Raw genomic sequence first — 72,089 nt, forward strand, 5'->3', positions numbered from 1 at the left:
GAAAACTTCATTTAATACATTTTCTTGTTATCTTTCTTTTCACTTTTATTTATCCTTCAGGTCCACTGACTACTAACCAATATCAACCCTGAATTAACTTGGCCAAGCTCCTCCACGGCCATAGAGATCTACTCTCTAAACCTAAATTTTTCTCTCCTCAAACTCTAACAAACATACTTAACCACTAATGCTTAAGGTAGAACTAAACACTAATTTATTCTCTGCAGCAATACATAGCAGAAATCAATGCTTTCACTTAAATACTTTACTTTTAAAATTGCACAGCAGCTGGTGGGGGGAAGGGTAGAAGAACTAGCATGAGTTTGGGTCCACATTGTATTACAAAGAGAAGTACCTGGCTAACCTGGCTTACTAAGAAGTCTGTGTCTCAACAAAACAATAATCAATGGGTGTTGTCAGACAGTGCTCATTGAAATCTAATGAATCTATAACATCAACTAGGGTAGTGTCTCTCCCCTCCTCCCTGATGCAACTGAGGTTTCAGGAAAACAAATCATTTAGAAGTAAAATGGAGAATAGAATCATAACTTCTTAGATGTTGACATAGAACTCTATCTTTAAAATTTAATTACTAGTATTTCAAAACATGTGAGTCTCCTTTTTTAAACAAACAAGCAAACAAACAAACAAAGTAATTGTGTTCAGGTGATTAAAATAGACCATTTTGGATTTGGTGTTCAGTAAGTTCATGTCTCTCTATCTTTGGAATGACTCAAAATCTGAAAGGGAACCAAACAATAAGTTAGATTTGTAGACACCCAGATTCTATTGTGCTATTACAGTGTTGCTCATTTCTCTGAGTGTCAAGTAGGATGCAAAAGCACTAGAAGCACAGTGCTGGGGGCATAGGATTAGGGCCATAGGATTCGGGGCACCATTATGGGAGCACAGTGCTAGGAGCACCGGCTGTGGACACTGCATAGTCTTCATGATGGGAGCATAGGAAGGAATCTGCGTGTGCAAAGTGCTAAGGACTTGTTTGTCCTGAGTCAGCCCTTTCCCTCTTGCACAGAGAGATGATGAAGAAGGAATGCAGGACTCAATGGCCTTAGTGTCGGCAAACCCTGGCCAGGAAGACATGACTCAATGTCAACTGACAGGTAACAAATAACTCAGGGGTATTCTCCATTTTTATAACTTAAAATTACTTGTGGGTCCTCAAGAATAACTTTGTGGGAATAAAAATTGATTTATTGGAAAGAAAAATGTATTCCGATAATGAAATGAAGAGATTTTTACTATTGAAATTAATGGAAAACAGTAATATTTTTGTTGATAACATTGTTTTCTTGAAAAATTTTAAAAGCAGTAGATTTTTACTGTTCTCCCTACAAAAACCAAGTGAGTATATAAGAACCTGCAAATTTATATGGGACTCCATAGCCAAGCTACTAGTAGTCCATGAAGTCACTAAAGACTTAATCTGATACCTTGTGCATGCAACCTGCCTGTTTAACCAAACTTGAAAAGAACAGAGTAATAGTCCATCTTACTTGGTTTAGATTCCTCATGTAATCAGTTTTTACAAGCTAGACTAAACCACAGATTTAACCTCAATTTATTTATTCTTTCATGTTGCTGACCCACTCAGAGTTGCGTGTGTGTGTGTGTGTGTGTGTGTGTGTGTGTGTGTTATGGTAATTGTTTACTGAAAGCTGAACAGGCCAAAAGTTAACCTTATACCACAAATATCCACCATAAATGTTGGAAACTGCACACAGATGTTGCTTGATAAGAGTATGTTTCAGTACTGAGTGTCTGGGAGTAAGTTGGAGTAGATAAGTTAATCCCTTGTAAAACTCAGGTAAAACCTTCTATAACTTTTCTCTTACTCCTTCCCCATCTGATATTCTCTATGGTGTTCAATAAATACAGAGCAGAACCTTTGTTACGGACATCACATAATAGGCAGGGAATAAGATCAGATCAGGTACATGAGACACAGGCAAGCTAGACACCATGAATGACAGACAGATGCACTACACAGAGAAGATAGGCAGACACAAAACAGAGAAAGAAGAAAAGAATTCAAACCTGGGCTTGCTCTTGGTCAAATTAATCCAAGGGCAAAAGCTGAATCTTCTTTCCTTCACATTTTTGTGCCTCTGAGGTTATCTTTAGTGCATTTAGCTAATGAAAGCGTGAATATATGAAGAAGAGTCAGTGTTTTGTAAGTGTTATAATTAAAGAAGCACCAGGCTGTTCTGATAATGCACAGTTTATGGTTCATTAAGTGCATCAGTGAAAAACTAAGGATACTGATTCCTAATTCAATGTGTCCTTGCCTCTAAGATTCTATATCTCAGTTAAGTCTGTAGACAATTTTTATGGTTTGTCTCTTAGGTTTATCAGTCTTAAGCATATAAAATGTCTCCAAATATTTACAAACAGGGATAATGGTTTGGGAGGATTAAGGTTGCCAACAGAAACCTTACTGTTTTTCATTAACTACAATAGTACATAAAATGCCTTCATTTATAATCATGAATATTCTTTTCTTCCCCAGAAATAAATTTTTCATTCCCACAAAGTTATTCTCTGGCATTCACAAATAATTGTAAGTTGTAAAAATGAAGTATATCACTGAGTTCTTCATTTACATTTGTTACCTGTCGGTTAATGTTGAGTCTTGTCCTCTTGCCCAGGGTTTGCAGAGACCAAGGCCATTGAGTCCTACATTCCTTGTTCATCACCTCTGTGTACAAGTGGGAAGGGGCTGACTCAGGACAAACAAACCCTTAGTAGTTTGCACATGCAGATCCTTTCCTATGTTGTCATCATGTCAACAATGTAGTATCCACAGCCCATGCCCCTAGTACTGTGTCCCTTAAATTGTGCTCCTAGCTCTGTGCCCCTAGCACTGTGCCTCTAGCACTGTGCCCCTAGCACTGTGCCTCTAGCATTCTCATACTCATTTCCACCTTCCACATGCAGGCAACACTGTGTAGTCACTAGAGTCTGGCTTCTTGTATCTAAGTTAATGTTTTGTTCCCTTTTAGATCCTAAGAAATACATGCATGGCCATGCTATACTATAAAGTATATTAGGTAATACATACATTAATTAGTTTTAATTAGCCATCTTACACTGTTTACATATTTTAATACATGTTATGCATAGCAATGCCGTGTGTAATGGTTTGAACAGGAATTTAAATCATGAGTTTAAATACTTGCTTTATAGGGAGTGACCCTATTAGGAGGTGTGGCATGTTGGAGTTCATGTGGGTTTGTTGGAGAAAGTGTGTCACTGGGAGCTGGGCTTTGATGTCTCAGAAGGGCAAGACAGTTTATTTCCGGCTGCCTACCAATTTGGATGTAGAACTCGCAGTTCCTTCTCCGCACAATGTCTGCCTTTTCCCTGCCATGTTTCCTACCATGACAACAGACTAAACCTCTGAAACTATAAGCCAGTCACAATGAAGTGTTTCCTTTACAAGAGTTTCTGTGATCATGGTATCATTTCACATCAATAAAATCCTAACACATCAAGTATTCATTTCCTTTGTCAATGTACCTAAATAGAAACAAGTATAAATATATTATTAACAATGAACAAAGTAGATCTTATGCATTATATATTAGTAGCATTGAACTGAGGGAAATATCTGGGCATTTAAGGTAAAACACCAGAGAAAAAGAATCTATGTGATTCTGTGAAACTATCTTGAAGGAAATCTAGGGATCTGAAGGAAAATACCAATATGGGTGCTGAATCTCCTGGAGCTGTTTTAAAGGCAGCAAGCTAGATATGCAAGAGATGAGCAAAAATCCCCACTAGAGTTGGGTTATATAGTCATGAAGTCACCATGGACAAAAGTACATATGAAGTCATGTCTGTCTAACTGGCTCCAAGGTTATATACCCTGAGGCCTTGCTCTTTGAAGCTCCCAAATGATTACATGCATCAATGCTGAAATCTGGATGCTGAGACTAGGCAAAATGCCAAAGTCATTCTTTCAAAAGATCAATGATAAGAATGCATTTGTTTATGTCACTCACTCCCTATCATAACAAGTAGTTGTGCATGCCTTGCTGTTCACTCTATCAGCAGCAGAGAACAGAATTATGTAACAGCATTATGTAGAGAAAGTAAAATGACATAAGTCCTCTTAAGTAAGAATTCCGCATCACATGGTAAATCTACTTCTAACACAGGTATTTGTTTTAAACCTATCTATTTCTTAAAGGAATGAAAGTGGCCAATTTAAGATGTTTCAACTTTCATATTGTTTTATTTCCAATAAAGTTTTAAAATTACAATTTTCTTATAGTTTTAATCACCAGTCTGATTCCATGTCATTTCTCTATACAGGCTCTGAGATATTTTAATTGCAGGAAGGTTTTAAGAAATGTATCCAAAATTAGTAATGAAACACAATTCATGGCAATTCCCCTCACAAAGCACCTGACACATCAAATTGTGGAGCAATGTCACTTGTAAGAATCGAAAATAGAAGTTCCAACCTAAGAGTTACAGTTTTGAGAAGCTATCTGACTTCTGTATAAACCTCTATGACTCAGACTTCCCATAACCACTGTGAAGACCATTCTTTCTCATCATTATGCACATAATATGCAACAAAAGTATATGCTTATGAGTTGCAAGGCAAAGATCAGTAAAGTATTATGTAAATAATGGAAATGTTAGGACTTAACAAAAGTCTGTGATTATACCTGTTTCTATTTAAGTCTTCAGTCAGGCTCAGTATAAATGTGGAAGGGAATAATTAATGAGAGTTGGCCAATTTCTTGTTTGACTATACTTTCATCATAATTTCCATGTCATTTCTTTACCTCATTATTGTTTATATGTCTAATAAGGAATTTAAAAAATAGAGTTGGCTTTTTGATTAGAGGACCTTGATAGAAAGTTAAAAGTTTCTTACTTTGTTACTATAGAAAACAAGGACACTGAGTACCTATATGTGCCTGAACACAACTTCACAGTTAAAGGAAACTAGAGGTTGTTTGGAGAAAGGGTTCATTCACAATATGGTTGAAAATTTAGCAGTTGAGACTGGAATATGTCACAGAATAAATCAACTGGTGATATCCAAAACACTTAGCTGAAAATAGGCTTGTGACAAGCAGGACAATTACACCATCACCAAAGCCAGTAAACAACAGATTCTGCTGACTGAGATGTGTTTGAAACTTATGGATTTATAAAGATATTAAATTATTAACTAATAATTTTCTGATAAACAATATTTTGTACTAACCTAACCCACTAACTTGAAAACCAGAAACAAAGAAAGAATCTGTCATGCTTATATAATTGCTCATACAAAGAAGATGAACAGGCTTGTGTTTTTTCAGGTGCAAGAAGATAACGCTACATATTAAATACTGTGCTTTAATAAAGAAAATGAACACCATCTGTGTTATGGATATATCTCACTGGATTGCCATTGCACAGTACGAACAAGCTGAGAACTTGATACCCAGCTCTAAAAAGCAAGGGGTAGGGAGGTTGGTGAGAAAAGGAGAAGGAAGAAAAAGAGGAGATTAAAGTAACATGAATGTGATGCTCTCAATAAAATCTAAACTGCAGGAAATTCTCACACTCATTTGTTTCTCAAGAAACAAATGCCAAGGAATAAAGGGAATGGTGGACATGCCTCTAGATTGCAAGATAATCAGTTGTAAAATGTGAAGCTTCCAGGTGTGTGCAGATTACCTGATGTTGCACTGCTCAGAGCCCACACGGTGTTTCTGGAACATGCAAAGTAGTTCACAGTGATTTCATCTTGAGAGAAAAGGTTATTGTTTTTTATACTTTTACCTTTTGAGCATACTGAAAGATTACTGACTGGGGTTAATTATTAAATAATAAGGTAGAGCATATTGTGTAACGAGTATATGCATGGTTTGACTTGATGTGTTTTTAGTTTTTAACCTTTTGGAATGTTGACACTGTTTCTGAATGGCAGTGTTCTGGACTTAGCAACGCAGAAGGTCACTTTCGCTGAGCAATCCAAAGCATGTTAGGATGAAGAACATCTGACTCTTTTGAGATTGTTAATTAGGACATTTACAGAAGAAACTGTATTTTCCATCTTGGAATTTTCTTAGTGTCACCTTCCATTTTTTTGTGACATTCAACTTTCTGGAAACAACATCTTTTAAGTGGAGAACATCAATTTATTCTGTTCAAATTTTGCTTGGGTTTTCCTTTTTAATTTGTTTGGAATTGATTTATCCCAAGTATTATAAGATGGGTCTTTTTCCAATTTTACACACAGTATTTGTGAAAGACCTTCCCAAAATGGTTAAGTAAAGGGCTTATGACACACAGCCATGGCATATTTTAATTATGGAAAATAAAGATCTTATTTTATGCAAGCATGCACACATATCCTCACATATTCACATGTGGATGCATGCATGAATGTGAGCACGCATTACACACACACACACACACACACACACACACACACACACACACATACATCTTCAGGTAAAATATAATTAAGTTGCCTGTGGCAATAAGTGCTACAGAATGTTACTAATAAAAAGTTTGTTTTGGGGTAAGTCAATAGAGAATTCTTTTGATGCTACCCCTGTAAAGTATGTTACTTGGCCAGAAAAAAAATGTATTGCTATAATAAAAAACAGACCATTTTCGGGATTAAAATAACAAAAAGAAATATTGGTAGTTTTATTTACAGTCTGAGGAGAATGTACACTTGAAGGAACAGAGCTGCCATAGAAATTCAGAGTGAGACATGTGCCTGGTTTTTTCTGTGGCAAACTCAAGTTTCTACTGTACTCATGAAAACCCTTTCTTCTCTGTCAGTTATTTCCCATGAAAAAGATTGTACTTGTGACTTTAAAAAAAGATTTATTCTCTCTCTCTCTCTCTCTCTCTCACACACACACACACACACACACACACGGCATTAAGAGTTTAATAAGTGGAAAGGCACTTCTGTGGTGATCCCACTATGTTGCATCACTGTGATGGGTGAATCCTGGAAAGGCACAACCCCAGATGCTTTGTCCCAAGATTGCTTCTTGCAGCTGATGTGCCATCTCATGTTGTCATTGCTGTATTCCTTAGGTTTTTGACCTAGTGTTATTGGACAAAGAAACCCTTTCTGCCTATAGTCTGTTATAATTGACACCTGGGTATTAGCACACACTATTGGGCAAATTTCCTGCAGGTCAATATGAAGACGTACTTTCATGAAATAATGTTGTTTAGATGAATTAATGATTTTATAGAATTGCTTATTTGAATCAAACAATTTTAAGAAGTTAAAACAGTAGATAGAGTGTTTAAAATTGGAATTAAAATCACAATGTGCCTCTACCTTGTAGAGCAGTGAAGGCTGCATAAAAATAAATAAAAAATTTTCATACGTTACTGGTACATCTATTACACTAGGAAGAAAAATAGGCTTGGAACAAATTATGATCAAAGAAAAATTTCATTCTAGGTCAGGTCCAAGGATAAGGCCATGGCTGTGCATCATGATAAGTTAGGCCATGAACATATAAAACTATTACTGTGAACTTATAATGAGCTTGTGGAATAAATGATAGATTAAAAACTACTGCTTTGAACTTGAAATCAACAATTCCGGGTTACTCCCTCTTACATAGAGAACTTTGTCTTAGGATATATAAGAAAAACCTAAAGGAAAAAAATATAAAGTGGTTGGAGTGTGTGTGTGTGTGTGTGTGTAAAGTTATTAAAGCCAGCTCATTGGCGCTTTTTTCCACCCTAATATGTATGTATGTATGTATGTATGTATGTATGTATGTATGTATGTATTTATGTGTGAAATTGTTGGACCTGTCTTGTTGGAGCCTGGTTTGCTTCATCCAGTGTGTGTGTGTGTGTATGAATGTATGACTTTATCTCTTTCTTTTTCTTTCTTTTTGTTCCCCTAAGAGTTTAAAGAGTTCAGAGTGTTTTACAGGTCACAGAGAATACAGGCCCTAGATAATTAAGTTTTCCTCCCATCACCACTACCAGCGCTCACCTCATAAATCACCTACCACTGTCAGTGGGCTCCTCCATTGGCTGCTGTCATCACTGAGCCTAATCACTGCCTTTGTCAGTTTACCTGTGGTGTTGAAGCTGGCCTTTGACACAGAAGTGTCCTGTGGACGTGGTAGTGAGTAGAGATATGAATAATGAATGAATGAAGAACAAGAACACATAAGAGGGTTCTAGTTGAGACATACTATGAGTAACCAGGGGATGGAGCCAAATGCCTTTGCAGGCAGTCTGCACAGAAGTGAAGTTGAAATAAATTACTTCCACAATTCAAGCGTGCTTGGGTGAAATGCTGTCAAAAGTTTGGTGAAATGCTGTGTTTATCTTGCACAGACAGAGCATAATGGAAGCTGTAGCTATCCTCTCCATATTTTTGGATGTGTTATCTGAGTATTTCCACAAATCTTTGCATTTGAAAGTAGTAAACCCAAACACCAGAACAGAAAAAGATCATTAAAAAGTTACTGTCCTGTTTTCTTTTTTCTCCATTGCTGTGAAAACACCATGATCTAAAGGAAATTGGGGAGGAAAGGGATATTTTTTTTCTTTAATATTTTGAGGGAAGTCAGTGAAGAAATTCAAGCAGGGCAAGAACTTGAAGCAGAAACCTCCATTTACAAATTAAGGGTTTATTGACTTATTCTCTCATAAGATGCCACTTGCAGCCCCTGCTGTTGTATCTATTATTAGTGTAAGTGAGTAAGCGTGTAGCAGCTCCGACTTTGGCAGGAGGCACAGTTATGCACAGCATGGGGAAAGATATGATTTCGCATAAATATTATACTACTTACAAAGGTTTAGAAAATATAGGTCTTTCTGTAAAGCTTTTGTGCAGCAATAACTTAAAAGTCTCTTTTTAGATATTCAGCCACATGATTCATATAAGGAGAAACTAAAATACAATGATTAAAAGCTATGAAAAAGTTCTATTCGCAGGGAAAAGTACTTAGGAATATTCTATTATATATATGTATATATATTCATTCTATTATATATGTATATATATTCATTCTATTATATATGTATATATATTCATTCTAGTATATATGTATATATATTCATTCTATTATATATATATGTATTCATTCTATTATATATATATATATATATATTAGATCTGTTATAGGTTGAATTGTATCTTTTCCAAGAAAATGATGAAGGTCTAATGCCCAAATCTGTAAATGTGATCATATTTGGAGATAGTGTCTGCATGGGCATAATCACATTATGTTGACATCGTTAAGCTAAAGTCTAGTGACCTGAAGATACCTTATGATAAAGATATCATAAAAGAAGAATTGAGACTCTGAGGGGAGACTTCCATGTGAGAAGAGAGCTGACATTGCAGCAAGCCATCACAAGTAATAGCAGAAGAGGTCACCAGAAGCCCTAAAAGACAATTCCTCGCTAGAGAAACCTTAGGATGAAAAATACCAACACTATCTTTATTTAGGATTTCTACCTTCCACAATTGAGAAAAGCTAAAATTTAGTTATTAAAGTCATTTAGCTTGAAAATTTTGGGGGAAGAAGGGGGTTAATTTGCCATCAAGTTATGTCTATAATCAGAGCAAATCTGTAAACAGTAATTTCATACATGCTCCATTGGAAATGTAGCTCTCAGCCATCTCAGAGTGTTTTTTTTTTTTGAGAAAAACAAGTATGCTAACACTTCTAAAATTAAATTTACCAGTAACTCAGTTCACCTCCATAATTCAAAAAATAGTAATATAATACACTGATTTTAATATAATTGACATATACTGCTACTTTGTGATAAAATAGTATTTTAATAGTCAGATGTTTTGGCCAGACTTTGATAGAAGACTTAGGGGGAGTCAGATGTTCACACCTCACAGTTACCTTGAGAGTAGCATGCATGTAAACATGTGCTGCTGTTTTTTTTTTTCCATTAATGATTTGAATGGCGTAGGCACCATTAACACTTTGTACTATGAATTTCTGAAATATTAACAACCTGTGTTGCTTTCCAACAAAAAAGGGCAATGATTCCTTAATCTTTATTAAATCTTCCACCAATTTCTTGATGAAAACAAGCTATATTGCCAAGATTCCCATTAATTATCACCTTCTTGGAGTTATCAACAAAATCTAGTCACAGATATTCCCCCATTACAGTATCATACATCTGAGTTGATTGAGTGAATGTGTGTGTGTGTGTGTGTGCTATATGTATATATGTGCAGACTCCCATACATGAATACTGGCATTACAAATATGTGTCATTACATCAGGCTTAAAGAACTTGCTCTTAGTATTGAAAACATGACTGAACACAGGTTTAGTCAGTCCTTAAACTCATACTATATGCATTTGTATTGTATTGCTGCCTCAAGGTGTTGGGAGCTATTAAGACAACACAATTGTCCTGATCTCTGAATTGGGCCTCTCCCCCCCCCAGAAGAAAAGGAGGTCAAAAGCGGGCCACTGACACACCGCTCCAAGAACAACCACAGATTGTTCTAGCCCTAAGTCAGCGCCAGATGTCCTGACCTCAAGATGTACCCTGATACAGCCAAGTTCCTGCTTCCCCTTGTAGTTGCCAAAAGAAAAATTTCCGCTGCCCCATTCCTCCTGCTGAGAAGTACTTCCCCTTTTGATTGTACATTTAAACCTTGGGCCTGGCTAATACAGTGGGACCTTGATGCCACTCAGAATGTTTCCGTGTCGTTCTTGCACACGGTTCTCGTCTCTCTCTATCCCCCCATTTGGTTCTTAGGAGAAGGTCCCCTGAGACCCTCTAATAACTGGACCTGCTGGACGGGTCAAGTGGCACCAGACGTGGGGCACGAGGTGCGCTGTCCTTACTGCAGGGGCGCTAACTATGCCCCTAACCAAGATTATACAAGGGCCCCAAGAGTCCTATGCACAGTTCATTGCCAGATTGCAGGAAGCAGCTGAGAGAATTTTAGGACCTGAGGAAAGTGGGGGTCTGTTGGTCCGACAACTTGCTCTTGAAAACGCCAATTCAGCATGTAGGGCTGCCCTGAGAAGTAAAACCAAGAGTTTAGATATAAATGGTATGATCAAGCTTTGTAATGAGGGAGATGTGTTTTCCCAACAAGTTTCTAAGTCTATCAACCTGGCCATTGGGGCTGCTCTACAACTAAATAAAGGAGAAAAAACTTGCTATAGATGCAACCAACTTGGACATTTTGCTAGAGAATGCCCTACACAAAGACAGAGCACCCTAGTCTCAACCCCCCACCCCCACCCCCACCCCTGTCTTTGCCGAAAGTGCAAGAGAGGCGGCCACTGGGTACGAGATCTAAGACTGATATCAAGGCCACCCACTACCTGCGGTCCAGGGAAACGGCCAGAGGGCCCCCCTGCGGGGCCTGTCTCTCCTAATAACAAATGCAGACAACCTCCTACCCCCCACGGGAGATTGTGCAGGGTTCCAGCAGCGAGTGAGCGCAGCTAGCTCGGGAGTGTGGCCTTCTTCACCCTGGGCCCCTCATGGCCTCAGCCCGCACTGGGTGAGCCCGAGGGGCTGGGAGCAGCCTCAGTGCTTACCCTGTGGACACCAGGAGCCCTCGCCCTCAAGGCAGCCACCAGTTAGGCCTGAAGGCCGAGGCTGGGCCTTAGGGGCTTCTGTGGCCTGAGGCGGCGGGTCTAAGCAAGAACACTCTGCCATCGCAGGCACTCAGACCTGGATGAACTGAAGCCTCGATGGGCCTGGACAAAGGTGAGGGAGGGGGGCTCTTCCACTGATTTACTGTGGTCTATATTGAATGCTTCTGCTTTAGCCTTGCTGGATAAGACACAAAAAGATAATGCGTCAGAATTTGAAGATTGTTGGATGTGCTTTTCTGCTTCCCCACCCTTTTATGAGGGCATAGCCTTATTTGGAAATTTTACCCTGCTTTCAGATGCTAGGCAGCTTCCCTTCGAGTCAGTTCAGCTTACCTTGACAGAACTCTCTGGGATAGGAAGTTGTGTGTTGGGCCCAGGCATGCTTCCACCACGGCTCTTGCTAGAGATTTGCAATAACATGTTCAGAGTAAATAAAAATAGGTTTTCTTATCTTCTTGCCCCAAATGATACCTTTTTGGCATGTTCCACGGGCCTTACACGGTACATAATTATACAAGATTTTATAAATAATAGAAATGATTGTGTCTTGGTTCAGCTTTCTCCAAATTTTAGTATTCATAAGTCAGATGACTTATTAAAGTTTTGGGATCGAGGTGCCTCCTTGCCATCCTGCCACAAAAGAGAGCCTATCTCGGTGGTGACCCTTGCGGTCCTTCTTGGCCTGGGTGCTACTGGGACTGGGACCGGAATCACAGCCCTTGTGTCATCTCAACAGAATGCATGCAATTACCATCTGCTCAATGAGGCTATTAGCCAAGATATAGAGAATATAAAAAGGGGCCTAGATGATCTTACTGATTCCTTGGTCTCCCTTTCAGAAGTTACCCTTCAAAATAGAAGGAGATTAGATTTGCTCTTTCTACAACAAGGAGGCTTATGTGCTGCACTTGAAGAAGAATGCTGCGTATATGTTGATAAAACTGGATTAGTTAAAGATAGCATTGCCAAGGTTACTGCCAGCTTAGAAAAAAGAAAAAGAGAGAGAGAACAACAAGAGTCATGGTATACAATAGACTAAAATAGGAACTATGGCAAGGTCACGAAGCCCTTGACCCTGGCTTCTAAGATGAAGTGGATCTTAGGTGGAGCTCATTATAGGACACAGCCCCAGTTATAAGAAAAACTTCAAGTTGTGGATTCTGATACTTTAGGTAAAATTAAAAGTTATGGTTAAATTATGGTTAAAGTATAAAAAGAGACTTCATAAAGGTCAAAATATAGCTCAATTCTTACTGTTACCTTATTTACAACTCCCCAATCCTACATTGTGTCAAAAAATTCATAGATTAGGTTTTATTAGAAGTTAAGAAATCATTTCCTAAAACGTATATAATTCATTTTGTTGATGGTGTTTTTGTTGGTTGCAAAAAATAGAGAGCGTTTTTGCAGATGGCTATAAAATATTTGACTAAGTGTGGACTGATGATGGCTTCAAAAAAGATTCAGCATGGTAAACTTTTAGGCTATTTGAGACATTTAGTGTATAGAGATTGTGTGTTTTCTCAAAAATTTGCCCTCAGATTAAATAAATTAGAAGTTTTGGATGCTTGCCAGAAGCTGTTAGAAAATTTTGGATTTTAATCTTGGTTTGACAAACTACCTCTTACAAGCAGGAAAAGAAAGGAAGCAGGAAAATAGATTTTAAAACTCTCCCAGGGACAGAGAAATCGGGGGACGCCCTGTTTTTTCCTCTCTGGCCCCTATAGGAGAAGTTCTTTACCCTCTTTATATTGTCTATGTTTGGTGCACCAATCACGCGTCAATTCATGTATGTTTTCTGTTTTGTTGTCTGAATGATTGTTTCATTGTCTGAATGACTGACTGTTTTATGTTTCATGTTGAAAAGAAAAGAAAAAAATAAATAGTTAAAACTTTACCTGCTGATTCACTCTCAGTTTGCACAATGGAGGCTGAGAGAGGCCCCTCACTTTAGCGAAAAATCAAGCACAGCAGGAGAGGTTCTGCTGAAAAAACTGTTTTTAAAGAAAAGGAATCTGCAACCTCTTAGTTCTAAGGCAAATAAGCTGATAGTTGTTTTTTTCCTAAAAAATTCTCTTTTGTGATTGTGTTTAGCAAATGACAAGTGTGTTTTTATCTTATAAGTATAGCTATAAAAAGTAAAATTCTTTGATTGATCTAAATTTATAAGATTCGTGTAGCTACTTCATTTGGTTTTTGATTGGTCTTAAAGGTATAAATATGATCTGCATATCTTGGTCATAGAGAATTGACTTATAAGTTATTTGGGTATGATTAAAAAGGTGTAACACTGGTTACAAAGATAGCTTAAAAGTAATAACTCAGGGCTAGAGTCATTTTCAAACAAAAGCACATGGCATAAACCAACCCAGAAAACTAGTCCTCTAAAGATACTTCTAAATTGAGATAATATTTTATGTAATTCTTATCCTAGAAAGTAGACTTATAGAGATAAGATTTTAAAACAATGTCTCTTTAATGGAACATTAAAATTTGCACTGTCATGCATTCATGAATTGGCAGCCAAACTTCGTAACATGATAGTGATGTTTCTAGTATTGATTTTAAGGAGAATAAATTGTTTAAAATTGGGTCTTGCTTTCCAAAAGTTATAGATATATTCTAATATTGCAACGGAAACTTAAAAAATATGGTTAAAATTGCCAATGTTCCATTGACTACAGCTTGCAGTTTGATTACAAATTTAAGATCTTTAATTCACCTGCATATTGTAATTAAGATAATTATAAGAGTAATCATCTTATGACAGCGCTAATACAGCTCACTTCATAGAAAACTGAGACAGAATGATCTAGCTATGTTTGTCTTTGTACATAGATTAGACCCTCAGACAATCAGTTTGGCTATAGTTGCTGCCTGGCAGGAAACTGCAATACGGGCAATTTTTTCACAGCACTAAAGTTGTGAAGAACGTTTTAACTGTAGGTCATCTTAAGAAAGAGTGTCAAAAATTAGAGACATAAACAGTTAAGTTGTTCCTATAAAATCGGTCCTTATTGCAGGAGTGCCAAGATGCTCAGATTAAAAAATATTTTATGTTTGAGTTAATGCAGGCTCAAGGCAGCCCCTGGGAAGCTTGTAACCCTTCTTCTGTTTTGCAAACAGTGCTTTAAAAAGTTTTTCCCTGTGTTCAGGGGAATTTCTTTTTAGCTTTGTTACAGATCTATTCAGATGTTTAAAATAATGCTTAAATTCAAAGAGTTTTGCTTTTAATGAACTGGTGATCACTAGATAATTTTGCCTGTAGGTATGGCTAACATAGCTTTACAATATGTAAGAAATTTTTATTGTCTGCTTCAATACAAAAAGCAAAGAGTTTAAATCTTTCAGTATATATTGTTTCCTAAGTGGAAAGTATTTTATTAGCTAATGCCTCTAAAGGGAAGTTTAAAGTTCTGGGGAATAGTTGTTGCTCCATAAGATTCAGAGGCAATATATTTTTAATATTTAGGATTTTAGTTACAGAAAATCTAAGAAAGAGAAATTTGCTTCAAAAATTTTTATTTTCAAAACCTCCAAGAGATGTTTTGTCAACAATTTAATGTTACACATGTTACTGAGATATTTTATAATTCTCAAAGACAAGATATTGTAAAACTTTAAAAACTATACCTTCTTTAAAAACAAAGAAGGGGGGAATTATATCCCCGTGCACATTATTTAAGTCACATTTTTATTTAAAAAAACTAGATATAATAATGTCTAGGGCAGATAAAAAGGATCCACTTATTGGCACATGCCATGATCCTGTTCAGATACTTAATATGGGGAAAAGGGGGAATGTTTATGGTTTTTCCACAGAATGCTACAAGAGCATGCTAGCTTCCAATGTGACAGGCTGACCTGTGACCTGTGAGTGCCCTGACAGTGGTGACAAGAAAGCTGTATTGAGCGTACAGAGGAGGAGAAATCAGAGAGAGCAGACACAAGCAAAATAAAGAAACTCTTCCTATCTCCGCCATGGGCTGCAACAAGGAGTGCCAATCTAGTGCCAACTTAAAATAAAAACAACTAAAAAAGCTAACTCCTGAGGCGGAGTGACTACTACAGAGTATTAGACAAGATTTTGTCAGAGACACTGTTTATGGCCATTCAGGCAAGCTCCTTATAGCTATGAAAGTTTGTGCACCTTACCTATATGCTTATTGTTAAATAATTTTAAGAGTCAAGATCACCAATCTTGACAAGTCTTTTTCATATTCATTGTTATTCTTGTCAATCAATTTATTGTGTAGATCCTATTTTAGATTAGGAATCTGCTGTTATGATTTTGTTAAAGAGACCTGCTTATGTTTTGCTGCCTATTAGAGTTAGGAAATGATCCTTGGTTTAATAATCTAGGAATGCAAACTTTAAAAATGTATCTACCATAGCTTTAGATCAGCAGCTACATACTGCTCTTTTGTTAATGATAAACATAGGAATATTTCCATAGTTTTGTGAGAACAACTTATTATAAAAACTTGGAGGCAAAAGATGTCTTAAAAGTAGTAGTCTTAGTAATAGAACAGGATATAACATACATTAAGGCTAGAAAGGCAGAAATTTCAGATATTAGTAAAAGTCATTTGGACACTTGAAACATTGATGAATTGGCTAGAGATTTAAAAAACAACCTAAGTGCATTGAACCCCCTGGATTGGGTTCAATATATAATCCTACTTGTTATTCTTATTGGCATTATTTTATTAGTAATCGTGTGTTTCCACTCATCATTAGAGTGCTCCTGAGGTCTGTAGCTACAACGATGTGGGACATCCTGGAACTTTGGCTGAAAAATAAAAAAAGAAAGGGAAAAATGCCACGCACTCTGGTTGAGTCAGCTTGACAGGCCGAGAGGCCAAAAGCCACTCATGAGACAGAGAGTTTCATGGAAACTCACTCCTGGAGTCTGGCGTTCTCTTTAACCCATATACTCATATTGTATTCCCGCATTAGTCTGGTGTATGGATCCATGTACTCTCTTTTAGTATTATCCTATGATAAGTGCCTTTTAAGATTGAATTCTGATTGGGAAAGGATCTTTACCTATCGTAAATCAGATAGGGGACTAATATCCAATATATATAAAGAACTCAAGAAGGTGGATTCCAGAAAAACAAATAACCCCGTTAAAAATGGGGCTCAGAACTGAACAAAGAATTCTCACCTGAGGAATACCGAATGGCAGAGAAGCACCTGAAAAAATGTTCAACATCCTTAATCATCAGGGAAATGCAAATCAAAACAACCCTGAGATTCCACCTCACAGCAGTCAGAATGGCTAAGATGAAAAATTCAGGTGACAGCAGATGCTGGCGAGGACGCGGAGAAAGAGGAACACTCCTCCATTGTTGGTGGGATTGCAAGCTTGTACAACCACTCTGGAAATCAGTCTGGCGGTTCCTCAGAAAATTGGACATAGTACTACCGGAGGATCGAGCAATACCTCTCCTGGGCATATATCCAGAAGATGTCCCAACCAGTAAGAAGGACACATGCTCCACTATGTTCATAGCAGCTTTATTTATAATAGCCAGAAGCTGGAAAGAACCCAGATGCCCCTCAACAGAGGAATGGATACAGAAAATGTGGTACATTTACACAATGGAGTACTACTCAGCTATTAAAAGGAATGAATTTATGAAATTCCTAGGCAAATGGATGGATCTGGAGGGCATCATCCTGAGTGAGGTAACACAATCACAATGGAACTCACACAATGTGTACTCACTTATAAATGGATATTAGCCCAAAACTTAGGATACCCAAGATATAAGATACAGTTTGCTAAACACATGAAACTCAAGAAGAATGAAGACTGAATTGTGGACACTATGCTCCTCCTTAGAATTGGGAACAGAACACCCATGGAAGGAGTTACAGAGACAATGTTTGGAGCTGTGACGAAAGGATGGACCATCTAGAGACTGCCATATCCAGAGATCCTTTCCATGATCAGCATCCAAACGCTGACACCATTGCATTCACTAGCAAGATTTTGCTGAAAGGACCCAGATATAGCTGTCTCTTATGAGACTATGCCGGGGCCTGGCAAACACAGAAGTGGATGCTCACAGTCAGCTAGTGAATGGATCACAGGGCCCCCAATGGAGGAGCTGGAGAAAGTACCCAAGGAGCTGAAGGGATCTGCAACCCTATGAGTGGAACAACATTAGGAACTAACCATTACCATGGAGCTCTTGACTCTAGCTGCATATGTATCAAAAGATGGCCTAGTCGGCCATCACTGGAAAGAGAGGCCCATTGGACATGCAAACTTTATATGCCCCAGTACAGGGGAATGCCAGGGCCAAAAAAATGGTAATGGGTGGGTAGGAAAGTAGTGGGGAGGGTATGGGGGACTTTTGTGATAGCATTGGAAATGTAATTGACGAAAAGATGTAATAAAAAAAATGATAACCAAAAAAAAAAAAAAAAAAGAAAAAAGAAAAAAAAAAGATTGAATTCTGACATAGCCAAGCCTTCACCAGTGTTCCAGTGTCCTAGAAAGTCCTTGAGTTGACCATGGGCTTGGAATTCAGTAAGAATGTTGCCTATTCAGTGACATTCAGAATTGCCTCTGGTATTACACTATCACTTTGAATAAAAGCTAGATCACTGCCCTACACAGGAATTTACCATCAGCTAGGAAGAAGGAAGTTTGAGACCTAAAGAGGAACCAGAGTAGATACTTAGAACTATAGATAGCTGAGTTACACCCATACACACGTATTTACAATGGCCTAGGGGGAAGGTGGACTACCAAAACTGGTTTTCAACCTCCCCTTGGCTTTCGACCTTGTTGCCCTCCCTTTTGGGGCCCCTATTGGGACTCCTATTATTGATTTTCTTCGGTCCCTGGACATTTCAGAAATTGACCTGATTTGTTAAATCTCAAATTGATTCATCTCTTTCAAGCGCATTTGTTTCAGTTCATTACCATCGGCTGGATGTTGGCGATAACAAGCAGGTTACTGGAGAAGAGTCAGACTTGGATACCACTTCATCACCCTCTTCTCGGGGAGAGAGACTCAATTTCCATAAAATGCTTATGTAATACCTTTTCCCTCGCCCTAAATTCGGCCATCAGTCTCATGCCACGAATCATTTATAGATTGCTGTAGTCTGTGCTTCCATCATGGTAATATACATTTTCACCACATTGGAAACTAAACAGTCATCCCAGAGTAGATACATCAATAAACTGGAACTTGAAGCCGTCGCCCGTGAGAGTTGTGAGACTAAGTACTACACAGAGATTAGTCTGGAAGCTGTTAGACAGTCTCTGAGAGGCATGTCTGATTGTATGAAGGTTGAGTGCCCTAGGGTCCTTCCCCCAGGAAAAATGGCACAGGAGCAGGTCAGGGTTACTCTGGGTAAAAATTTGTGGGCCTGAGAGTCAATCCTGTACATGGCCCCTAACATTACACACTGGGGATCAGACCTCTACCTCTAACCATGGAGCTTGCTTCGTTCATAAATCCCTTGGCTAGCCCAAGTTATACCCAACAGACTGGAACCGTTAATTCAAGCCTCATAGATGACTTGTCCTTGTGTCCTTCATGGTTTTAGAGAATCACCAGGTGAGCAAGCAGACGTTTGGGCGGTTGTTAAAAATGTGGCTACAAATTTATTATACAATATGCCTTTATAAAAATATTAAAACGGGGGAGATGTTGGGAGCTATTAAGACAACACAATTGTTCTGAGTTGCCCCCCCCCCCCCCCGCCGCTGCCCCATCCCTCCTGCTGAGAAGTACTTCCCCTTTTGCTTGTGCATTTAAACCTTGGGCCTGGCTAATACAGTGGGACCTTGATGCCACTCAGAATGTTTCTGTGTCGTTCTTGCACAAGGTTCTCCTCTCTCTCTCTCCCCCCATTTGGTTCTTAGGAGAAGGTCGAATAACTGGACCTGCTGGACGGGTCATCAAGGCATTGGAGAAAGGCTTGGAGACTATAGATTCAGTCTTACTCCTAATAATTTTCTATTATGTATTTAGTGTCTTTGTGAAGTTCTGTGATTTTTATACCATGTTCCTTAAAATCTCTAGAACTGGTGCATATCTTCTATGGGGGGAGTAAAGAAAAACAAATTAGACTGACCGTGGAGCTTAGTGATTTTTAACTGTTATTCATATTGGGATTTCAGATCAGTTTTTGTTCCACTCTTTAAAAAAAAAAAAAAAACATTTGAAATCACTAGATAATACACAAAGCCATGTCAGGTTTAAACTAAGTCGTATGGCTGTGTTTCTGTATCATTTTACATAAGTGTCACAGAACTAATATTTCATTTATCCTCAGGTTTTAGCTCCAAACTTGCAGGCTTATGATAAATATTGCCTTCACTAAATTGGTTTGATTTGCTTTTGAATGTGACAGAACATGATTAATCAAGGAGTCCAACCTTGGCTTAAGAAATCGACCAAAAAACCAAACCAAACCAAACCAAACCAAACCAAACCAAACCAAACCAAACCAAACCATTGACCATCACAGCAAACAGGCACTGAAAGATCCAACCACAGAATGACTTCCCTTTCTTTGTAAATATTTATTAAAAGAGGTCAAAAAAGATATGCTTTCAGTACAGCATATCAGCTGCTTTTACTTTCTGTTTACTGAATAAGTAAGTGAAGAAAATAAGCATTGATCGAAACAGGTATCTGTTCATTAACAGTTCCTCAAGGTTCACTAGAAGGAGTTAAACTGGGAAGATGCTCTAAGACTTCATAAATTCTGAGAAACGAAGGGACAGTTTAAATATTTTCATGGGTTATCTATTAGGTAAATATTTGACCAGCTGAAATATAAGCAAACACAAAGAATCAAGCTCTCTTTTTAGGAGTATATTAAACGGCAGCTGAAAGATTACACTCTGGTGATGAGTTCTTGCGGTGCAGTGAAGGTTCTCCTGTACCCTGCATTGTGGAATCACTAACTTTTTGTTTTCTCAGAAAAGTGAATGAATCTGTAGAGAAATTATTATTTTCCAGAATTTTAGTTCTGATACAAATTGAGAACGGCTAAACTATTAAGAAGTTTGTCATTTTAAGACTTTTTCCCTCACAGTGAAATGACTAGAAGAAAAAAAAAACCCACAGTGGTGCTGGTTATACTCATGTTAAGCTATAAGATTATGATTTTGAACACAGGGGTTTACTGTGTAAGCCTGACAAAACTGGAATTCCATGTGTAGACCACATCAGTCTCAAACTCACAGAGATCCACCTGCTTCTGCTACCTGAGTGTTGGGATTAAAGGACTGTGGTGTTACACTTAACCTCTAACTATGGCCAAATAATCAAGCATTGTTAAAGTTTTATGTAATTTCAGGAGCATATCTAATATTGCAACCTCATTAAAAAAAAAAAAAAGACAACAGTGTATTCTCCTCAGGTCCATTGCTAATTATGTCTATAGAACCCATGATCCAGAACAAAATTTACTGCATTCTGTTCCTAGTTTCTCCTTAAAATAGGAAACTAAGACTCTAAATAAAGATGTAGCAATAAATTTTATGAACATGAGAAGAAAGATCTTTGTGAATTCATTTCCCTATTGAAACAAATTTATTTTCAAGAGAAATAGCTCAAATCATAGAATTGTCATGAAAGTAATTTCAGAATTCATTATGCAAGTAAAAATAATGATGATTATTTAAGAAATCTGTGCCTCTGATCAGTGAGTCTTATTGGATTTTAAAAAATGTATTATAATGTCATAGCTCGATACATAGTTTGAAGTTATTAGAAACTGAACAAGGCAGTAATTTGATGCTGATCTCACTAATGCGTTTCTGATTTCAGTGTGCTTTGTGTGCTGTGTTTTTCAATTTGTGGTGCTGAGGCTAGAACCCAGGGCCCTGCATGGGCTACGCATGCGTACCACCACAGAGATACATCTCAACTTCTCGGTTTATGAGTCAAGTTCTTACTGTATAGCTCAGGTTTCTCTTCAACTTACTGTGTAAACCAATCTGACCCCAGTTTCCCCTGTGCCGGGATTACAGGTACATCATCACACACAACCTCCTAAAATTTTAAATTGTATTTTTAAGATTATTTAACCGATTTTATTCAATCATAGTATTATTTGCTATGTTAACATCACCAGAGTCTCTGTCAGTGAGTTCACTCGTTTCTTTCATTAATGTGTGTATACTGAATAGAGCAATGAGGTTTAAAGTGGCATCTTCTTTTTCAAAAATACTCCTTTCTTATCACATAAACATTTAATGAGGTATATTTAACAGTTGATGCAACAATTTGCATATGCGTTGGGTAAATGAACATTTTCAGGCCTAGTTTATTCCGGTGGTATTTTTGACACTACAAATGATTCATTTATTATTATTTATTATTATATTATATTATTTATTATATATTAATGATTATATATACGTTTTTGTTATAGTTCGTTATATGCTTTTCAAGGTGACAGTCCTTTCAGAAGACTGTGCTAAAGAGATCTAACTCTTCCAGCTTAGAAGTAAAATGTAAATAAAATCACTTTAGTAAGAGGAACAAAAACACTCCCAGTGGCTAACAGGGAACTTAGAGTCTGAAGGTTGGTGGAGACCCCTTTCTGAGCAGGGTAAGTGGTGGTGGCTGCAGTGGTGGCTGCAGCAGCGGTGACAGCAGGCACAGCAGTAGCAGCAGCAGGGCTCTCATAGGACCTGGAAAGCTTTCTTTAGAACACAGCTGAAGAAATCTCTCTTGCTGTCAGCAAATTCAAGTTTAGATCACTTTTAGCATTTTTAAAGAAGGGTTAGGGCCTTGAAAGGTTCCCAGGAGTCACATAATCTTAGCAAGAGTCAGGCTTAGGTTACTTAAAGAAAAATGAGGTCTTAGCTGTAACAGCCCAGGTACCATGCTTCCACGCTTCTAAAGAGCTCAGAATAGATTTAATGCAGTTACTGGCCTTTCACTACAAGATTTATTGCTTCCATAACCGTCCTTTATTGAGCACAAATTCAAAATGAAAATGGCAGATTTACAAATGGCATGCTTCAATGAACTTTGGAACTATGGGCAATGAAAAACCGGCTCTAATAAAGCAGTTAGCAAATTTAGAATTTAGCAAACCAGTATATTATAATAGTATACAAATCTTAGTTTATCTTGAGAATGAGTTTATTTTACGTTTAATTATTTTAGACCTCCTAAGTACTTGAAGTATTTTAGTTCAAAGGAGTGAGACAAATGCACAGGAACAGGTGTATAAGGCAGAGAAAAGGACAGTTCAAAAATATGCTTTACGTTGGCGATATCTGACCATATCCACTGATTCACTTGGCACTACCCTCTCCTGTTCCCTGTTTCCTTTGTCTTTCTCCTCTTCTTCTCTGAAATAAAATGGAGTGATCAATCCATCTTATTTCACTTTTTATGATGAACTGCACTTTCATCCATTTAACTACAAAAAAATAGATTTCTTCTTTTTTTCTGAATTCATCTCTAGTATGTGTATACACACTGTGTTTTCTATATTCCCCCATCCGTGCATGGATACCCAAGCTGACTCCATACTTGACTCTCATGACCATGAAATGATACAACCTACTCTGCAGGCATCTCAGTAGCAAATTGACTTATATTGTGTTGAGAATGTTTTACAATTCAGCCAGGGAAGTCAGTAGAATAAATAAAGATCTTGACCTCTTCATCTTCTCCAATCTGTTTCCCCAATCCTACCATAGCTTTGAGCAGGCTGTCTGCTGCATCCTTCTCTCCCCTCTGCCCCACCTCCAATGTCTCACACAGTCCTTTCCCTCCAAACTTTCTTCCCCTCACTCATCACCTTACCCAAGCCTCTTACTCCAACAGGCATTCACTGGAGAAGAGAGAGAGAGAATCTGAGGCATTGAAGACACACACACACACACACACACACACACACACAAAGAAGTGGATATCTTGATCAAAGAATTAAAAAAAAAAAAAAAAAAAAAACCCTGGCTCAAAACATACAGGAAATCTGGTATAATAGGAAAAGATCAAATATCTTAAGAATTGAGAAAGAAGAAGAAACCCACATCAAAGGCACAGAAAATATTTTCAAGAAAATCTTAGAAGAAAAATTTCCTAATGTAAAGATGGAGATACTCTGAAGCCAAGAAAACGAAGTGTGCTGCAAAGGGAAGAGCTGGAGAAGTGACCCAAGCCCTTGGAGGAAACCAGAAGATCTTGAGTGGATCCCAGATATTGGACAGTTAGAGTTTGATTTTGCTTTTGATTGTGACTGTGCCTTGATATTTATCCCTCTTGAAGGAAGTAAGTATTTTAGTGGGGGTCCACAGTTAAGAGATTTTGAATTGTAAAAAAAGACTTGGAATTTTAAAAGATATTGGATATTTTAAAGGAATTGAAATTTTAATATGCAAGAATTTGTAAAGAGTGTGGGACTTTTAAAGTTTTTGGATCTGTGGGATGAATAAGAAAGTAAGCGTTGAGGCTTAATAGTGATGTGCTTGTGGGTCAAATTGACAAGGGGTCAATTGTACTGGCTGTTTTTTGTGTCAACTTGACAATAGCTGGAGTTATCACAGAGAAAGGAGCTTCAGGTGAGGAAATGCCTCCATGAGATCCAGCTGTAAAGCATTTTCTCAGTTGGTGATTAAGGGTGGGAGGGCCCATTGTGCTTGGTGCCATCTCTGTGCTGGTAGTCTTGGGTTCTATAAGAAAGCAAGCTGAGCAAGCCACGGGAAGCAAGCCAGTAAGTAACATCCCTCCATGGCCTCTGCATCAGCTCCTGCTTCCTGACCTGCTTGAGTTCCAGTCCTGACTTCCTTTGGTGATGAACAGCAACGTGAATATGTAAGCTGAATAAACCCCTTCCCACCCCCCCCCCAAATATGGAAATGCTTATCAGGGCACCAGAAGTATATAAAAAATTGCCCTCAGCACATAATAGCAAAAACACTATTTGTATAAAACAGACAGACCATTAAAAGCTGCAAGGGAAAAGATCAAGCACCATATGAAGGCAGACCTTTTACAATATCACTTGACTTCTAAATGAAGACTCTAAAAGACAGAAGGCCTAGAGAGATATTCAATATACTGTAAAAAACCACAGGTTCCATCCCAGACTACTAAACCCAACAAAACTTTCAATCATAGTAGATGGAGAAAATAAGAAATTTAAACAATAGCTTTCTAAAAATCCAGTCTTACAGGGTGCTAGAGGGAAAAAATGGTGACTTTAAGAGGTTAACTATGCCCAAGAAAACATAGGGAAATAAATAATCCCATACCAATAAATAAAAAGAGGGCAGAGGGCAAGCATGTGCGTGCACATACACACACACACACACACACACACACACACACACACACACCATGGCCACCACCACCATCAGTGGATTCAATTTCCTAATAAAAAGGCTCAGACTAATAGAATAGATGTGTATACAGGATCCATCCTTCTGCTGAATCCAAGAAACATACCTATATACATCAAGGACTGACATCACCTCAGGGTAAAAGGATAGAAAAAGATATTCCAAGCAAACAAGAAGCAAGCTGGTGTAACCATTTTAATATCTGACAAAATAGACTTCAAGGAAGAAGTGATCAGAAAAGATACAGAAAGACACTATATATTTATCAATGAAAACTCCACCAAAGGGATGTTGTAATTCTTAATATCTACACACCAAATGTAAGGGCACCAATGTTCAAAAAAAAAAAACCAAAAACAAAACAAACAAGCAAACAAACAAACAAAAACACTGACACAGATCAAATCACATATTGACCCTCACACACTGATAATGGGCAACGTCAATATCTGAGACTTGTCAATGGATAGATCATCCAGATAAAAACTAAGAGAGAAATTCTGGAGCTACCATGTTATAAGCCAAATGTATCTAACACATTTACAGAATATTTTCCAGCACCTCATAAAACTTTCTCCAATATTGACCATATACTTGGACACAATGCAAGTCTCAGCAGAACAAGAAAATAGAAACAACTCTCGGAATCTTATACTACCACAGATTAAAGTTAGGTATCAATAACAACAGATACAATAGAAAGCTTAAAAACTCATGGAAACTGAACAACTCAGTATTGAATAAAAAATAAGTCAAGACAGAAGTTAAAAAAGAAATGAGAAACTTTTTGAATCGAATGAAAATTAAGGCAGAAGGTATCCAAACTTACAGGACAGAATGAGCATGATTCTAAGAGTAAATTCATAGTACTAAAGACATACATTAAAACAGCGGAGAAATCTCATACCAGCAACTTAACAGCACATGCGAAAGCCCTAGGAAAAGAAAGTATATCTTTACATTTTAATTGGTACTGGGAATCATCACTGGATGACTCTCTGTGTAGCCCTGCCTGTCCTGGAACTCACTTTGTAGACCAGGCTGGTCTCGAACTCAGAAATCCGCCTGTCTCTGCCTCCCGAGTGCTGGGATTAAAGGCGTGTGCCACCATTCCGGGCTCTGCCATTCCCTTTCTGTTGCTCCCCAACCCAAGCAATGGTCCCTTTTTACTTTCTTGGTTTCTATAGGTACTGCTGAATATGTACTCATGTTGGAATATGTGAGTATGTGGAATGTGGGAGAGAAATAACAAATATTTAGAATACAGTTAGGGATTATGCTGGCTTACTTGGCACAATGTGATCTTTTCTTGTTCCATCCATTTACCTGCAAAGTTAATGATTTCATTCTTTCCCACTGAATAGTGGTCCTTAGGGTAATGGTTCACATTTTCATTATCCTTTCACCCACAGGGTGGTGATATGACATTGTTTTTATTTCTTAGCTATTGTTAACAGAGTGGCAACCATGGTTTGTTGAGTTCTTTGTATGATATTCAGTAGTATAGCTGGGTCATATGGTGGATTTTTTTTTAGCCTTTTAGCTTCTTTTTCAGCTTTTTAGCTTCTTTTTTAGCTTTTTAGCTGTTTTTTAGCTTTTTAGCTTTTTTTTTTTTAGCTTTTTAGCTTTTTTTAGCTTTATAGCTTTTTTTAAGCTTTTTAGCTTTTTTTTTTTTAGCTTTTTAGCTTTTTAGCTTTTTTTTTAGCTTTTTAGCTGTTTAGCTTTTTAGCTTTTTATTTGCTTTTTAGCTTTTTTTTTTAGCTTTTTAGCTTTTTAGCGTTTTTTTTTTAATTTTTAATATTTTTATTACATATTTTCCTCAATTACATTTCCAATGTTATCCCAAAAGTGCCCCATAGCGCCCCCCACTTCCCTACCCACCCATTCCCATTCTTTTGGCCCTGGCATTCCCCTATATTGGGGCATATGAAGTTTGCAAGTCCAATGGGCCTCTCTTTCCATTGATGGCCGACTAGACCATCTTTCGATACATATGCAGCTAGAGACAAGAGCTCCGGGGTTCTGGTTAGTACATCATGTTGTTCCAACAATAGGGTTGCAGATCCCTTTAGCTCCTTGGGTACTTTCTCTAGCTTCTCCATTGGGAGCCCTGTGATACATCCAATAGCTGACTGTGAACATCCACTCCTGTGTTTGCTAGGCCCCGGCATCGTCTCACAAGAGACAGCTATATTTGGGTCCTTTCAGCAAAATCTTGCTAGTGTATGCAATGGTGTCAGCGTTTAGAAGCTGCTTATGGGATGGATCCCTGGATACGGCAGTCTCTAAATGGTCCATCCTTTCATCACAGCTACGAACTTTGTCTCTGTAACTCCTTCCCTGGGTGTTTTGTTCCCAATTCTAAGAAGGGGCACAGTGTCCACACTTTGGTCTTCATTCTTCTTGAGTTTCATGCGTTTAGCAAATTGTATCTCATATCTTGGGTATCCTAAGTTTTGGGCTAATATCCACTTATCAGTGAATACATATTGTGTGAGTTCTTTTGTGATTGTGTTACTTCACTCAAGATGATGCCCTCCAGGTCCATCCATTTGGCTAGGAATTTCATAAATTCATTCTTTTTAATAGCTGAGTAGTACTCCATTGTGTAAATGTACCATAATTTCTGTATCCATTCCTCTGTTGAGGGACATCTGGGTTCTTTCCAGCTTCTGGCTATTATAAATAGGGCTGCTATGAACATAGTGGAGCATGTGTCCTTTTTACTGGTTGGGACATCTTCTGGATATATGCCCAGGAGAGGTATTGCTGGATCCTCCTGTAGTACTATATCCAATTTTCTGAGGAACCGCCAGACTGATTTCCAGAGTGGTTGTACAAGCTTGCAATCCCACCAACAATGGAGGAGTGTTCCTCTTTCTCCACATCCTCGCCAGCATCTGCTGTCACCTGAATTTTTGATCTTAGCCATTCTGACAGGTGTGAGGTGGAATCTCAGGGTTGTTTTGATTTGCATTTCCCTGATGATTAAGGATGTTGAACATTTTTTCAGGTGCTTCTCTGCCACTCGGTATTCCTCAGGTGAGAATTCTTTGTTCAGTTCTGAGCCCCATTTTTTAATGGGGTTATTTGACTTCCTGGAGTCCACCTTCTTGAGTTCTTTATATATATTGGATATTAGTCCCTTATCTGATTTAGGATAGGTGAAGATCCTTTCCCAATCTGTTGGTGGTTTTTTTGTCTTATTGATGGTGTCTTTAGCCTTGCAGAAGCTTTGCAGTTTCATGAGGTCCCACTTGTCAATTCTCGATCTTACAGCACAAGCCATTACTGTTCTATTCAGGAATTTTTCCCCTGTGCCCATATCTTCAAGGCTTTTCCCCACTTTCTCCTCTATAAGTTTCAGTGTCTCTGGTTTTATGTGAAGTTCCTTGATCCACTTAGACTTGACCTTAGTAGAAGGAGATAGGAATGGATCGATTCGCATTCTTCTACATGTTAACAACCAGTTGTGCCAGCACCATTTGTTGAAAATGCTGTCTTTCTTCCACTGGATGTTTTTAGCTCCCTTGTCGAAGATCAAGTGACCATAGGTGTGTGGGTTCATTTCTGGGTCTTCAATTCTATTCCATTGGTCTATTTGTCTGTCACTATACCAGTACCATGCAGTTTTTATCACAATTGCTCTGTAGTAAAGCTTTAGGTCCGGCATGGTGATTCCACCAGAGGTTCTTTTATCCTTGAGAAGAGTTTTTGCTATCCTAGGTTTTTTCTTATTCCAGATGAATTTGCAGATTGCACTTTCTAATTCGTTGAAGAATTGAGTTGGAATTTTGATGGGGATTGCATTTAATCTGTAGATTGCTTTTGGCAAGATAGCCATTTTTACAATGTTGATCCTGCCAATCCATGAGCATGGGAGATCTTTCCATCTTCTGAGATCTTCTATAATTTCTTTCTTCAGAGACTTGAAGTTTTTATTATACAGATCTTTCACTTCCTTAGTTAGAGTCACGCCAAGATATTTTATATTATTTGTGACTATTGAGAAGGGTGTTGTTTCCCTATATTCTTTCTCAGCCTGTTTATTCTTTGTGTAGAGAAAGGCCATTGATTTGTTTGAGTTAATTTTATATCCAGCTACTTCACCGAAGCTGTTTATCAGGCTTAGGAGTTCTCTGGTGGAATTTTTAGGGTCACTTATATATACTATCATATCATCTGCAAAAAGTGATATTTTGACTTCATCTTTTCCAATTTGTATCCCTTTGATCTCCTTTTGTTGTCGAATTGCTCTGGCTAGGACTTCAAGTACAATGTTGAATAGGTATGGAGAAAGTGGACAGCCTTGTCTAGTCCCTGATTTTAGAGGGATTGCTTCAAGCTTCTGACCATTTACTTTGATGTTGGCTACTGGTTTGCTGTAGATTGCTTTTATCATGTTTAGGTATGGGCCTTGAATTCCTGATCTTTCCAAGACTTTTATCATGAATGGGTGTTGGATCTTGTCAAATGCTTTTTCCGCATCTAACGAGATGACCATGTGGTTTTTGTCTTTGAGTTTGTTTATATACTGGATTATGTTGATGGATTTCCGTGTATTGAACCATCCCTGCATCCCTGGGATGAAACCTACTTGGTCAGGGTGGATGATTGTTTTGATGTGTTCTTGGATTCGGTTAGTAAGAACTTTATTGAGTATTTTTGCATCAATATTCATAAGGGATATTGGTCTGAAGTTTTCTATCTTTGTTGGGTCTTTTTGTGGTTTAGGTATCAGAGTAATTGTGGCTTCATAGAATGAGTTGGGTAGAGTACCTTCTGTTTCTATTTTGTGGAATAGTTTGTGAAGAACTGGGATTAGATCTTCTTTGAAGGTCTGATAGAACTCTGCACTAAACCCATCTGGTCCTGGGCTTTTTTTGGTTGGGAGACTATTAATGACTGCTTCTATTTCTTTGGGGGATATAGGGCTGTTTAGATCATTAACCTGATCTTGATTCAACTTTGGTACCTGGTATCTGTCTAGGAACTTCTCCATTTCATCCAGGTTCTCCAGTTTTGTTGAGTATAGCCTTTGGTAGAAGGATCTGATGGTGTTTTGGATGTCTTCAGGATCTGTTGTTATGTCTCCTTTTTCATTTCTGATTTTGTTAATTAGGATGCTTTCCCTGTGCCCTCTAGTGAGTCTGGCTAAGGGTTTATCTATCTTGTTGATTTTCTCAAAGAACCAGCTCCTTGATTGGTTGATTCTTTGAATAGTTCTTCTTGTTTCCACTTGGTTGATTTCGCCCCTGTGTTTGATTATTTCCTGCCGTCTACTCCTCTTGGGTGAATTTGCTTCCTTTTGTTCTAGTGCTTTTAGGTATGTTGTCAAGCTGCTAATGTGTGCTCTCTCTAGTTTCCTTTTGGAGGCACTCAGAGCTATGAGTTTTCCTCTTAGAAATGCTTTCATTGGGTCCCATAAGTTTGGGTATGTTGTGGCTTCATTTTCATTGAACTCTAAAAAGTCCTTAATTTCTTTCTTTATTCCTTCCTTGACCAAGGTATCATTGAGAAGAGTGTTGTTCAGTTTCCACGTGAAGGTTGGCTTTCTATTATTTATTTTGTTATTGAAGATCAGCCTTAGTCCATGGTGATCTGATAGGATGCATGGGACAATTTCAATATTTTTGTATCTGTTGAGGCCTGTTTTGTGACCAATTATGTGGTCAATTTTGGAGAAAGTACCATGAGGTGCTGAGAAGAAGGTATATCCTTTTGTTTTAGGATAGAATGTTCTGTAGATATCTGCCAGATCCATTTGATTCATAACTTCTGTTAGTTTCACTGTGTCCCTGTTTAGTTTCTGTTTCCACGATCTGTCCATTGGTGAAAGTGGTGTGTTGAAGTCTCCCACTATTATTGTATGAGGTGCAATGTGTGCTTTGAGATTTACTAAAGTTTCTTTAATGAATGTGGCTGCCTTTGTATTTGGAGCATAGATATTCAGGATTGATAGTTCCTCTTGGAGGATTTTACCTTTGATGAGTATGAAGTGTCCCTCCCTGTCTTTTTTAATGACTTTGGGTTGGAAGTCAATCTTATCAGATATTAGAATGGCTACTCCAGCTTGTTTCTTCATACCATTTGCTTGGAAAATTGTTTTCCAGCCTTTCATTCTGAGGTAGTGTCTATCTTTTTCTCTGAGATGAGTTTCCTGTAAGCAGCAAAATGTTGGGTCTTGTTTGTGTAGCCAGTTTGTTAGTCTATGTCTTTTTATCGGGGATTTTAGCTTTTTTTTTTAGTTTTTTAGCTTTTTAGCTTTTTAGCTTTTTAGCATTTTAGCTTTTTAGCTTTTTTTTAGCTTTTTAGCTTTTTAGCTTTTTAGCTTTTTAGCTTTTTAGCTTTTTAGCTTTTTAGCTCTTTAGCTCTTTAGCTCTTTAGCTCTTTAGCTCTTTAGCTCTTTAGCTCTTTAGCTCTTTAGCTCTTTAGCTCTTTAGCTCTTTAGCTCTTTAGCTCTTTAGCTCTTTAGCTCTTTAGCTCTTTAGCTCTTTAGCTCTTTAGCTCTTTAGCTCTTTAGCTCTTTAGCTTTTTTTTTTAGCTTTTTAGCTTTTTAGCTTTTTATTTAGCTTTTTAGCTTTTTTTAGTTTTTTAGCTTTTTAGCTTTTTTTTAGCTTTTTAGCTTTTTAGCTTTTTTTTTAGCTTTTTAGCTTTTTAGCTTTTTAGCTTTTTAGCTTTTTAGCTTTTTAGCTTTTTAGCTTTTTAGCTTTTTAGCTTTTTAGCTTTTTAGCTTTTAGCTTTTTAGCTTTTTAGCTTTTTAGCTCTTTAGCTCTTTAGCTCTTTAGCTTTTTTTTTTTTTAGCTTTTTAGCTTTTTAGCTTTTTTTTAGCTTTTTAGCTTTTTAGCTTTTTTTTTAGCTTTTTAGCTTTTTAGCTTTTTAGATTTTTAGCTTTTTAGCTTTTTAACTCTTTAGCTTTTTAGCTCTTTAGCTCTTTAGCTTTTTTTTAGCTCTTTAGCTTTTTTTTTTTTTTTAGCTTTTTAGCTTTTTTGAGCTTTTGAGCTTTTTAGCTTTGTTTAGCTTTTTTAGCTTTTTTATTTAGCTTTTTAGCTTTTTTTTAGCTTTTTTTTTAGCTTTTTAGCTTTTTTTCAGCTTTTTAGCTTTTTTTTTTTTTTTAGCTCTTTAGCTCTTTAGCTCTTTTTTAGCTTTTTAGCTTTTTTTAGCTTTTTAACTTTTTAGCTTTTTATTGAGAATTCTTCACACTGATATCCAGAGAGGCTATACCAATTTGTAATCCAAAGAACAGTGAATGAGTCTCCCTTCTTTCCGCATCCCTTCCAGCATTTGTTGTTAGTTGCCACTTACTTGCCAATTTTTCTTTTTCTTTCTTTCTTTCTTTCTTTCTTTCTTTCTTTCTTTCTTTCTTTCTTCTTCTTCTTCTTCTTCTTCTTCCTTTTCTTTCTTTCTTTTTTTTCTTTTTTTGGACAGGGTTTCTCTGTGTAGCCCTGGCTGTCCCGGAATTCACTCTGTAGACCAGGCTGGCCTTTAACTCAGAACTGCCACCTTTGTTTCTGCCTCCCAAATGCTGGGGTTAAAGGCATGCACCACCACTGCCTTGTGCCAATTTTTAAAATTAATTATTTTATTTATTTACACCCTACATGCTGCTCCCCTCCAGGATCTTGCAGAATTCTTCCCCTCGTTCCCCCTCCCCTTCACACTCCCCTAGGTTTCCTCCCATCTTGAGGCATCAAGTCTCTACAGAATTAATTTGCCAGCATTTTTAATTATAAACTAAAACTAACAAAATTTTATCAGAATTTAATAGCTAGTTATTAGTTAATTAAAATCTAAAATGCTTTCCCTCAGATTAGGACTAAATCTAAAAATGACTTGTCTCAGCCTCCATTGATTGATTTTAATTGCTGCACTAGGTTCACATCGAGCCTGCAGCTCCCTCTGCACACAGACACTACACTGACTTCACTCAGAAAACCAGTAGGGCTGAGAATCTCCCAAGGAGAACAGGGGCTTCTTCACGAAACTGTCAAAGGGGGATGAGATGCTTTTGTAGTTTACATTCTGATCCCCAACTGTTAAATCCTTGTCCAGCTTGAACCCCACCAGTAGGTGGTAGACAGCATATAGCATTGTGAAGGCACATTCAAAGCCATCAGTAAGGAATGCCATTTAAAGAAACAAATTTACCATATTCTGACCAAAGAACAGTCCCAGAGCACATGACATTATTCTCACAAAGTTTCTGAAATTTGGAAGACAATTTTATAAAGCATAAATATATATAAAGCATAGTGTGTTAGCAAGATGGCTCAGCGGGTAAAAAAAAAGAAGTTGCCACAAAAGTTAGAGACCCGAGTTTCTTCCCCAAGAATCTACATAGTGGAAGGAGAGAACCATCTCCTACAAATTCTGCTCTCTGCACGCTTTGGTGCACACACATGCACACATGCACACACACACACACACACACACAACACTGATTTTTATCACAGGTTTGTAAGTTTTCAAAACTAATATGGTGCCATTCTATTAAAACTAAAAACTGAAAAGGCCCCCATTTTTATTCTATGCTGTGAGTCCTAGATGAACTTCCTTATGCAATACACAACTTCTCTTTGGGGAACAAACTTAATCGAGAAGCACCAAATCGCTTGGTATTGATAGCCAGTGCATGTTTATTAATACCGTAGAAAATGATATTACAGTTTTCTCTTAATTATCTTCCTGAGCGTTCCACCTCAGTTCCTGATGACAGTTGAAAGCCATCCAAATGAATGACCAGCAGCTTTAATTAGGACCTGGTACTTATGGAGCAGAACATAGTCACTGTATCATTAACCTCAATTTCGATTTGGGACATTCCCATAATGCTTATGAGATGCTGGAGTTTGTCATACATGTGTATGATTTAGATTTGTTTGGATGACTTTATGTAGTATTCATTTTAGCTGACGTAAAATCTGCATGAAAGATTAATATTTATAGAATATATTCATATACCTATCTAGGGACACACTATCACATACCTATGCGATGGGATGTCAAGTGTTATAGAAGATATGAAACAGGAATAAGCATGTAATTGTTTAGCCAGAAAAGATTCCATAGGACACTGAACTTTACTCTGTCAAGTCTACAAGAAACATCAAACGAAGTTACAGGAAGGGCATAGTGTGATACTCAGAGAAAGAATAACCATTTCTACTATTTTAGGCACTGAAGATTTAGGGGGTGGTTTCGAGAGGTATTAGCACTTGGGAAATTAAAGACATATATAAGATTGCCCAGAGTCAACAGACTACTTTCAGAGTGGATGAGCATTGGACTACAGCATTCGTCTGTGTTCCTATGTTTGAAAACATCTCTGGAAAATATTTAGTTATTGTCATGGGAAAATGGACATGGCTCTGTCACTTTCATATTCCCATCTTATTTGTTAAGTACCAACAATGAATGGGAGCTCAAAGATGGTGCAATTACTATCTGACACTTGTCTGATAATGTGCAGCTATTGGATTCTCCCAGCAGGGGGAAGCAGATCTCTGCCTAGTGGGGGAGGCTGCTTTCCAAAGGTAACCCATTTACATCCCATAGTTACAAGAGAGTCGGTAAGTATCTCTGAGTCTAATTTAGAAAAATGTGCAAGTGTTGACCCATGTATAAAACTTCATTTTCTGTAGACGTTTATTTCTTAAACTTGGAGTTCTTTATTAACTGTGATAGCAATAGATATTTTAGAATCAGCATGTGGAAGTATACAAAGTATTTAGTTTTATACATTGATAATTGCCTTATGTCAGTCACTCCATAACAAGTGCCTACAGATGATCTGTACTCTAATTGTCATGTCTTATCTGTAATATAGAATTACAGAGTACCTGGTAGACAGCCCCAATATCAGAATATAGCTACAGATTTGGAGGCAATAACTGGAACTCTTTAGCGTGCTGCTCCAGCAAGTCTGGGTATGATCTCTTCTCTTTTAAAATGATTTTTAAAATTAAACTCACATTGAAATTGTGGCATTTTCAATAGTACTTTGTTTTTCTTGATTTATTTCTCTCCTTCCTGATCACTCTGCTCACCTTGTATCCTCTGCTTTCCTTCCTGTTTGCACGTCATGTGTTCTGTTATCATTATCATTCGCAAAACAACCTCTGCCACCTATCCAGCTCTTTCTTATTTTATGACCTATGCTCACTGTTCACATTCACACATATAATCTCTCTCTCTCTCTCTTTTTCTCTCTCTGTATATATGTATACACACACACACACAGTCACTGAATTGAACTGTCAACCTACAAATGACTATGAGGGATAATGTTATATGATATATGTTCTGTCACAAACAAAAAAAGTCCTCCTGCGCATATCCATCTTGGGAAGAGTAAAGAGAGAGCACTTGCTTTGAATGTTTCCTAGTGCTGTGCATCTTTGGTGAGGTGGTCTTGGGCTACATCAGACAAAGTCTTTGGGGACACAGCTAGTGGCCTAGAGAACTGAGAGAGAAATGTCACATTTGAACAGGGAGAAAGAGAGATTTGAAGGAGTACAGATAATTGTCAGCTATACAGACAGGGGGCAACTCCAAAACTGGGTGGCAAGACTTAAGATGGGAGATGCTGAGCCTCTGTGTATAGTCTACACATGAACCTCACCCAGCATGAGAGAAGAAAGCGAAGAAATTCTCAATGCATTCCTTGCTACTATGTCATTAGAGGCTGTGCTACATACAACTCTCTGGACTATACACAATGGCCCTAGACATGCCAATAGGTGGGAAAACTCAAAATGATTTACAAAGTCTATGGATTCTATAACATGGCATCTGATAATGACTTGAACTATTTAGTATGGATTATAATAGAATTCCAGTGCTCAAACACCTTCGTACTTCAAATTCTATCTACTAAAACCTACATGACACTGACATTTCTCTTTCTCCTATCAGCTAAACTTTTTCCTTGGTGTGTTATCTTGCAATTTTGTAATCAGAAATGATCCCAACACCACAGTACCTCAGTGAAAATGAAACCAGGTGCCTGTTCTTTTCCATATTTCATCTTCTTCTCTTGTGGCTGAGTCTGCTGCAGGCATATTCTTATCCTCAGTCCCACAGTTTGTTCGTATTAACAATGGAATGAAGCTCTACTGTTCAAAATGGCAGATACACTGTCCATAAGCACTAACTCTGTGCTCCACACTTGCCCTTGCAGAATGTCTTCACTGTAAATTGTCTCCTTTCTTTGATCTAGCTCAAGGATGCCTTCTCATTATTTGGTTCTAAAGGAGCATATATAGGAGGTGGAACAAAACCAGAAAGTTTACTCTTTTTTTTTTCTTTTTGTACATGATACAATCAAAAGGGAATTGAAATGAATCAAATCTATGTAAAATGGTCAACATTTTCACAGACACCCAACTGTCTTTCTGTTTTCTTCGGTTTTCTCATCTCTTCTCAAGTAGAACAACATACTTAAGAATGCATCTTACTGCTCTGGTGTTTAGTCCTATACTGATGTATTCCTATTAATTTTCCAAGACAAAGATGAGGCACACTGAAAGCAAACATTGAGTGTTGATCACTGAATGCCAACTTATATATTAAATGTGTACCCTCATGGTTCATATTAATTAAATTCTATATAATTATCTCATTGGGAATGTTAGGTACTGAAATATAATAGATCCCTACATGGTTAAGAAAAAATGCAGCATGGGTGATCTAAGGTTAATTTTAAAGTTCTGACTTAACACATAACTTAGTTTTGCCAAGAAACACACTCTCTGACAGCCATGTAAGGATAAAAATAAATATGCACACAAATATATGACAATCATTTTTGTTTCTATATCTCTTTTAGAACTAGCTCTGAACAGTTTCGGCAACCAGATACATCTGCCACTTTTTCTCCACTATAAAAAGCAAAACTGATGGATTTACAAAGTCGTTACACAGATAAGAGAAGGAAGACCTAATATAAAGTGGTTAAAAATAATTCACCCTCATTTTAGTGTCACAATTTGTCTTCAATTTTGCATTTATATATTAAATGAAAGATTTGATGTTTTAATCTTTGGTTTTTAATAATGCCCAAAAATAGATGATATGGCATAATATGTAGAGGATATGATTTCATCTTTTCCCAACAAATTAAGCTGCTTGAATTATATTTTCTGATGCTTAGTAGAAACACAGTCTTATGTTCTATTGATTTATAAGAAAGCTTGAAAATTCCCTCAACATATTCTTCCTTTATAAATCTAAAGAGCATATCACTGAATTGATTCCACTTGTTCATGATCCAGGTTTATTGTTGATCCATGTCCAATCTTCTTGGAGTAATCACTGATTCTCTTATTATATATTAACGGGAACATTTAATATTAAAATCATATAATGGGTATAGTGGTCTCTGTGGCTATAATATGTTTTCTGTATTTATATAATATGTACTCTCAAAAACAAAAGACAAACTATAGGAGGTTGGACAAAACCAGAAAGTTTACTCTTTTTTTTTCTTTTGTTTTTTTTTTTTTTTTTTTTCGAGACAGGGTTTCTCTGTATAGCCCTGGCTATCCTGGAACTCACTTTGTAGACCAAGCTGGTCTTGAACTCAGAAATCCACTTGCCTCTGCCTCCTGAGTGCTGGGATTAAAGTTGTGCATCACCATGCCCAGCTGAAAGTTTACTCTTTATTCTTCCATAAATGACTCGAGTTTCTAGTGGCTAAGAACACACTGTTAAACATGAGGTTATAAAATAAAAGTAGTACGTAATGTTAACATCTTCAGATGAAGGGATTGTTTTCATAAATCAAAACTTGTGGAAATGGAAAGGAATGTTGGGATGACATATTTATTTGAAAGTAAGGCTGAGTTAATGCCTCTAAGTCATGGCTATCTTGTCTTCCATGTAAGGACGACCCATTTTATAGATATAATGGGAAATTCAATGGGGCAGATGAAAAAGATGTGCATAATATTTGACTAATTCAGTTTTAAATATAATTTGTTTGTATTTAACTTTCATGACCTTAACTAGTATATGAGAAGTAGAGAAATTTGGACACTCTCAAGTACTAACAGGTACAAATGTAATTCATCTAGCAAACAAATGGCATGACATTGTTATGACTTCCTAGGTATTCTTCTAAAATTAGATATTATACCATTGTCCTATAATTGTGTTGCCTCCAGCCATATTTTCATATAAGCCCCATTAACTCCTATTGCTTATATATAGTCACTTGCAAACTTAGTTGTGCTAGGCTATTTTATGGGAGGCAGGATATTTTTAAATGATGTCGAGTGTAGGTATACTTTACATTTTGGGTCCTGCTATGGATGTGAAAACCATGTGATAGAAGAAGCAATCAATTCAGGAGTCATCTTGAGGGTCCTCACATTGATAGAAGTGACACCAAAGGTATAGTGCATGGCTACCAAGAAACAGTGGAGATGTGACCATCAAAGAATACTGAAGGTCCCTTTTTATGAGTGCTTCATAGCCTCAGTAATAGTGTCAGGCCTTGGGACCCCTTGAGCTGGATCTCACTTTGGGCCTGTCGCTGGACCTTCTTTTCCTCAGGCTGCTCTCCATTTCCATCTCTGTAATTCTTTCAGACAGGAAGAATTACGGGTCAGAGTTTAGACTGTGGGATGGCAACCCCATTCCTCACTTGATGCCTTGTCTTCCTGTTGGAGGAGGCACCTATCATGACTGCCCTCTGAAAGACCCTGCAAGCAGCTGAAAGAATTAGATGCAGATATTTGCACCTAACCAATGGACAGAAGCAGCTGACCCCTGTTGTTGAATTAGGAAAGGCTGAAAGAAGCTGAAGAGAAGGGTGATACTATAGGAGGACCAGCCTTCTCAATTAACCTGGACTGCAGATATTTCTCAGACACTGGAGTACCATCCAGGCAGCATACACCAGCTGATATGAGGCCCCCAATACACATACAGCAGAGGACTTTCGTGTTTGTGTTCATTCAGAGATGATGCACCTAACCCTCAAGAAACTGGAGGCCCCCCGGGAGTTTAGAGGTCAGGTGAGGGGGAGCATTTACATGGAGACAGGTAGGTAGGGAGGTATGGGATGTGGAACAGTCAGAGAGTAGATTGAGTAGGGGATAAAGTATGGAGTGTAAAAAAATAAATTAATTTTAAAAAAAGGAATGTGGTTGGAAATAAAAAACGTATTGGACTGAAAAAAAAAAAAGACTACTGAAGGTTTTCAGAGAGAAGCTGGTACCTTTATTTATTTCTTCATGACATTCGTGTATTTGTCCTGATAAGACTACTATAAAAAAGGCTCTATCATTTGCAAGGTGGTTTCAACCCTAGAAGTTTGTTTTATCATTTGTTGGAGATAGACGCTCTTGAAGAGACACTCACGGTTTTTGTGTCTTGACCCTTGCAGCTTCAGATCTTCAGAGGGGCGTTCCCCCATCAATGCTTGTTACCCTTCTCCAGTCTACCTCCATAGATTCATTTTAATTGACCATTTTAAAAGTCCTGTTTCCCAGTGTGGTCACATTCTGAGGTGCTGAGGCTGGGATTCACCATATGGGCATCTGAGTGGGAAGATGCAGGCTAAATCATATCAATCCTCACCTCTTAAAATAAAATGGCAATGCAGAACAGGGCAAGCTCTATACTCCAGAGAAAATGTCCTTCCTCCTCGGAACAAGCTCTCTTTCTGGCCCTCTTACTATAACACAGATTCTCTTTCCACATCTCCCCATCACAGTGTTGTGCATGCTTTCACACGCCACCACCCACTGCAGGGGCATTTGTCATCAATCTAGCTATAACCATTGGACTTTGGTTAGTCCCATTAGTTTAGAACATTATTCCAAATCCTATATTCTACCAAATGTTTATTTCTGCATTCATTCCTCTAGAATTTTAGTAGATGTAAGTCTAGTCTTGATTTTAATGCCTTGCATACAAAGATGCTAAACATGCTGTGTTGATTCATTAAGACTTAATGATGTTAATAAATTCATTATAGCTTTCCATCAATGTTGTTGGCGTTTTCCTTAATCTTTTTAACTTTCTTCAAGCATGACATGACATTAAAATCTCTAATAACTCACATTTTACTTTTAATGACTTCCCTATTTATCATTTTAGGGATATTCAAGAATATTTCTTTGGGTGTTTGTTAAATAGAATAAGATAGAGGAAGAGTGACTGATCAAAAGAGGAAGAGGTTTAAAAATTAATAATGAGTTAATGCTCAGATGATTCATTAATCTTTGATAACCAACTTATGTCAAGACACCACTTTAACCTGTAGGTGCAATTATCTTAAGCTAGGAAAATGTCCTTCATACAAATCAACCACATGCTGAACTATGGGTGAGTTTCAATAAATTCCAAAAAATTGGTAGCATATAACTCTATCTTTTGTAACTGGTAAACATGAGTTAGATATAGATAGTAAAAACAGAAAAGAGAACAATCTATTTGGAAATTAAAGAACAAGGTTAAGTAAAATGAGAAAGAGGCAAATTCCTAAAGTAGATACCAGAAAACACTTAAAATTGGATTATTATATATAATATACATAAAAAGTATGTATATGCATATGCATGTGTGTATGTACATGAAATATACATATACATATACATCATATACACATACATATATACATACATGCTGTGTGATATAGGCTAAAGCAATTTTAGGACACAACTTATAACTATTAAAAATAAAAAAACTTGAAAGTTAATTAGCTAAATATAAAAATGGCGAAAGACTAATGCCAAATTTAGTAAAAAGGCAAAAGAATTAAATTTACATAGTTAATTAGTGAAAGAAAATAAGATACAATATCAGCAAACTTAATAAGATTTTGAAAATGATAATTAAGCTGGTGGAACTGTGGAAAGCAGATAACAAAATATCACAATTGAGCAAAGTTAAGGCTAAACCCCTCTGACTTCGCAGATGCTGCCTGCTGATATTAGATGAGAAATGGAAACTTTGATTTAATTTGTAAGGCCTATGAGTGTTTCACTGGTGACTCCACACAGCAAGGCCCATAGAAACCCCTTCCCACTTGGCAAAGACCTGTGAATGAATTCTATGTTCTTCTTCGTACTCATTCAAGGAGTGAAACCCTCCTCTCCTCTCTCTACCCCTATTCATCCTCCAGATGTGACAATTAATCCTGGGTAATTTGGGAAACATACTTATGTCCCTAGAGAGACAGCTACAGTCACACTGAGTAAGCTGGTCACAGTGTGGAGAACAATGGTCCTGGCTCACATAACTGTTTCAGAAAGCTGTGTCTGATCAACAGCGACCTATAAAATGGGGAAGTTGTATCTGATCAACAGAGACTTTATCAGGAATTAGTGGATTCATATCAGGAAACGTTGCTTGGTACATGAACATGTCTCTGTCTGCAGTGATAAAAGATATTGTGACAGAGAACTGCTATTTTGACTGGTGGTGGGGGAAACTAATGTTAAATTTTAATTGCAGAGTACGGTTGGGGGTATTTGTGTGACTGACCCAGAGGGAAAGGAAAAGGAGGAAGGGGGCTTTTGTAATGATAAGGCCATGTATACTGACGTTATGAATTCTTTAAATAAAATAGCCAATAATTTCACTGCTCAGGTGAGTAGGCTTGTGATTGTATAAATAACAATAGTTCAAGATATTTGGGGCCACTGGCTTGATAGTCAACAGGTGGTCAATGTCTTCAGTCTTTCCAATATGTCTGTCCTCAGGTTCCAGACCCCTGCTAAAGCAGTGGTCACAGGCAATGGAGTACCTGACCATACAGAACGTTACAGTTTTTCAGAACATCAAGAAAACTAGAAAAAAAAAAAAAACTTCATAAGCACTATAAAATTCAAAGAGAAAAAATTCTGGAAGATGTCATAATTAATAAATTTAATTCCAAAATTAAAAAAAAAGAGTCTAATCTCAAATAAGTTCTTCCAGGGTATAAAAAGCGATGGGGCTGAGCAAACACAACAGCTGTCAGGGACTGATCACATGGAAGAAAAGTCACGGATTTTACATATGGGCATTCAGTAGGCAAATATTTGAAACCAAATCTATATTTAAAACAGACAATGCATTGTGACCTAGTTAAGTTTATCTCAGTATGACATAATTGGCAGTTGTGTTATTTTTCCTTGGGAGGTGAAACAAAACATCTATTCACCACAGATAAACCAGGCTTTGAGAGGACAAACAAAAGATGCTCTCGCAGTCCAGGTTTTGAGCCTGTACTGGGCTCATTGGTGCGTGGATGGTTCAAAAAAGCTGCTCCATCTGGAAGTCCCTCTTGGGGCTTACCAGCAGCCATAGTACTGAGAAAATCTCTCTGCTGCCAATGGGGAAGGAGTGTCCATTGAGAATCTATACCAGGAAAATAGAAGAAGACCAGTGATGAAGGATGTGCTAGAATTTCTATTTTATGTCCTGAACATAATAAGAGGCGAGAGCAGCAAAATGAGCAATATTCTTACTTTTAAGTGGAACCCCTGATTTTGCTCAAGAGGTTTGAACAAAAAAAGTGATACAAACCCCACAAATTAGTGTTAGAGAATAACCATAAAAGGAGTTGGAGTGTAAGAGTGATGTGCAAATACATCTTGACTGGTCTTAGGGAAAATGGATGATGCTATTTCTTGGAAAGCAATGAAAGGATGCTTAGTTCTTGCATCTTGCTCTGAGATACAAAGTAGAAGACAAGAAGATGGGATCTTGGAATGGAATTATTCATCCTTTATAGTGTCCTGTGTGGAGTTCTAACAGTTTGCTATTGTTGTTCTGATTTGTTTCTCCTCAGGGTGGGCTAAAAGAAGAAGGAATTTACGAATGTTTCTATTATTTGACAACTCAGCCAGCAGGCTGGTCTTTGAACTCCTCCACATCCATCTCCACACACATTAAATTTATCTTGAGCAGGCTTTGGCTCTAAACTCAGAACAGATGGGAAATGGTGCTGTTTAAGAAAAGCAAAAATGACGGAATCTCATCCTGGTATGAATGTTCTTTATTAAGAGAATTTACTGTGTTAACACTGTGCTGTGGCATCCGGCTCCAAGGACAAATACTGCTAGCCCCCATAAGGCCAGAAGAGACAGACTATCATAGCATTCATTTGGGAAGTTGAAGATAGTAATAAAATGAAATATAGATATAGAATCTGGAAAGGGGAAAAATAAAGATCTGCTTTCCCTAGACAGTCATGCTCAGTAAGGCTAGATGCCAGTAGAGAAAGGATACATAGGAATCTATCTCTTTAAAGTTGCTTTAGCTTAGCAAACAGGAAAAAAATGGGAAGAATATTACCAAATATTCTTGTCTTTAAAATATTGATGATTTTTTTAAAAAAGTAAGAAACTACCGGAGAAGGAAAAGGAATAAGCATAAATGGATGTGTGTTCACTTAATAGTTCTTGCAGCAGTGAAAATGTGTGCAAAAGGATAATTTTTCAAGCTACAGTTCGAATCTGCTTGAAGCATCTTCATTCTTTCCCTGCATAATCCTAAGGAAGCTACCTCCTGGTTCTTGGCTTTAGAATGTCAGTGTGTAAACGCCATCAAGATCTCTGATCCTGAATCTCTGACTTTCAACCTTACAGGAAATTCTCAGAGTCCCTTTCACTAAAGGAACGAAAATACATTTTTAATAGAACGTAAATCACAAGCATTTGACACCTCTAACACCTGGCAAGATTGTGCAGCTTGGTTTTGATGTCAACATATAATTGACATAGTTAAAATTATGTTTTGATATGAGACTAAGAACATAGTAAGTTTACAATATAAATCAAAGGTAGCTTTTTTTAACCATAAATTTAACTTTAAAGAGTTCTGAATGTGTACGACATATTTTAATTAAGTTCTTAAGCACTTTGAGTTAAATGTTAAGACAGAATTAAATTTTATGGTGATTAGTTAATGTTAACTTTTTAAATATCTTAGATTATAACTAAAAAGTAAATTTACCCTTTGATAGTTGCCTTGAGGTACCTCTGAGTTTTCTTAAAATCGAGGAAGACACTAAGAAATATGGCATTCTTTACTGATAATTTAGGGATTAAATTGAACACGTAGTTCAATTTATATTACAAACAGGATTAGAAAATACTTCAAACCCACATGTTGAGTAATCAGGAAATAACAATGAGCGATGGGGTGTCTTAACCCAAGGCGTACACTCTCATTTGTAGCTGGAACTTGTGATATTTTCTTGTTTTACATTTTATTCTTTTGTCAAAACCTGGGACTTACTTTTGGTAGCAGAGTGTAACAATATTTTTCAATTTTTAGGATAATTATCTACAAAATGAGAGGTGAATTTACATTTCCATCAGTCAAAATACTACATTCAAAGTTTTTGGCATCCTCAAGGTGAAGCCAACTGCAAAAACTAACATTCGGAAGGGAATGGCTACAAGGATGGATGGCAAAGCATCTTCACAGACATTGCCAGATGTTCTTATTTATCTCAGTGTTTATTTACCTACCCAGTCTTAGTCTCTTAGAAAATGAACTAATCCCAATTCTCAGAAGATTTTAATTGTCTCTCTTACGTCTGACCTCTTACATAATATTGATGCTCCACCTCCACAGCCTGTGCATTTCACACACACACTCCTCTGAATGTCCTTATGTTCTTATGTGCTTTCACCTGCTCACCCAAATTTGGCACAGTTAGAAACACTGACACCATTGCATACACTAGCAAGATTTTGCGGAAAGGACCCAGATATAGCTGTCTCTTGTGAGACTATGCCGGGGCCTAGCAAACACAGGAGTGGATGCTCACAGTCAGCTATTGGATGGATCACAGGGCTCCCAATGGAGAAGCTAGAGAAAGTACCCAAGGAGCTAAAGGGATCTGCAACCCTATAGTTGGAACAACATGATGAACTAACCAGTACCCCGGAGCTCTTGTCTCTAGCTGCATATGTATCGAAAGATGGCCTAGTCGGCCATCACTGGAAAGAGAGGCCCATTGGACTTGCAAACTTTATATGCCCCAATACAGGGGAATGCCAGGGCCAAAAGAATGGGAATGGGTGGGTAGGGAAGTGGGAGGGGGTATGGGGGACTTTTGGGATAGCATTGGAAATGTAATTGAGGAAAATACGTAATAAAAAAAAATAAAAATAAAATAAAAAAAAAGAAGACGCACAAGGCCTGGCAGTGGTGGCCAATCCCAGCATTTGGGAGGCAGAGGCAGGTGGATTTCTGTGAGTTCAAGGCTAGCCTGGTCTGAGTGAGTTGCAGGATAGCTAGCACTGTTACACAGAAAAACCCTGTATCAGGGGGGCAAATGGTATATAATTTTCTCCATTGTTTTTAATGTCTAACTTACAACAAAATCATATCAATAGTTACTTGATGGAATCAGGTTTATAAGGTATCCTAGCAGTTCTTATATAATAGAGACAATTAAAATTTTCTAAGAGTTATGATTAGTAGATTTTCCAAGAGACTAAGACTGAGTAGCTAAATGAATATTTTGAGATGAATAGGAACTTTCAGTAGAGCCTGCTAAAACTCTCTGCCATCCTTGTAGCCGTTTTGCTCTGAATTTTAGTTTTTGTAGTTAGCTTCACCTTAAGGGTGCTGAAAAACATGCTAATAATATTTTGACTGATTAAAATGTAAGCTCACCTTTCCTTTTGTAGACAACTAACCTACAAAAGGAAAATCAAGATCAATAGAATTTAATACTGGTCAAGTCATCATGGATATGCGATTATAAAATTATAGTCCTACTTCTTTATTTCCTCTTCAATTTCAAAGACAGGAAAAACTGCTGATTCAAGTCCTTTCCCTTTTTTTGCAAGAAACAAGTGTCTCTTAGATCTTTAATGTATGAAAAAGTTATCTAGAAAACATTGAGCCCCTCCCTCTTTCCCCTTGAGAGAGATGGGGATCTTCTTTAGTAGATTAAAAACCATAAACTTCCATTTCACACAGACTGCAGCCATTCAGAAATGGCATTGGAATTGAACTGAGGGAGAAATCCCATCCTTCTAGAACTGATCCCTTTGGAAAGGTTCTAGGGATCCGTAATGTACAGAAAGGTTGCAGAATGACATACTGCTCTTTGCACTGAATATTTACTCCCAATCAATGGGGTGTCTTCTTTCTGGTAGGTTCTAGAAAATACCAACCAGGTTTCTCAATCAAGGAATGATCTGGAAGTCCAAACCCTTTCCCCAAACAATGTTTACTTTGCATCCCTTCATAACTAAGGTGGATCTAGTGGATCATGATGAGGAAATTTTCAACAAACTGTTGAAAATAATCTTTAATGATTAGAATAAATAAGATTTACTGGTTTCTTCCCCATAGTATATAACTCTATCCAAAGTGTTGTTGACTGTGTTTATATTTTGAAATATCTATAATGGATATTATAGATACCTTGTATTTCATGATTCAAATAACACATACTGTACAACTGCCTATAAGAATATACACTCTGCTTAATTCATAATGTGTTGTGCTGATCAATAATGGTTCGTTATTTATGGAAGTTTTGACATGAAAAGAGCAAGCACATTCTGTATCTCAGAAGAGAAACAGGAAATTATTGTTTCTGTGCTTTGCTGAAAATTCTTCTGTAATAATACAACTAAATATGGCATGCTTCTGATAGCAATATGTTCTTCACCCCATATCACCTAGATGTTCAACTCCATAACCAAACACTACAATACATGAGCAATGATACTGAAATGACATTATACATTGGAACTCAATCGAAAGAGTTTACCATGTATTCAAGCCTAAAACTGATGCGTGGTTTCAGTGATTTTTATCCAAGATCACTTACCCATCTGATCTCACCTCCCTTACATGGCCACCAACAACTTCCTGTCATCAGTCAGTCTTCCATCACCTTGTTTTTCTTCTCCAAAGGTGATATGGTTAGATCTGACATTTTATCAGGAAGTTTCCATCCATTGTCACTGTCATATAGTAATGTCTCCTGGTCCTCTGATATTCCATTCTAAGTTATTTATTAAGATTTCTGTTAAAAAAAACATAGCTCTTCCTATAAGAAGATGGGGACTTGGTCTAGATAGGGTAAGGACAGTGCTAAGAAAAAATGAGATGCAAATGAATTGTAAAATACCCCAAATATTTTCTTGTTATTAAATGTTGTATCATTACTTACTTTCTCAGCCTAATGTTCTGATGACCAGAAATCACAGAATTCCTATTCATGTAATTTCCTTAAACACGTGAAAGCCAGTGTCTCTATTCTTCAAGGAAAAAAATTCCCTCTTCAAGGAAGGAAAGGAATTTCTCAAATTCAAGTTATTTGGAAATATTCCTCTTACAATGTCCATTTGGTTCTCCATCATTATTACTTTCTTTTTCCTTTTGGTCAGGGTCTCACTCCAGCTGGACATTACTGCTTCTAATGGAAAGAGGGAGGGAGAAGGGGTGTGTGTGCAGAGTAAAGAGGCATTTCCATCCTTCTAACTTTCTGCTCACCATTTAGATCTGTGCTGGTTTGACAATAAGAAGTGCCTCATTTGTCGGGATGGTTCTCTTTAGAATGTTAGTTTTCATGATGGTACTCTTAGAATGTTAGTTCTTTGGTTGCTATCCCACAGTCAAAACTCTGACCCAGGATTGTTCCTGTTTGAAAAGAACTGCAGGGAAAAAATGGAGATGAGCCTGAGGAAAAGGAGGTCCAGCGACAGTCCCAAATTGGGATCCAGTTCAAGGGGAGACCCCAAGTCCTGACACTATTACTGAGGCTATGGTGTGATCACAAAAAGGGGCCTATTATGACTGCCCTGAATGACCCAACAAGCAGCTGAAAGACTCAGATGCAGATATTTACCTCCAACCAATGGACAGAAGCTGCTGAACACTGTGGTTGAATTAGGGAAAAGCTGGAAGAAGCTGAGGAGGGAGACCCTGTAGGAGGACCAGCAGTCTCAATTAACCTGGATCCCTGAGATCTCTCAGACACTGAGCCACCAACCAGACAGCATACACTAGCTGATATGAGTCCCCTGACACATATACAGCAGAGGACTGCTGGGTCTGGACTCAGTCAGAGAAGATGCACCTAACCCTCAAGAGACTGGAGGGCCCAGGGAGTTTGGGGGTCTGATGGGGTGGGATGGGGTGTCAGGGAGATGGGGACATCCTCATGGAGAAAGGCAAAGGAGGTATGGGATGTGGAACATTCAGAAGGTGGGCCTGGAGGGGATAAAAGCTGGACTGTAACTTATAGAGGAGAAAGTGGGGAAAAGCCTTGAAGATATGGGTACAGGGGAAAAAAATCCTGAATAGAAAAGCAATGGCTTGTGCTGTAAGATCAAGAATCGACAAATGGGACCTCATAAAATTGCAAAGCTTCTGTAAGACAAAAGACACCGTCAATAAGACAAAAAGGCCACCAACAGATTGGGAAAGGATCTTTACCTATCCTAAATCAGATAGGGGACTAATATCCAATATATATAAAGAACACAAGAAGGTGGACTCCAGAAAATCAAATAACCCCATTAAAAAATGGGGCTCAGAGCTAAACAAAGAATTCTCACGTGAGGAATACTAAATGGCTGAGAAGCACCTGAAAAAATGTTCAGCATCCTTAATCATCAGGGAAATGCAAATCAAAACAACCCTAAGATTCCACCTCACACCAGTCAGAATGGCAAAGATCAAAAATTCAGGTGACAGCAGATGATGGCGAGGATATGGAGAAAGAGGAACACTCCTCCATTGTTGGTGGGATTGCAAGCTTGTACAACCACTCTGGAAATCAGTCTGGCGGTTCCTCAGAAAATTGGATATAGTACTACCAGAGGATCCAGCAATACCTCTCCTGGGCATATATCCAGAAGATGTTCCAACCAGTAAGAAGGACACATGCTCCACTATGTTCATAGCAGCCTTATTTATAATAGCCAGAAGCTGGAAAGAACCCAGATGCCCCTCAACAGAGGAATGGATACAGAAAATGTGGTACATTTACACAATGGAGTACTACTCAGCTACTAAAAAGAATGAATTTATGAAATTCCTAGGCAAATGGATGGACCTGGAGGGCATCATCCTGAGTGAAGTAACCCAATCACAAAGGAACTCACACAATATATACTCCCTGATAAGTGGATATTAGCCCAGAAACTTAGAATACCCAAGATATAAGATACAAATTGTGAAACACATGAAACTCAAGAAGAACGAAGACCAAAGTGTGGATACTTTGCCCCTTCTTAGAATTGGGAACAAAACACCCATGGAAGGAGTTACAGAGACAAAGTTTGGAGCTGAGACGAAAGGATGGACCATCTAGAGACTGTCATATCCAGGAATCCATCCCATAATCAGCCTCCAAATGTTGACACCATTGCATATACTAGCAAGATTTTGCTGAAAGGACCCTGATATAGCTGTCTCTTGTGAGACTATGCTGGGGCCTAGCAAACACAGAAGTGGATGCTCACAGTCAGCTATTGGATTGATCCCACGGCCCCCAATGGAGGAGCTAGAGAAAGTACCCAAGGAGCTAAAGGGGTCTGAAATGCTATAGGTGGAACAACATTATGAACTAACCAGTACCCACCGGAGCTCGTCTCTGTAGCTGCATATGTATCAGAAGATGGCCTAGTCGGCCATCAGTGGAAAGAGAGGCCCATTGGTCGTGCAAACTTTATATGCCTCAGTACAGGGGAGTGCCAGGGTTAAGAAGTGGGAATGGGTGGGTGGGGGAAGGTGTGGGGGACTTTTGGGATAGCATTAGAAATGTAAATGAAATAAATACCTAATTAAAAGTTTATTTAAAAAAAATTAAATTAAAAAAACGTTAGTTCTCTTCAAGACAGACAACATGATTATTCTGAGTTTACTTTGCATTTACTGATATCATGGTACATGATTCCTGCTTATTTTTTATTATACTGCTTCAAAACAAAAAATATAAAAACATTTCATATATATATATATATATATATATATATATATATATATTCCTGGGTCATAGTCTTTATTTCAGTATTTGATAAAAATTTTCAGTAAGGATACTTCCTTTTCTTTCCTTGGTGTCTTTGGTGTGTGAATGTATGGTGCACATTGCTATGGGTGTGTGCGGATTTCATCTAATGTCCTCTCTTTGACACAGAAACCACTGATCTAGTGAAAGAAATCCCATTTAGCACCTACTTAGCTGCAGCTAAGTCTACCCCCCTAGGAAATGACATAATTTCATGGACTACTACATTTCTTAAAATGAAAATGAAACACACACACACACACACACACACACACACACACACACACACACCCTTCTCTTTGTTCCCCCAAGACATTTCAGTAATGCACTAGGACACTGGTACACCCTGGTTAAAGAAGCAGTAATGACAAGGATTACAAGCATGGGCTGCATTTATTTGAGCAGACATTTATTATTGATCAGTTCCTCTCCTGACTTAATATCTGATTTTGATTTAAAAAGTTATGCATTTTGAGTTTTACCGTGCTTTCACGCGTCACTGCACACCGAGTCTGTCACTAACAGGAACAGTGGAGGGAGCAGAGAGAGACCTCTGCTTAGCTCCTATTACTGGTTATTTCTCTCAGGGATAAGTGGCACTGGGGGATGAAATGTTGTTCGGCAGCATTGCCCCCAGAGTCTGCTGCTCCTAAGAACGTTCTGTCATCTGCTATCAACGTTGGCCACAACTCAGATAGAACACAAAATTAAATCTTTTCTGCATCTTTCATTCATAATTCTTTTACTGAAACAGGGTTGTTGAAACAATTTGCTTTTAGGTATATGTGTGTTTAATTTGCATAAAGTTTTTTTTTCTTTTAATTTTCTTAAGGATTATGATATCTATGAACTCATAGTATAAAAATTGTCCAGACCCAAGACAGAGCAAATCCCAGCATCAGGATGAGAGCTGGGCAGGAAACCTTACCCCTGGCCATGGAGTCACTGACAATTTTTAGCTGACAAGAAAGGGAGAGACTTGGTTTTGGTTTGGTTTGGTTTGGTTTGGTTTGGTTTGGTTTGGTTTGGTTTTTTGTTTTCTCAGAGTATAGCCCCTGATAAGTTGATAACACTCCAGTGTTAGACACATCAAGAATATTTGTACACTGCAAATTGGTCTTGGAGAGTTTTTTGTTTGTTTGTTTGCTTTTAGAAAGTTGGGTGATAGGAAAGGGTATGTGTAAAAAGAAAGGCACCCTAGATCTGGGAAGAGTTGCCGGAGGTCAAAGACATACATGTTAAAAACATGTTTATGAAACTCAAATAACTCAATGAAGGACCAGGCCTAGCTAATTCTATGTTGTTTTCAAACTCCATCTTATATCCAGCTTTGTCCCTAGTTTGAACTTGTTTACTGGAAAAACCATGGCTTGTTCAGAAACCCAGGCACACCCCCTCCCCCAAGTCAGAAACCCAAAGTCACTCCACCCTTGTTAATGGATATCATGGCCATAGTCATGTACTGGGCAAATGACTCAAGTTAACCATGATTAAATATATTTAGCAGAGTTTATGATGCTAACTTAAATTTTATGCAAGCAATGCTTTCTGAAATGTCAACCAGTCACGTGTAACTACTAAGTTGGAAAGTTCTTCCCAGCTAAAACGGATATAAAAAGTCAAGGTGGGGACCAGCTCAGCAGCTTCCACACCCAGGCACTGTGTTGGAGAGGTTGGAGAGATCTGAGCTCAAGAAAACCAGACACAAGTGAAGAAAGAATGATTCAGAAAATGAGAAGCAACCCAAATAGAACTTATTGCCAAAGTTCGTATGAGGCTAAGCAGAGCAATTCAGGAAAGGCAGAGTGTAGTCCGATTGAATCAGTCAGCTGGTAAAAAAAATTTGATCTTGAACAGCTGAGTTAAACTACCCAGCCAGAGCTCAGAAAGAACAAGAACCAGTGAGATTATTTACAGTAAGCCCCAGAGCCTAAAATCATTCTGAGTCTAGATTAGATTGTAGGTAGGCAAGAAGTTTCTAGAACTAGGCCTAATTTACAAGACAAATATGGTCTGCTTCTGGATGACAATTACTTCAAGAGAATAAAAATAGTTTTACAATATAGCATACTTATTAACCCCATGTCCTATAATAACCTATCTGTAAGTTCTTAATTTGATATTTTATTTCTGTTTCCATTTAGAATTCTATTTAATTGACAAACAAAATCACAGTTCACTGTTAATATTCAATATTATTCTACTTTAGCACATATTCATGCATGGCTATTTTGAAGTGTGTTACTTCCAATATCTAAATCATCTGGTATTTATTTCTTTTCCACTTGGGTGGTTGGGCATATGAAACACACTCTCTGTCTCTCTGTCAATATGTTTAGAAAAAGTAAATGTTTAATGAATGTAAGAAGTAATTTCTAAAAATTATAGGTGGCCAAGAAGATGAGAGTTTTCCTTTCCCTTCCTAGATTAACAGGATGAAGCCATATATCTCATATCTAGCCTCATTTGACATGACTGAGTCTGTCTTAGCCTTTCGTGAACTTCTTGGTGACCCTAAGTATTCATGCATACCATTTCCTGGGGAAAACAGAAACAGAGGCAGAAGATTTAGAGTAATAGCACCATGAAACAAGTCATGGTCAGCTTAATGATGGAAACAAGCAGTGTAAATACCTTCTAGAATCTGGAAGAAGAAAAAGAAAAATTCTCTCTGAAAACTCGATGAATTTGTACACATAAGACCTTGCACAAGATCAAACCAACTCAAATCTCAGCATGGGCTGGAAAGCTAGGGGCTTACAAAGTTCCATCCCTGCTGAATTCACAGACAGGCAGCACCTAGTAGACTCTGGGAGCTTAAAACAAAACAAAACAAAACAAAACAAAACAAAACAAAACAAGCAAAATAAAGCTTATGGGAAGGAACATGTTGGGAGGAGGAACAAGGAAGGGACAGGAGGGAAGGTCCTGGGAAGTGGATTTGATCAAAACACATTGGATACATGTGTGAAATTATTGATTAAAATTAATGTCAAAGAAACGGATTTATGAAGGGGTTACTTATTTATTAATAAGTGTGTAAAATATTCTTGACACCTTGATTTTATATAACATTACAGATTTCAGAACTGCAAACTCATAATGTATTTTTGTGTTGTTTGAAGCCATAAACCTTTCAGGGGAGAGACAGAGAGAGAAAGAGAGAGAGAGAGAGTGAGAGAGAGAGAGAGAGAGAGAGAGAGAGAGAGAGAGAATGTGTATATGCAATAGGAATTACTATGTATGCAATAATAATACAGAAGTTTGGCATTTATAATTTAAGGTTTCCATATACAAAATATTGAAGTTCAGCATTTAGAATCTGTATAGTATAGTAAAGAAAGAAGAAATAAAATAAAAACATCGGTTTGAGTCTCTTAAAGACCCAGACTCATTCCTTGCAGGACTTCCCATATTTTTTGCTGGATTTTCTCCTTCACAAAAGCCCATAATCGCACTCACTTGCTGGTACCAGACTAGAGGAATTCTGAACAGGCCAGACACAGGGGTCCTCTCACCCTAGAACACTCCTTTCACTCCTCACGGCTTCCCCAGCTTCCCAACACCCCCATGCATGTGGTTTTTGAATTATATTGAATTTAAATTGTTTTCAGTTGGGTCTGCAGACTTTTTCACTTATCGCCTTGAGGCAGAAGCCCCACTTTGAGCCTTTTTTGTCTAGTCTTGTTTGACTGTAAACACTTTTATTCCTTATATTTTATCACGATTAATTCTGGGTGAATATCATTATTTTTTTCTTTCAAAAGTCATTGTCATTTTCTTCAGTAATGTAGGCTATGGTTTTACAAACAAACCTGAAATCTGTTAAATTGTTACATTTATTTAGTAACACTGTGAAATTGTGAGTAAGTGCTGGGCAATTAGAGAGTTGTAAACACAGTTGTTTTCTCAAGCAGATGCATGTAATATCTCTATATTCTTTTTTCTGGTTATCACTATTTTCTTTCCAATGCCCTTTATCTTTCTTGCCTGATTAGTTCTTCTAAGCATTCAGATGTCTCTAGTATTAGTTTCCATAACCAGTCCTATTTTCCACGTATAATCTTAGATTTTGAAAACATGTTTATTTACTACGTGAGTCTTATGAACCTATGAATAAAGAGAGTTTGGGTTTTTAAAAATTAATTAGTGAATTATTTTACATTCAGACCACAGTTTCCTTCCTCCTCTCCTCTTGGTTCTTTAAAGCCCCTCTTTCCCCATCCATGCTTCCTCCCTTTCACTTCAGAAAAAGGGCCCCACTCCTAGCCCCCATGAATAGCAACCGCATATCAAGTTACAGTAAGCCTGGGAACATTCCATAGACCTAAGTGGCCTCAAACTTACTGAGACCCACCTGCTTCTGCCTCCAGAGTGCTAGGATTAAAGGCAAGAGCTACTACCACCACTAGGCTAAACAAACAGTTTTAAATTCGATACCCAGGAAGAGTTTGTTAAGTAGATGCTGTATTACCTCATCAGGCAACGTTATCTTCCTTAAGTTAATTTAGAATTCAGGGAAAAGAGGGAAGGTCTTGGAGAATTTCAGTAAGCAGAGACACTGAGAAAATAATTCTGAGAGTGCCAACCAACACCCTCTGGAGTTTTTCAGGGCAAGAATTTATTTTCTTATAGTTTTACGATTATTATAGTACATCATTTCTTCCCTACATACCCTCCCATATATCTTTCTTTGCTCTTTATTAATTCCTGGTCTCATTTTTGATAGCTCTTTAATATTTATTGCATATATATATATCTATATATGTATACATATATAGTCCTAGATATAACCTGTTCAGTCTGTATCATGTTATTTGTATGTATGTTTTCAGAGCTGACTGCTGGTATTAGATAACTAATTGCTATGCTCCTCCCCAAGGAACACTTTCCCACTGTCTGCATTCCTTAGTTACAAGTAGTTCTTTGTATAGAATTGAGGCTTTGTGGGATTTCTCAGTTCACTTTGCTATGTATAATGTTGCTCTGTTCAGCTAATGTTTAAGACAGTAATTTGATGAGACTTTATGGGTGTAGCTTTTGACGTTAAAACGGCCCCCACAATATCATAGAATACTTCCGGATGCTTTGGCTCTTACAGTTTTTGACCCCCTCTTCCACCTCGTTCCTTAGCCTGAGGGGCTGAAGTGTATAGTAGATGTGTTCATCGGATCTAAGCTCCATGGTTCTCCATTTTGATTGGCTGTGGTTTTCTCTAACGGTCTGTGTGTTGTGAAAAGAAGTTTCTCTGTTGAGGAATGAGAACTCTACTTATCTGTGGGCACAAGGACAAATTTTTAGAATGTAATTAAGCGATTATGCTGGTTTAGAAAAGTGGTAGTTGTAGGTTTTTTTTTTTAAATGAGTCATAAAAGTTTCCCATATTATTAAGAATTATCAAAGTAATTACATGGAGAAATAATAGTGAGTATGGAAGTAGTTAAAACTTCTGCTGTGACTCTTATAATTGAGATTCCACATCCTTTAAGCCAACTCCAACCAAAGGCCCTCATGACTTACACACTCCTTTACCCATAAGGGTTCATTTTTATTAGGTATTAAGGTGAATTATTATAGTTCAATTATTCTTTATGACAAGGGATCAGTGGTGGTCACAATTTGTGGCAGGCTTAAGTGTTCCAAGCAGGGTAATATGAGTTGAGAAAGAAGATTATGCATTCCTTCTTTTAAAGTGAACAGAGTACTTGAAAAGTTACTTGACTATTGTCAACATCTCTTTGTATTGCTGCCGTGCTTGCCATAGGTTTTTGAATTGTTTTTTCTTTTCTCAAGATTACAAAACTGTTCTTGTGTGACTGAAGGAGTTGTTTCCATGGCTTCTAAATATAAATATCATTCTTTTGGCACTAAAATATTAAATCAAATTCTCATTTGACTTCATAATAGATTTCATATTGTAGAAGATTAAAAGCATTCTGCATGAGAGAGCCTCTTATTTGTTTCTTTGAGGGGTAGGGCCATTTCTGAACTCAATGCTACATAGTAACACAGCAGGAACAGTCCCTTATGCTTGTGGAACATATTACACTACTAATCCCGGAATCTCCCATAAAATGTACCAACTATTGCCTTTCATTTTGCTCACCAAGTCAGATGTAGCTAATGACATAAAATCAGTAGTTTTAATCAGTTTTTGTTAAGTGTTGTGATTATTAAAACATTTAAATAATAATAAAACATCAATACTCATCTCAATCCGTGTAGTTTTCATTTCTTCCCATAAAATGGAGTATTTTAATAAGTTCAGACTTTGTGAAACTTTACTTTTAATAAAACAGATGTTTATTACTCAAAGCTCTATTATTGAAACCATCCCCAACTTTGCTTACAAAATGTTATGGTAAATTTCCAAACACTTCTGTTTCCCCTTACCATCCTCTATAATTCCAAGTCTCAACTATTTAATACACCATACCACACTTTATTCTTTCAAACTACTATCTTTTATTCTTTCAGTCCTACTGTATACATCGTTAACTTCATTGTGGTGGAGATAGGTGCATTTCAAAGTAAAGTAAAAACAACTTTAAAAAGTTTTACTTTTTCAATGGAGGAAAAATGATGACAAGCACAGTTTAGCTTTTGCTCCCACCGCCTTGGATAAAGAAAGTATGATTCATATCTTAAGGAACTCGCAGAAAGAAAAAACATTTAAACCAACATATTATCGTTTCCCTTTTCATAACAAAAGCATTCTGTAGGCCATCAGAACCTTTCCAGCATCATATAAATTATGTTAGTAAGATGCTCAATTCTGGTTCTTTTTATGATTCTTAAGGAATTCAACGTTATTCTTCAGTCTGACCTATAAAGAATCCATATTAGGGAAATAGGAATAAAAGGGGTTGGCAGAAATGTACATACCTCTCTCCTGATCCCCAACCTCAGAGATAACCAACTTCCCCTGTTTGTCACCAGGCATACCATTCTGAGACATCCAAAGAGCAAAGAAAATTCATAAATAAAAAAAGGATGCTGTGCATATGATCACTTCATTTTCCTATAAGATGGTGTGACCATCATATCTTAAAATATGTCAAGTAAGCTCAAATCATGAGATTTTTTCCTTTTCCCAAAATAATCTTTATTGTTTATTTGGGAGTTTCACATAATGAACTTTGATTACACTCACTTCCCAGAACTCACAGGTCTGCCCCAGTCTTGTGACCTCCCTCTCTAAGAAAAGATTGAAAATAACCAAAATCAATCAATCAAACAAACTATCTTGCTCAGGGTTTTTATTCCTACACAAACATCATGACCAAGAAGCAAGTTGGGGAGGAAAGGGTTTATTCAGTTTACACTTCCACATTGCTGTTGATCACCAAAGGAAGTCAGGAAAGGAACTCAAAAGGGGCAAGAACTTGGAGGAAGGAGCTGATGCAGAGGACATGGATGGGTGCTGCTTACTGGCTTGCTTCCCCTGGCTTGCTCAGCTTGCTTTCTTATAGAACCCTGGACCACCAGCCCAGGGATAGCACCACACACAATGGGCCCTCCCTCCTTGATCACTAATTGAGAAAATGCCTTACAGCTGGATTTCATGGAGGCATTTCCTCAAGGGAGGCTCTGTTCTCTGTGATAACTCCAGCCTGTGTCAAGTTGACATACAAAAGCAGCCAGTACACAAACAAACTAAAAACAAAACAAAACAAAAACAAAAACCCCTAGGCCCTTTTAGTGTTGTCCATATACTAACAGGAGCATGTTCAAACTCCCAGTGGCCATTCTCTTAAAGAAAACTGAGTCCTTTCCCACCCACATCCTCGATAGAAGCCATCAATTGTGGAGAGCTGAACTTCAGCATCCTTACCACACCAACATGCAGGTAATGTAAGTTCCTCAATTAGGCAATCTAGACCCTGAATACCATCAGTTAGTCCAGGGAATGACCACTGGATGAAGGGGAGTTGGTTAACTTTGATATCTGGTAGTTGTACCACATCCTTATAAATAGACAGAGGAAGGGTTTTGAAGGTAGCTAGTTAGTGATGTGCTTGCTGTAGAAGTCACTAGGACTTTAGTTTAATCCCGAGCAGAGCACTCAGAAAGACACATCACGATATTATGCATTTGTAATTAGTGCTAGACAGGCAGCTATCTGGGGTTCACTGATCAGTCTGCCTAGATAATTACTGAACTCAACATATTAGCAAGAAATCCCATCTCAAAAAATGAGGTAGATAGCTCTTGATGAAATACAACCAAGGTTGACTCCCAATGTGTATAGGAATGAATATTCATTCAAAGAAGTGAACATAACCAGAGACACACACCAACATACAACATGATTTTAAATAAAGTAAAATAGACTTGTGAAAGTCATAGAGCTCTGATTGCAATGGGAATGGCTTTAAAGGGGATTGCAGAATGTAAAATTCATCAACAAACAAACAATAAAGTGTCCTACTAAAGAAATAAGTGGGATTACCCACTTGTAGCTTACTTCAGTGACATTGGACATTTAAAATTTCTCTTTTCAAAGCTAATTTTCAAAAAGACTGATAGGTCAGTCCATGACTATGTGCCATCACATCCTCTTTATGCAATGGAAATAAAAATGGTTGCCTGTTACAGAATATTGACTTATACAACCATGTTTGTTTCACTCACAATGTGTGTACATGTGAGTGTGTGTGTGTGTCTTGTCCAGAGGTTGATATTGGGAGTCTTTATCAATTCTCATTCACCATATGGCTAGACTGACCAGCTATCTCCTTCCACTGCTCTTCCCAGCATCCCTGTACGGGGTTTCAGATGTGAACCACCATGCCTGGCTTTTTTATATGGACACTGGGAATCAGATTCAGGTCTTCATGCTTGCACTAAAAGCACTCTAGTGACTGAGTCCCACCCCTTGTTCTGGTCATTGCTATATTTGAATTTATTAAACATTCTAAAGTAATGTGCTAGGACATATCTGGGGTAGGAGGGAGGAGAAATAGCAAAGTTAGACTTGGTGCTCAGCCCCAAGTGGCAATGGGGATTAAAGCAATGTGGATGGCAAGCTTCAAATGTGAAACCAAGTACACTGTCATAGGATAAACCAGTTGTTTTACTTCCCATATTTGTACATGACAAATAATTCTAAACTTCAGTTGATAATTTATCATGCAGAATCACTTCTATTTTCTATGAACTCACATAATTTTATGTGTAGAAGTATGTGGGGAGGGGACACTGTCCTTAGAACCAAGTGCTTTTGTATAATTTATGATTTTCAATAACATAATAATGAAAATCTGTCACAAAGTAATTTAAATTCGGTATAATATGTCAAGTTGTCAATATTAATATTTAAAATTCCTAATAACACATTACTGCTATTTTCTTCTTGGGAAAAAAATGGCCATACAAATCTAGAATGAGAAGTTGGCTGCCACTTTAATTTATTATCAATCATCTAAATATTTACAATTTCTGAAATTATATGAATCTACATTAAAGAAAAATCTGGAACATTACTTGTAAGAGTAATTTGGAGGATTTGCTTCACTCTCTTTGTTTCCAGATAACTTCAGGGCAAGCATTTGTAAACTGAGTATAGGCCATTTTAATCTCCCAGATAAACATCATGGAGACCTAGTAAATTTATTAAAAGGCTGCAAGCCCTATAACTGGGAAGATACTCATCTATTCTAACCTTACTATGCTAGCTTGGCTACTTTGCAGCCTCATGGTTCATTACCTGCAATCTGAGCTTTGTTTAGGCTCATTCTTCTCCATTTATGTCCTCATGGAGACTTCTCCTGGTTGGTCCCTTCACATGATCTCTCTGTACCTTCTCCTCTTCCTCTCCTACTTCTCTCTCTCTCTCTCTCTCTCTCTCTCTCTCTCTCTCTCTCTCTCTCTCTCTCTCATCTCTGTGGAACTACCTCACTAGGATCAAAGTCCTGCCCTGTTCTCTTCTCTTCTTAGCTATTGGCTGAATCAGCTCTTATTGACCAATCAGAGGTAATAGAAAGCAATTTTTATATAACACTGAGTCTGGACATGCTTAACCATGCCAATAGCTTGACAATTAGATGTCCAGGCATAGAAGTCAGCATCTTAATACAGAATACACAGACCATCTCCCAACACCACCCTCATTTATATAGTCAGTTAAATGACTCATATGTCAAGTACTTTGCTAATGGCATGCAAACTTTCACATTTTGTTCTTAATTTACAAATGAATCTAATAATCAGAAAATTTACACAAGTATTTAATGTACTTACAGAACCTGGAATTTTTTGGAATAACTCCAAGCATGTAGCAATATATAAACAATGCATACTAAAATAAAATTCCACATTATAGAGGATATTTTAGCACTAATACTGTTTCCAAATTACCCTTTAATGCATACAATCTAACACTGAACTGATATCACAAAATAATCTCACTTATTTACATAAATATACAGAGTAGTATCTGACTTCCCTCAATATTGCAATGAAAGAATCTCCTACTAGTCATGTCTGCTTCTAATACACGTAAGACATATATGTCACTAATGATATCACATTTTACAAAGGAAAATTTAACATATATGTTAACTGATACTTTAAAGATAATACTAGAGAAAGAATGCCCTCAAAACAACAACAACAACAACAAAAACAACAACAACAACAACAACAACAACAAAAAGCCGGGCAGTGGTGGCACAAGCCTTTAATTCCAGCACTTGGGAGGCAGAGACAGGCAGATTTCTGAGTTCGAGGCCAGCCTGGTCTACAGAGTGAGTTCCAGGACAGCCAGCGCTACACAGAGAAACCCTGTCTCAAAAAACAAAAACAAAAACCACAAGAGGAAGTATTGAATAAACAGAATATATGTGTGCTACTTTACTAGTCATATTCAAATTCATTTTTGAAGAACATAATAATCCAGTGGTTTTGGTGGAATATTTCAAATTTGGGGTGGCTATTGTTCCTAGGATACATAAATGAGCAGTTAAATAATTTTATCAGCTGTGTGCCAGAAGCATTCTGGACTTTCTGGGCTGTTTTCTTGTCTAAGTTCCATTTGAGAGGTCTTCTTCACCACAGATGTACTCCACACAACTCAGACTGAGATTAACCAGGAGACAATAAATTAGCTTTAAATTTTTTTTTGAAATTGCCAACGTAGTTTTCCTCTTTAAGGTTTCCTTCCTCAGGCAGTTTTAAAAGTCTTTCTTCTTTTAATTCTAGTTCAAAAACTATGTTGATAATGTCCTGCATTCTTAGAAAAGTGTTGGGAACTGGGAAGAGAAAAATGATACACAAATTAGTGCAAGAATAAAAGGGAAAAATGACTCCTTTGTGCAACTGTGATTTTCCATGTGATTCCATGTTCCATTTGGAACATGGCTCAATGCTTTTGATGTGCTTTCCCATTTCCTGGTGCTACTTCCTGTGTTCCAGAGCCCAATCTTTTCTGATTCCTTCAGCTCCAATGCCACCACTGAAATTGTTGTTGGCTTTACATTAATGGCCATTGTTTGATTTATAAGCCCTTGGTGATTTCATACACATTCTCTTGTTCATTTGTTACTCTTGCTTTGTTCATTAGGTACTTATTTTTATATATTAAGCTGAATTGGTGAAGGAGCCATCAAGAAATGTGCAATTTTGAAAATATACACAGCACAGGCTATCATCACATTTTGATGAGGCTAGACATCTGAATAGAACGCCATAACTACAGAAGGTCCTCATAAGCATATATGTGAATACTCTGCAATTATACCATTAAGCTTACACAGTTAAACTTACATTGTTAAAAAAAAGAAATGGAAATGTTAGCAAATCATATTTGTTTCTAAGTGACACAACAATCTTTACTCAAATCACAAAGCCATTAAAGTGGTAAGCATTTGGCCTAAAGCCCAACCTTAAAAGGTCTTCAAAATGTAGTCATTAAAGTTCCATCTAGAATCCATCCATTAGGACTCTTGCTATTTGGAAATTTACCTAAATGTATATACATATTTTTAAGATGAGACACACATGATGTGGAGTAGAAACAGAGTTTCTCTTAAATTTTTGCAGGCATTATTATAATTTAAGGTGTAATAGCATTTAATAATATAAATAATGATCTTTATTATTATGCTAATGCAGCTCTAGTAATCCATTTGTGGAAAAATATTTCAAAGGTTAGCAACTCCTAAAAAATTTAAATTGTGACTCGTGAATGCTTAGTGAATTAATATTTGTACAGCTTTTGGGTATCAGATTTGTTCACTCTTCTCTGATGAATGTAGTTAATGCTATATTATACTGATATAGTGAATATTACATATGTTTGAATGCAAGACAACACTAATTCAAAAACTTCGAATGCTCAACAATTCTGGACATTTTTCCAACTTTGAACACTGCTTTCATAGTCTATTAAAAAATTCCTGATCAATTGCCCTATGTCCAGCACCGTTTCTCAGTTGTTGCTATTCTTCTTCCTAATCTAACACAGTGAACTCAAGTTTACAATCAAAAATTTTGAGACAGCATGTGTGCCTATGGTTTTCTGAGGGTGCCCATGCATTAAATTGGTTCTAGGATTGGAACTCCACTCCTCATGATTATGCAGCAAGTACTCCTAATAGCTAAGACATATCTGCAGTTACCCTCAGACTTTATAAAGCTTAAAACATAATGTATCTCAGTTAATAGAATACTTGTCTACCAAGTGTGAACACTGGGGTTGAATCCTAAGGTTTGACTCCTAGCACTGTGTATAAACTTCATGGCTGTACATACCTGTATTCCCAGGACTCAGAAGGCTGAGGCAAGAGGATCAACAGTTCAACATTATCCTTAGCTGCATTAATAGCGTTGAGGACAGCTTGGGGCTACATGAGATCTCTGGAAAAAAAACGTACACATAGATTTAAGTAATACATGTTACCTCATGGCTTACCTAAATATTAAGTAAAATTTATTTGAGTGGTAGGTTCTATGGAGGATATATATGAGAGTAGTCACCATTATACCACCTTCACCATACGTACTGAAGTAATTTGAGAAAGTAAAATATAAACCTGAAATAGCTGAGTGAAGCAGAATATTCAGTAGCAGAATAAGAACATAAATGTGATTTTAAAAAAGTAAACTCAATTTTGTCAAATTGCTCAGAAAAAAAAGCTTTGCAAAGGAGAGCCCAGTTCATAAACCAATACAATATCAGAAGTAGGAGCAAAGTGATCTTCAAATGTGGAGCCCCAGTAATTTTCTTATATTCTTATGCTTGTATTCTCATGCTTCCTTTTGCAAGTGAGAAAGGAAAGGAAAAGGCAAGGAGTGGGGAGAAAAGAGCATTATGATACTGTCTTGAGTTCATAGGCCTTCCCTCAGAATTACATGTTGGAAAAGTATAATAGGAGATAAAACTTTTAAGAACAATACCAAGATACACAAACTATCTGGCAAAATGCCAACACCAGGAACAAAAAGCCCTCTTTTGAATTGCTGGGGAAAGTTGTTCAAAACATTATAAGCTATTGGTCTTGCCCTTCCTTATCTCCCAGAGGTAGAAGCTGAGTCTCTATTGCAAAAAGAGCCTAGAGGACCCAAGCTAGAGTTTAGCTAAAAGCCTCATCCCTAAGAACCAGATTCCATGGTACTAGAATGCACCATTCAAGCTTCAAGGGGGAAGGAAGCAACCCACAGTTCTACCCAGCTATGAAGCCCATAAACCACTATGACAAGCATTGCATGATAAGATGATTTAAGACCCACTCGACAATAGAAGGGCCATGCCTGATACTCGAAGCCTAGACAACTACTTGGTGTAAGGAAGTTATGGATCTTTGGAGAAAAACCTAAGACTATCACATGCCAGGATTTATATGCCAGGCTGGGTCCTCTCTGGAAGGCAGCCTGTTTGATAGAACATTGGTACAGGTACTACTTGGTATTGAGAAAGTAAAGGTACAAAGGTTGCTTATTTCAGGATAGCATTTACTTGCCTTGTCTCTAAGTTATTTTGATGCTACAAGCCTCTTGTTATAACACCCTCTTGTTATTAAACATGGGGGTGAATGGGTGGTTGGGGTTGAGGGTGTTAGGTAAAGGATAAAGGATTAGTTGTTAAGACTCATTTCTCTGTTGTCCCGGAACCTCATCTCTCACTGGGCAGGTGAGAGGGAGCTTCGAAGCAATTAACTTTTATTGATCAAGAAAAAGAGAGTCACGATTGCAAAAGGAAAAACTTTTAGACAAGCAAATATACATAAACACACACATTCATACATACATACTCGTACATCTTCATACATTCCTGTTGGGACCCAACACTTGTTTCATCAATTTACATACTTACACACACACCCCTATAACACACACACACACACACACACACATACACACACAAACATAGATGGAACAAAAGCCTCCACAAGCAGGTTTCATTGAGTAAGTGCCAGGGCGGAAAGAACATACTCATTCTAGATGAAAAATAAGCTTCAACCTTTATTTCATAGAGAAATAAAAACGCTTCTACTTTTTCTCTATTGAGTATGAAAAAGCCTGTCCTTGTGAGTAACAAGAAGCCTATTGTTAAGAGAAATCCTAGTAAGTGGATATTAGGTCCCCTCACCCCCCAAAAAAGTACAAAATACCCAAGATACAGTCCACAGAACTCCAAAAGGTCAACAAGCTGAAATGTCCAAGAGAAGACACCTCAGTCCCACTTAGGAGTGAGAAGAAAGCAATCACAAGTGGGTAGGAAGGGAGGGACCTGGAAGGGAAAGTGGACTGGGAGGGGAGTGGAGTATATACCAATACTGATTGGGTGAGGGAAAAGGACTGAAGCCCTGAGGACCAGCAGAAAGAATGGAAACAGACAACCTTGGGAAATAGGAGGTTGGGGGACCTTTGAAAACACACCAGAGATCTGGGAGGTGAGAGACATTAGGGAGAGGGAACTTATAAAGCCCACATCCATCAGAAGACAGGATATCAAGTGAAGAATGGGGTTGCCATCCTACAGTCACTACTCTGACCCATAATTGTTCCTGTTTGAAAGAATTAAGGGATGGAGATGGAAAGGAGTCTGAGGAAAAAAAGGTCCAGTGACAGGCCCAAAGTGGGATCTAGGTCAAGGGGAGGTCCCAAGGCCTGACACTATTACTGAGGCTATGGAACACTCACAAGAAGGGATCTATCATGACTGCCCTCCAAAAGACCCAACACACAGCTGAAAGAGTCAGATGCAGATATTTGCACCCAACCAATGGACAGAAGCAGCTGACTCCTGTTGTTGAATTAGGGAAAAGCTGGAAAAAGCTGTGTAGGAGGAGTGTGAACCTGTAGGAGGACAAGCATTTTCAACTAGCCCAAACCCCCCAGATCTCTCAGACACTGGTTCACCAACCAGGCAGCATACACCAGCTGATATGAGTGTATGTATAAATACCCGTATAGTAGAGAACTGCCAGGTCTGTGTTCATTCAGATGCAACTAACCCTCAAGAGACTGGAGGCCCCAGGGAATTTAGAGGTCAGGTAGGGTTGGGGGTGGGGGCATCCACGTTGAGGTTGGGGGACGGGGAGGAAGTATGGGATGTGGAACAGTTGGAGAGTAGACAGGGGAGGGGAATAAAATATGGAATGTAAAAATTAATAAATAAATAAAATTTAAAAAGAAGTATGTAAAAATTGTTTGTAAATATCAAATCACTGAGAATTTTCTTTTGTTGGACCAAACTTAGTTTTTTATTAGAAAGCACCCTGTCACTAAACTACATATTTAGGAAACAATATATTAATACATTTCTTTTTCTAAAGCTCATATTATTTCCAAATTAAGCCCTTTAAGGTGGTGCATAGCATAAGTAAGTGTCAGAACTGTGAAGCTACACCTCTGAAGTCTTAAAATATGATGTTTAATCATGACTTGGCCAAGGCTGACACCAATAAACATGATGAAATAGAAGGAGGGAAGCTCACAAGGCCTCATCTCTAGGCAAATAATTACAGGCAACTAATGACTGCTGAGAGAGAAGAAAGAGTTTTCCTCTGGGGAAAGCACACTGGTTGGTTACCTAACACCAAAGGGCCAGCCCTGGAAACATATACATGCAGTTAACATTATACAGTCTGACCAGGATGCATTTATACATTTAAGATCATATACATACATGTAACGACAATAAAAGAAAAGGACATGAATTTGAAAGATAACAAGGGGAAGTATATGGAAAGAGTTGGAAGGAGAAAAGGGGAGAGATGAAATTATTCAGTTATATCATAATCTTAAAAGTGTATACAAAACAAATTCCCCAAATTAAAAAAAAATCTCACTTTCAGTTCTGTAGCAGACCATCTACTTCTGGATGCCCGTCATATCCCCTGTTTCTTATGGATCACACAGATCTTGCCCTCCAAACTTTCTAGCCCCAAATCATTGTTCTATTCCAGTAACCAAATCTAATATGTACTTCCACGAAATCCATAGGCCACTCCAGCCAGGGAAGCCCCAGTGTGTGGGTGTGTGTGTATGTGTGTGCAGGGGTAGTGGTGGTGGTGGTGGTACCGTTCTCTGGGTTTGGACTCTGTGAGAGGAGAGAGTAAGCTGAGAAGTAAGCCTGTACACATTTCTTTCTCTCTGCTCTTGAATTTTCTACTATGATGGAATGAAACGTAATTGTAAGATAAAATAAACTCTTTTGTCTTCCAAGTTGTTTAATGTCAGGATAGTTTATCACAGTAATATAAATGAAATGAGGAAAAAGTGTAAGATAGAGACATCTCATATATATCCCAAGATTATCCCCCTAAATCAAAGATTACACTCTCATTTCCCACTCAGTAACAAGTCATTTTGTCTCATCTTTAACACTGTTCTAATGAGAGTTGATATCTAGCTCTTTTCCTAAATTGTCTAAGACAATATCTTCTCATTTTCCAGCTCCATTTGTGGCTGTCTGTGTGCTGGATGCTGTCTGCAGAGATCCACAGGGCTCTGACCCAGACTGAGAGGCCAAAGAGTTGTGCTCTCTAAAGGGGAGGAGGAGTTGATCTTCCTTGCCTGCTGCTGCTCTGGAGTTGATCAGCATGGTGGGGTGGCTGGACTGTGAGGCTAGGAGCCAAGGTTAGGGCCACTGAGCAGAAAGTGATCTTGGTATGCTCCAGCAGTTTCCAGCTGCAAAAGCTTTAGGAGAGAACGTCTCTTCCCCAAAGTGTTACAGTTGTGTATGACAGATGGTCTCAATGATCTTTGATTAAATAACTCTTGTGCTTTATTCCTTGTAGATCGGGTTTTATATACATTTGGGGGTGGGTTGGAATCTAAAGGAAGATGCTTTCTATTGGCTTGGTCTGAGATATTAGGGATGCCTCATCTTCATGTGGAGAGATTTCAGCTGCTGCCCGTATGTGTCTGGTTGTCATGGTCCTCTCCATGACAGGAACCTGGTCAGAATCTAGATAAAACACCTACCGTCCTCAGCTTTGAGGGTACTGGGATTTGTGAATCCACTTGACCTTACCAAGTTTTCTGGCAAGATCCACTGCCCCACTCTTTTTGCATACTACTCTTTTTACTAAATGAATATGAACAGAGGGAATATGTGTGTCCTTTACCAATAGTTTTAGATTGCCCCTTCTGCATTAAACATATAATAAAGAAAGAAAAAAGGGAAGGAAGGAAGGAAGGAAGGAAGGAAGGAAGGAAGGAAGGAAGGGAGAGAGGGAGGGAGAGAGGGAGGGAGAGAGGGAGGGAGGAGGGAGGGAGGGAGGGAGAGAGAGAGAGAGAGAGAGAGAGAGAGAGAGAGAGAGAGAGAGAGAGAGAGGAAGTTATTTTTCCCGTGAAGGTGGATGAAGGAGGAGGCTGGAAAAGACAGCTGACTCTGGTTCATTGGTCCTGTCATGGTAGTAAACCAGAGAACAGGCTTGCAGGCATCCATTATTTGGGTGATTGCACAGAGTAGGCTTTCAAATTGAAGGAGAAAATGTAAACTCCAAAGGACAGAAATGATAGTGGCAGACTTGTCTTTTTCATTTTTTCCTCTATGCGGCCTAATTTATAATCATCAAAATAAGTCTCTTAATCATTTGAAATTTAAAATGGGAAAAAACTTATTAAGAATACTTTATCGTTAATACTAAAACTAAAATTATTTGAAAATGCAATATTTTAAACCATGCTCAACTGTGAATGTAAAACGGTTAAAGCAATGCTATAAACTCACAGTAAAGGAAAATAGTTCTCAACATTTTCTAGAAACTTTTAACTACTACTAAACCATCTCCCTAGTTATTTTTTTAAAAAAACATTCAGAATCCTTTCAAATATGTACTCCATCATGATTAGGCTCGCATGGTATCTTAATACATTTCATTTACTGAACTGATAAAGAAGCAAAAGTGCATTGCTGTATTTTGTGTTCAACTTTGGGATTTTATTGCAGATCTACTTTTGTTTTCAAGTCAAACCCAATGAGGGGAAAAGAGGAATTTCTCAGTGTTATAGTCACAACACACCATTTTCTTATCTGTTCTCAAAATTACAACTCTAGAATATCTACACAGAGTTCAAAAAATTCAGTACTTGAGGAGAGGAGACTCATAATATCCACCAAGTATAGGGATTTAAATGTGAACAAGAGACTCAGGTCATTTCATGCCTATTCCGACAATAAAATTTATCTAGTTAGAGAACAAATAAACAATCAAAAAGTATAAAGGCAGCTTTTAGCCTTGAGTTCAATATTTAGTTCAAGCCATGCACGACTATGCTGTTACTACACTTTTCAAATATGCTTTTTTTTCTATTAGTTTGTCTCGAATGTTGGGAATTGATTTAGTGGATATTCATTTATTCATCATTAAGGAATAAAAAATAAAGTTGGAGCAAACAGAAAAGAAACTTTAATATTCTGTTAGTGTCTCTTGGGTATTGACATATGAGTCATTGAAAACGGCTTTGAGAAGACTGAGAAAGGAAATGGTAAATACCATACTCGGCACCCAGTTCATTAGGCAAAACCTAACGAGGCTGTGATGAATAGGACATCAAAGACTGAGTGTACTTACAGTAATCATTGTGTTAATAACAACCTAAGGACCCACTCACAGTGCCTCTAGTGTTCACTTTCTTCAGGATAGCAGTCTAGGACTATAATCTCATTGGTACTCAGATTTTATTTCAGTATATGTGCTATATTTTGACATACTTTTTCTACCATATCTCATGGGTTGTTATTAAAATGAAAAGCTGTTATATAAAAGCATTTTGAACAAAACATTTTTGTTCGTTATTCCTTTAGACTTGGAATGTGTATGTCTATATTTACTTTCTTCATGTGGAGCTGTCAGAAGTCTAAGGAAGAAGAACAATAAGAGAGCGAAGAAAAGAAAGCCCGGCACAGTGGCCCACACCTGCTATCTCAGCACATAGGAGGCTAAAACAGGGGTTGTCTGTGAATATGAGGCTTGCCTGGACTATGCAGTGGGACTCTTTTGTCTCGAAAAAAAAAAAAAAAACATGAGTAAGAAAGGGAAGAAGGAAAAAGAGGAAGAGGAAGGGGATAGCAGGGAAATGCTACTTGGTTTTAAAAATAATAACCAAATAAACACACACACCCTTTTTTTCACCAAAATAGGGGAAACTGCTTTCTGAAGGATAACATGTTACAAAACTCTTTCCAAGCTTATTTAGAACACCGTCGAGTTCCAATGTGCCTCACAGAAAAACAAGTAGATGGTGGCACTTGGCACATCAACCTTCTTTGCACTAAGTGAAGGGATGTTTGCCATAATACCTGCTTGCTAATGGAGGAGCAGCAAGTGCAGCAAAAGAATGAGCTGCAATAGGCACTCCGTTCACTAGGCAAAACCTCAGAATGTTAAATGAGGCTGTGATGCACAGCATGTCCTACAATCATAAAGATGCTGATAATACCCAAAGGACCCACTAACAGTGCCTAAAATAATAGACGCACAGAAAGCAGCCATACTGGAAGAGTGAACAGATTGCAGGGCTGACTTACCAGCACGAGGAGCCAACAGGGTATTGCCAAAAGTTCTTGGTTGGAGCCATCACACTAAAAGTAAACTACCTCAGTTAACTCAGCACAGATGCCAATGTGCCCAAGGATCCCATTTGGATTAGGAGTGCCATTTTCCTTATTAGTATAATTTCTAAAGCGTTATAACAAATAAGCACAAGGAACCATGCTAAAGTCATGCTCTTGTTAGCAGTATACACTTTATAGGAGAATATTTTATTTATGTTACTAAGCAGATTCGGAATTATAGCAGCAATATTTTTGATGAGTCTATCAGACCGTATTAGTTTTTACACCTCATTTCATGGGATCCCCCACCTCTGGATTTCTAATTAGCACCTGGCAAAATAAAATTTCACTTGTTTTTGGTTGCGAGCCTAGACTTTAACAGTCGAGCCATCTCTCCAGCCCTAAAATTACACTCTTTAATGTCATAGAATCCTGGATTGTTGGGTATCCTAAATAGTTTAGGAAAATCATGTCTTTTCATTCGATTCCATATCTATGATTAAGGTACATAGCATGTACACAAATACATGCATGTTCATATACACACATATATATTCATAACCACCGTTCATTTTAGAACATCACAGAACCAAATCTTGCAGTTTGAGACTATTGGGAACTACAGAACGGATGGTTAGTTTCTAAGCCAAGAGTGGCAGAATCATCTGGTGTCCAGAGAGAAAGGCTTTTCCTGGTAAAATCTGTAACTAAAAGAAACTTGACAGAAACAATGAGGGCTGGAAGATGTTGCACAAGATGGAGATGCAATGGGCAGGGAAACAGGAGCTGGGATGTTGGAATGAGAAATGTCTTCATTTGTGCAAAATGTAACATTACAATGAATTGAAAGTAGGAAAGAATGCAGTGATTGTACTTTTCCCCTGACAATGTACAAGGGAACAAAGCAATGCAAACAATGCAAGAGCTGAGATGTCAGACAGCGACTTCATTAAACTGGGGCAAGGCATTCTTGCTGACAAAGGATGGCATGCTACTTCCTCTCTGACTTGGAGAGGGGAACAAAGAGAAATGTTCATACTCTTAATAGAAGTTTAAGAAAAGTCTAGTGGATATTTGGAGACCATTAAAATGTGCTGGAATTTAACATGTATAAACCCAATTTCATCCCCTTTCCCTTTCATAGCTTTTGCCGCTTGCACTTTATAGGAACTGGCTCAAGGAAGAAAGTATGTGGTACGAAGCATTGTGTCGGGTGTGAACAGTCAGTTTGGATTCTATATGGTCAGGGCAGAGGAAGCCTGAGCTCTGACAACAAACAGCTCCACAAAATCAGTGTGTCTGTATCTCAGATGTGCTGCCCACGCACATGTGATACGGTCCTGGTTAAACACAAAACTTGACAGCAGCTTGGTGGTTCATAGTACTTTTTCCTTTCTTTGTGTCAGGATCATATTATGTTGACAATTAAATTTTATTCACAGACTGAGACAAGTAAATGCATAGAAGCATTTCATAGTTGTGATGCGATGTGAGACTCTTCTACATTTTCTAGGAATCTAAAAGTCATCAAGGGAACACAACAGCTGAATTTGGACAAAGATAAAGAAATAATTTCTCATAAAATGAGTTTTTAAGGCAATAAGAAATATTTCTTAGATGCTCTGTTTTTCATTTAAAAAGTCCAGATGAGCTTCTTTAAATATGTTATGAAGATACCAGGAGCATGTACAAATGCCATGATACTATCTTTCAGGTTTTATTTTTATGAACGAGATGACAGATGGAAATGCCACCCTTTTCTAACAGAAACTCTCCTAATTTCACAAGAGGTAGTCAGAAAATATTGACTGGAAAGATGCCTGTTCTGAATATCCACTGGCCAGCATTGTAAAATGTCAAGGGGAAAATGTGTAAAGCTTTTACTTCGGTTAGCTCTATGTCCAGCATCTGAACATCTCTGTGACCCTCTGCTCCTTGGCTTCCATCCTCCCATCTATAAATATCATCTGTACCAGCCAGACACTGAACACTTTCAAAACATCAACGTCAAATGTATGTTCATCTTGGTTTTCTTGTTTTAACTCCACCACTGACTAAGACTTTAAATGAGAAAAGTCAGATTTCGTTTCTTGTGATTTGATGCAAGCTTTATAA

The sequence above is a fragment of the Mus caroli genome, unplaced genomic scaffold (genome assembly GCF_978045245.1).
Source record: "Mus caroli unplaced genomic scaffold, Mus_caroli_1 scaffold_17, whole genome shotgun sequence".
Classification (NCBI taxonomy): domain Eukaryota; kingdom Metazoa; phylum Chordata; class Mammalia; order Rodentia; family Muridae; genus Mus; species Mus caroli.